General features: G+C 38.0%; 1 protein-coding gene across 1 annotated transcript; it reads right to left on the minus strand.

The window, feature by feature from the left end:
• Window positions 1–6338: 6338 nt before the first annotated feature.
• On the minus strand, window positions 6339–33887 carry LYPLAL1 (lysophospholipase like 1). The gene is made up of 5 exons (XM_027734259.2): window positions 33659–33887; window positions 29321–29420; window positions 18387–18556; window positions 8166–8281; window positions 6339–7558 (listed from the first exon to the last, which is right to left on the minus strand). The coding sequence occupies exons 1-5, from the start codon at window positions 33741–33743 to the stop codon at window positions 7319–7321; spliced, it is 711 nt and encodes a 236-aa protein (XP_027590060.1). The 5' UTR covers window positions 33744–33887; the 3' UTR covers window positions 6339–7318.
• Window positions 33888–72089: the final 38202 nt, after the last annotated feature.

The following is a 72089-nucleotide window of genomic DNA, read 5'->3' on the forward strand; positions in this document are numbered from 1 at the left end:
GAAGAGTCGACCTAAATCCTCTCACAGGCCATGGGCAGAGCCACTGAGGCCAGCAGGACTACAGGCAATTCCAGGCTTGACAGCTTGCTGTATCCGGTACTGCCTTCAGGAAAACCAAATATTCAGGGCTGGTGGAGTGGAGCACAACACGAGGCTCTCCCTTCTCATGACATTACAGAAATTATGAAGGCAATCACTTAACTGCTGTCTCAGCTGAAAGTTAAACCCCTAACTTTCAGATATGAAACCAAGGGACTTTATATAAAATATGAAATTCACATACCATTGCCTATCTGGTCAACAAAGCTGCCAAATATTTTCATACACACAAAAACACTGACAAGCTGTGCTATAAAAACTCTAGAACATCTTGAGGATTTCACTCAGTAATTCCATGAGATCTGGCATTAATCAATTGGACATTTTCAGAAAAAATATATTTCCTTAGTGAGGAAAAAATCCAGTTCTTCCAAGAAAGTCACCTTCAGTGTTTCACATGTTTATATTTTTGCTTAGAGAAGCATCGTTTAAAAAAAAAAAATGAGAAGGAGCCAAGGATGATTTAATGATGCACTTACCAAAACCTCTGCAAATTGTCTTTTTTGTCAGTTTTCGATATACAAAATCAGCCTTGGCACTTTTAACATTAATGTCCATTCTTTTCACCAGGACAGTTCTGACTTCTGGTTATGAGTAATGCTAAATTCTAAATACAAACAGAAGCACAGGCCACATTGTTTCCAAAAAACCATGTCAATATATTATTGTAAATACTGGCAGCACTATCCTTCATTTGCAATCTAGTTAATTTCTTAGGAAATTATTTTAAATTAGAACATGGCACTCCACATCACCTTTTTAAATGCTGCAGGTGGCCACAGTACAAAAATCTCTTCCAGTATCTGTATGGTTGTAAGTGTAGATCTGATAGGATATGTTATGGGATCAAACATTTATCCATAGGTTAACTGTCCAAAAGGAGATGGAACCTACTTCCAAACAAATTTCCTCTCCCTTCCTAAACCAGTGGGAAAGGAAAGGTGGCAGCCAGACAGGCATCTGTAAGTCCTACTTGGAAAATACTCTGTTGCAAACCAAAGAAAGGGTTCATCCCATTTCTGAGACCCCAGCTCCTCACTGGGCATATATTTAACAGATTTAGAGTGTAACCTGTTCAGTGGAAACACTGAAAACCACTTTTTTTTTTTTCTCTGAAAAGTGTAGGATCAAGGCTTAAGTCAAAATGGGCCAATGAATAAACCTGATTTAAATTATTGCATATTTGGAAAAATCCTAGTGATGGAAATGCAATATTTCTTGCCCAGAATGTCATCAGTCAGCCATTATTATTTCTGCAGTGCAAAGAGAAGAAAGAGCTCGGTTTTAAGTAACATTAAGTTTGTTGCCTGAATCCTGTATCACATTAACCTGCAAATTATGCCAACTTACACCTCATAAAAAAGTAAACACAAAAGAGAGACCTTCCTCAGATATATAAGCATACCTTAAGTGGGATAGAGATTAGCAACACAGCTATGGAAGGGAAGGATGGTTGAGCATTCAACCATTCTTATTACTCTGGAAGTATTAAATCACTGCCTTTGCATTTTTGGCATACTACTGTGACTAAGGTTCATAATTATTTTGGCTGCCCCTCACAAGACCTTGGCTACATTAAGAACTTTACCCCAAATCCTCCACACTCAAACAAAACAAACTCCATCTTTGAAGCCAGACTTTCTACATAGATCCATCAGTGGGAACCATAGGCTTTAAGGCACCAGAGGTTGTTCACATGCTTGAATATCATTATTTGGCTCAAACATGATCCAAAAAGGACTTTTTACACTAAGATCAACTATGACAGCAGGTAATCCTTGCAGTCTCATTTAGTTATGCATATTTTAGAGGCCAAGAAGCAGCAGAATTCATATTTTTACAGTTTTTCTACTGTATACATGACAGTAACATCTTGATGGCTTCAATTCGAACTATGATCTGATGTACTTGATGTCTACTAGTATACAGTCTGACAAACACCTTTAATTACACCAAGACAGCACAAGCAAACAATTAATTCTTCTACGCTTTTATTTGGAGTTGCAGACTTTAGATTATTACTCCTTCATGTAATTTAACTTAAAACAATAACTACTTTCAAGAACCTTGGGCAAAATATCCTCTGACCACAAAATACTGGCCCTTTGAAGTGGTGAATCTGTGGTCTATTTAGACAATCTCCACTATGTATTAAGGCCCAGGTTACAAAGTCTCATTGGCTTTGTTCTCAGGAATCTAACTTCCTTGTCACTAGAAATTAATGATCCAAGAATAATGTCTAGCACTCATTACACAACTGTTCTATAGCACTTAATAAGGAGAAACCAACTTCTACTTGCATTTTTAAGGGCTCCTATAGATTCACACAGTGAACCCACAAAAGATTTCAGATGCCTCCTCACTAAAGCAGGGTCTACAGCCCTCACGGGCTTAACAAAAGGATGGAATTTCTGTACTTCAAACTTACAAAACCTACCTCAATGACAGCAGGTTAGCTAAGGTAGTCAGGCTTAACACTGTGCCCTGGGGAATAAGGGGCCTTACTAGATCCACACCATTGGTTCTTCTAAATTTATTTTTTTTTTAATCTAACTGTTCAGTAAACATAATGCTCACCCAAGGCACAGGGAACAAGCTCATTTCCCACCTCTGCCTGAGAGGGTGCAGGTCAGCATCCCACACTCCCAGGAAATTATGGAAACCAGTAATTAGCACACTGATGTAGGATACTGTCCTCTCTACTTCAACTGCAACAGTTAAACCCCCCGTAAGAGAGAGATGGAGAACAAGCATAATTATTTTGCAGGCACTGACCTAAGCAAAGCAAAATCTGGAATCCTCTGGTTTACTGAATAATGATACAGGTCTATACTGAAAAAGGTATTAGATAAATTGACCATATAACATTTTAAGTCCTGGCACACAGGTGAACGTGCTCAGACGGGCAGAGGTTTCACATCTTTAGCTAACACTAGCCGCTGAAGTACAGAATGGGAGTGGGGAAACCACTGCCTTTTCCTTCTGGCTCTCATTTGTAAAGAAAAATATTTTCACTCACAGCTCTGTACAGGAAAAGCACTTGTCTCCCATAAGCTGGGTGCTACTGATCAGTTGATATGAACGTGAACAGGATGTTGCTAAGTCCTATCGCAGTGTATAGAGAAACATTTGAACAGACAACTTGGATTGAAAATAGAACTGCCAGCTTCTCTTTCTTCTGAGTACTGATATCAGGTTCCCACAACAGAAGAGGATTTAGAAAATAAACAAATGTAGGAAACCACATAAATCGGTAATTGTGTTATTTCCTTTCTCTAGAGCACCTTTAAGCTGTATCACAAATGAAGGGTGACTCAAGCTGGAAAACTCACAGAACAGGTTTTTCTTCTAAGATCTCCCAAAAAATCTTCTCAGCTGTCCTAGCATATGTGTCAACTGGAAAGTAAATTCATATTCGCTTTCCTCCATCTTAACAAGTTTCATTCTAACATCGTTCACTAGGTTCCTGCTTCCGTGTTTTGCCATCTGGATCTCATCTTTATAAATACAAGTTACATTCACCCACTTGGCTCACTTCATCTGTAGAGACTTGTTAAATGACTTTAAAGATGATTTACTAAAAAGGCAGTGAAAGATCTAACATGAGAAGAGATTAATATAAGTAGAGAACTTCTTACTTTAATGTCAAAATTACAGTACCAATGACTTCTGGCTTCCCACATTGATCAGCCAATTTCTGCCTTAGTCACATTTGTTCTCTGGTTCTATACATCTGTATGAACACATTAATTACTCAGAAGGCACCCAAGTTCACAGTAATGATCTAGTCACAAATTTCAAACATCTGAAATACAAATGTGTAGCGTCAGAAAAGTAGAAAGAAAAAAAAAGTCCAAACACTACTGCTTTGTTTCTGAAGCAGTGTGGAACACAGTAACTGAGCCCAAGAGAGTTAAAGTTTATATTAAACTAGTTTTCTTTTGCTTACTGAATTGTGTGTTTCACCAAAACAGTATCAAGCCCCAAGATAATAATATCAACCTGTATGGATTTACTCAATCAGTTATTCCAGTTATATTTTTAAACGGTATTAAAAGTTCGTACTTAAAAGTCAAGCTCTTATCTCAATTTGAAAGGAAAGAAAAAAGACCTCAAAAGAGTTACAATAGGAACATAAACCAGCACTCCAACTAATTGCTCCTACCTCTTCTGGAGCAGCACAGAGCCATCTTCTTCCTAAGTTATGTTCTCATATCTTCAGTAACTCAAGTGATACAGATCCATTCTTGGCACTAAAATTTTGCAATTTATTCCTCAAAATGCTGTTCAGGACTGTATATTTAAACATGAACAGAAACAGGAGAAAGCTCATGTACAAAGGGGAAAAACAGAAAAAGGAGAGCACCTTGAGTTTGCTCCTCCTAAGAGAAGATGGCATCTTTCTCTGTAAAATTTTTGTATGATCAGGAGTGAAACATTAGGGATGAATGAAAACAGTTGTGTTCTTTTTCATTCCCTTCATCTGAATCAAGATTCAGCTGATAAGACATACCAGTTCAGGGCTCTGGCACCTGCTACAGAAACTCTGACCCAACAACATGCAACCGGTTAAAAGGGAACTCTTCGATCCCTAAAGATTCTATGAAGCACTTCAAACTCCACCCAGAAATCAACAGGCGGGTTCTGGAGCTGTAGTGCCATAAGCATTGCTGAGATGTCCTTTCAGCAAAGAAACCCCTGCCCTGTTTCCAGTATCAAATTAAAAATGATTTTTTTTTAAAGTGTGGTAAAAAGGGCCAGGTCAAAAAAAAACCCTATCTGAATTACTCCTGAAATATGCTGTCAAGAAGCTTAGCTAATTTTGACTACTAAAGTTTTCATTTGACTAGAGATCTAACAGCAGGCCCACTGTCTTCAAGGACTAATATTGCCTCTGGCTGCTTCTCAATACCAACCAGCAGTCCAAATTTTTTTGGGCTAAACTTCAATCTGTTTGTCCAATATGAGCTAGGCACCATCTGGGACACAGAGCCACACCATCCTCAGCAAATGGGATCGGCGAGTCACAGTGTCCTCACTGTAGCTACCTGCAGACTGAAGGAAAACTACTGAGTTTTCCAACATCCTGAAAGTGACCTCAAAAACTCTGAGATTTGGGACTCCATTACAACATATACCCAATAGATTTACAGTCTTATGCCACAATGCATCTCCTGATTAGTTGGCATTTCACTCACAAGCCAAGGAAGATGGAAGAAAGTAAACTGGGGATTTACTATTTTCTAAGGATGTCATGAAATGCAGACATTTGTAATTGCTTCTCAGCCTATATCAAGGGAACTAAGCCAAACTCTGCATCCACTGTATTTGCAATTATTGACACCTCAAAAACAATCAAAGGAGCTGGCCTTGGTAATAATTTCTATTCCCTCGACAATCTTCTTTCAACTGTTTTACGCTGTTCTTTGACCTTTTTAAAAGCCACCTTGCCAGAAGCCTGCCGCTTTCCCATCTGAATGCACTTGTCACCAAAATGAATTACCACCTTGCATTAGTGACTCAAATAGCCTCTTGATAGGAACTGCAGGAAGAGCAGAAAATGGGACAAAACTCAAAATGATGTATTATTGCTAAAATGCTACTACTTCACTTGTCAAGGATTGTAATTAGAGTTGGGCCAAGGCAATGTTAGCTCAGCTGCCTCTGGACACACCTGTTTCAATTTAATTTGTAGTAATTAGGAAGCCTAGGGCACCAGGAAAAACTGCTGTTCACTTACTGTTTCAAATAGCTGAGTTTTCATGTGCCATTTAAAATGCTGTTTTTCAGAACAGACTGCTGACTTGCTAATGCTAGGAAAATGAAATAAAGCAAAATATTTTTAGCAGCAGGAAGTTGTTACTTGCTACTGCCAATTACATGCCTTGTACTTGAACAGTGACATTTTTTTTCCCTTTGCTTATTCTTCAAGATAGGTAAAAGCTGGCTTAGGTCTCAGTGCACGAGGATTCGAATAAAACTCTCAAGTCCTCCGGAGCTGGCTGATACTTCTGGAGTCATAGTCAGTACTGGCAGCAATCTGCTGTGACAGAGCAAACAACAGTGTCCTAGATCCACTCCTCAGAAAAAGGAAAAGGAAAAGATTAAGCAAGAGACTTGGATCTATTGGCTTTGGCAAAAGGCTGAATACCTTCTCATGCTAAAAAAATTACCGAATTTGGGGAGTAGAAAATGGGGCAGAGGGGGGAGAAATAAAAAAAAAAGGCATTACAATTACATAAGAATAGATATTTATACTCTGAGTTAATTTATCAAACTGACACAGAGATGAATCATCCACTATTAAAATAATGGGATACAAGTTTTCTTTATATCACAATCATTATTTACAACTTTTAAATATTCACGAAGGAGTCAAGTATCCTCATCTTTTTATTTAAAATGTGATCTCGCAGGCCAAAAGAAAACTCTTGGCAAAAATAAGTTTCTACAGGAACAGTGCCCAAAGAATGATTTCTTCAAAAACAGGACAGATCTTAACAATCATGATGGCACTTCTTTTTTGAAGTATATGACACTATAAACCACACAGGGCTCAAGAAACTCAAACAAAGCTAGATCTCTGAGTAACAAAACAATGAGAAAGGGTAATAACAAGGGCCTGTGGTATAGCTAGACACAGCTACTTAGGACTTTTTAAAAAATATAACATAAACCTCATTTTTTTTGAGGTGACATACAAGTCTGCTTTGAGGTAGGTTCACTGCCATATGCTGAGAATCCAACTGTTCCTCTCCCTGAACTAACTTGAACATATGCATTATTTTAATAACTGGCCTTTTTCTGCTGTAATGTCATTATAAACAGCCATACCACTGTGTATTTTTCCATTCTAGAACAACCCCTGGAGTCCCTTCCACCCTTCCCCCCCAAAAAAATCTGGGAGATTCAGAGCAACACTTCCCGAACACTGTTTTCATTATTTTGGAATGATTTTAATATTATTGGTCATTGTTTTCTGTAGACTGATGTGGATATGTATTTAAAAAATAGACAAGAGAATACAAAAAGGAACCCATATAATAAAATCAGTTTTAATAGTCAGCGCCATCATTCTACCACTTAGGTGAACTTTACGGACAATAAGAGTGTCTACCTTGAAGCTGTGCTTACATAATGGATATGGGACACCCATATACCTTCCACACGTGATCTTAAACCCACAGAAATCAAGAATTACACGAGGCTGGATCTTCTTTTATTCATTTGCCTTTGCTGCTTCAACAGGCAATTTCTTTTCAATCCAGGATTTTAGTTTTTCTATTTCAGTTCTGTTTAACTCATGATTAAGATTTGGAAAGGTATGAAGTGATGCTGATACCCCCAGTGACTTTAACATCTTGTTGGTCTCTTCACCCCATGAGTAGAGAACTAGTTCATCAGCAGTTCCATGACACTGAAATAACTCTGGAAGAACACTTTCATTTCTTTTCAAAGCCTAGATGGAAAGGAGATACTGTCAGACATATTGCTAAAAAATTTAAAAGAATAGTTACAATTACATTGTGACAACTTACATAGCATTGCATTTATTAATCTGCATTTTAGTGGTCATACTGTACTATCTCTACAAAAGTAAACAAGGAAATAATGTAAAAAAATGCCTTTAAATTCCAATATGCTAACTCTTGACAAATGATAAGGTTTACTTTAAGGTCTATACCCCTCTCCAAATAAGAAAAAGAGAAAAAATTCATGACAGCAGATGGAGCCCATGAGTATTATAATTCATCACAAATTTTCAAAGCACAGTTTTGCTTACAGACTCTTTAACAACAAAGGAAAACTAGCGAAGAAATTAATTTGTTAAGCTCCTTCTACACTTCTAATAATTGTACTGTCTATGCAAAAAAAGCAACACAAGATCATGTATGGACAGCTTTAAAGCCTCACTTCCCCAATAGTCTGCTTATCTATTTCCAGGAAATGGCATAAGTTTAGAATATGAATCAATTGCCTCCGATGAATAAACATGATATATTCAATTTTAATTACCATGTTTTCCATTTAGCTAAGCAGTTTTTCTATGTCTACCACATACTCACCTTGTAAACAGCAGAGTCTTTATTAAGAAAACTAGACAGTACAAAGACTCCTGCCAGATCCTGATGAAACCTATATGCTACATGCATTGCCATTCCACCTCCCATCGAAAAGCCTCCTAGGATGCAACAAAAGAAAGATTGGATTTTTCTATAAGTCTTTGTAACCCAGCACTCAATTTATTTTTATCTTCAGACTTGTTTCTTTTATACATAATGCAATCAAAAAACATCTTGAGTAACAGAAAGGTTACAATGATCTTAGAATCACAGAATCATTAAGATCCTCTAATCCAACCTTTGACTGATCATCGTGTTGTCAAATAGACCATGGTACCAAGTGCCACATCCAGTCATTTCATGAACACCTCCAGAGATGGTGACTCCACCACCTCCCTGGGCAGTCCATTCCAATGTTTAACAACCCTTCCTATGAAGAAATTCCTCTTGATGTCCAACCTGAACCTTCCCTGGCATAGCCTGAGGCTTAAGTCAATGCAATTGGATAGCTGAAGTACTGCTGAAGTTTCATTACTGAAAGAGAAAAAAAAACCCAAACCCCCGCTAAAATGCCATTATTTTAGAAGCCATTTGTGCCGGGTAGTTGAATACTGTGGTCATATACACTCTGACATTAACAAAGTAAAACTGTGAACAGGTAATTTTCACCACTTATTTTATTCAACTTATTTTTCCCCTAGGCTAGCAGCATTCACACATGAAAGCTCTCTATCACTATTGCACATAATCAATGAACATTCACAATAGACTAGCATTGAGGATAGTTTTGTTGTTACACCTTGGGATATATAATGAATAGGGAAAAAATGCAATGTACTTCACCTGAGCTCTAACAGGACCTCTGAATTAATGGCCTTCTGTAATCCATATGTCTCTTCAACTGCACTAATTCCTTACATGAGATACTTCCTCAGGGATGATTTTTACATGACAAATGCTTATTCATTAGCAAAAAAATCTAGACTATCACATTACTTCAAAAGGACACAGTACACAGGCTATTATATTGACTGTATCCAGATAATGGCTAGAGTGACATTTCCTTTATTTTCTTATGCGGAATCTGACCATTTACTTCATTTCCTTTTGATCAATCTGAACAATGCTGTCATCCCCAAACCCAAAAAGGAGCACTTATATTCTAAGACCATTTTGCATTTGCTTACAAATAAATACAGATAATACTTTGTTAACATTTAAAATTAAGTCCATTTTAAGCATTTTAGATTACAGGAAGAAAAGCTGCATTGAAAACTCATTACTAGTTTTTAAATGATTTAATCTTAAAATTTTGTACCCAGTTAGTCACAGTCTGGCACACTGTCTGCAATTACTCACCAGCAGTCTTTGACAATGCAGTCACCTTCTGTTTAGAAGTACATTAGGTAATGGTTCTTTTATGTAGATCATACTACTATGACAAAATGCAATACAAAGGACTAGTTCTTTGAATTTGGTTTGCATGGGAAAACCTGAAGTTTATCACTTGGTATCACAACAATCTCCAGGTAAATGCCGTATGTTACATGCTTCAAAACCAACAATTTGAATGAGCATTTGTAGCTGCAGACAATTTTTTTCAATTACAAGAAGCATTTCAGTATAAGTGTATGTTTGACATAGCACATAGAACACATGGTCCGTCAAAAACTTCTACAAGAATTCAAATTTTGGGTTAAAGAAAAATACGAGGCAGGTACAGATATTACACAAAACAAATGTATGAAGTGACAGTCAGAATGTAATCAAAACAGAAAGCAAAAAGAAAAGTACATGTAAACAAATTATCTCAGCATAAAGAATACATAAACCCTACTTAGCATGTCATGAGTGTTAGACAAAATCAAAACAACATGCAATATTTCAGCCTTAGATGGATAGAACATCACAAGCTCTTCACTTGAGACCAATCTACTTCCAAGACATACAGAGGCTGTGCACAGAAGTTCATAGTTTGCCCAGAGGTTTTAAATAAAAAAAGTATGTTCACTTCCAATTTTCCCCTTATATCTATTTTAATGAAAACTGTGATTAATGCTTCAAAACAGTTGAACAGTGTTAGCTCTACAATGGTCAGCATACCAGTTCAGGAAAGCATTTGTTTTAACTTTCCTGCCTTACAAATATGTGCAGGCTAAAAGGTGAGCACATACAAAACAGACACAATTAAATAAAACTCTGTTGCAGAGAAAATTGACTCAAATACGCATTTATGACCTCAAATGTGCTTCAGTGTAGTGCTGATTTTTAGGTAACATCACTTTGCAATAAGGAGAAAGCTGCTTGCAATTTGCTTTTCTAGTTGAGAAAGATCTGCTGAAATCGCACAATCGTCACACCTCCAAAATTAGAGAATTTCAATCAGAAGGAAACTTCGCTGCAATACTTTATGGAACCAAAACTCCTTTGCAAAAAGTCTTTGTTGGAATATTATCTTCAACTATGTTACAGTCATACTATGATGGAACAGAGTGAATGAAGACTGAATTTCTCATATGTAATTGATTCTTGTTTGAATAGAACAGAAACCCTCATCACAGTTGCCATTTTTCAGTGATAAAACATTCTTTCCAGAGCTTGTAAATGGCCTTAGGAGCCTTTTAAGCAAACCTTCAGCTCACTTCTGCTAAAGATCTTGATTTGTATTAATTTGCTCCTCATTTGTATTTGTCTGAAATGATAATCTGGTCCATGATGATACTCGAACATTATAGGGGGTTCAGGAAACCAAATATTTACCTACTGTCAAACTTGAGCTTTATTAATTTCTTTGTATTTGGCCTTACAATGTTTGGGTTTGTATCTCAGAAAATGACTAACAAGTATCTAGCACAAAGGTTTCTTTATTTTGTCTCTCCTGTCCTGTATACATAAGAGAATGTTCAAAACTCTGCCTTCTCCCCCATGCTCCACTTTGGTGCCTGCAACAATCTATTCCCTAAGTTCAGAAAGTTCTTTAGGTTTTCATTCCTCTTTACAGAAAAAACACCTCTCTAACGCACACAGGTTTGACATTGCTGATTGCTTCATGAATCACATAGATCTGTCTGTAAAATGCTTTAAACAATTTGTTATAATGATTATGGAACTAGGGAACAACAAACAACATCACTATTTTGCTCTTTCCAATTAAAATTTTTAAATGTGCTCAAAGTTTTTTTCCACACTAGAAACCACAACCATGGGAAAAAAAATTAGTTATTAATCACCTCTAGTGTACAAATTTTGCCATCTGCATTGAATACAGATCTTCTGCTCTTTGCAGAGACAGACATGGAGTCTTCTCATATGAACTTGAGTAGCAAAGTTAGAAACTGCTTCATTACAGCACAGAAACAAAAAAGGAGGAGGAGAAGCTAAACTCCAGACTTCCATGAGATAAGAATTAGGACTTGGGTGCAGGGGCGTGGTATGGCTTGTTTATTTCAAATAGTATTTCTTCACTAGTTTCTCTCTAGTAGTTGCTCTTCATCTTCCCTGTATTTCTTCAGAATTGTCAGTACAGCTTTGGTAACAAAGTGGCGTACAGTGTCTGTGCCAGCACAGCACAAGACAAACACTCTTCTGTTGTATAAGGCTACACCAGCACAGTTTGAAATTGTCTTGGCCTGTTCTGTTACCATCACAATACATTACATACTCTTGCCTCATTTTCTTTCCATTCTCACAGCATTTTTCACTCTCAATTTCTCCTTTCTTAGTATTTCAACTTAGAGTTACTTCAATTAGTTTGTTATCAGGAATTTCTCCCTAAAGCTACATTTCAGTTTACTTTCTGCTCTCCCTGGGGACTTCCTGTGATTTACCTTCTATTAATGGTAACAGCAAAACCTTGTTCTACACATCATCTGCAAAGAACCTGACTTTCTGGTTTGACCCTCCCTTTTCATCAATGAATGAAAGTATTATATACATTTAACAGTGTTCATAAATGAATATCAGCAAAGAGTAAAAATGCCAGTAGAACAGCAAATTCTCTTCTCCACAGAACTCCCTGAACACTGCTCCTGTGTTAAGTGCTTAAGCATGTACTTTGTCTCAAGTGAATTTACTCACAGCAGTGATTGTCTCCTTTTAATCTATTCAAGCAACTTCACCAAACACTAACCTTTCACACTAGCAGAACTGCAATGGATGGTTTCCACTTTTGATAGCCTTTTTATTCTGGTTGTTACTCAGTGACTGAAAGTCTTTATTAGAACAAAGGCAACTTCCCTTGACTGATTCAGCCACTTGCTCTTGTTAGGAACACGACACAATTTGCTCCCCAACTTTCTGACCAGCCAAAACACATTTTGAAATGCATATTTAAGTGGTACAAGTTTTACTACCTTCTTGTAAAAACAAGTGTACAATAGTTTCTAACGTATCAACTTGCAGAAAAAACAGAACCAGTTACAGTTTTATTTTCAACTGTTATGGGTAATAGAGGGAAACCCAACGTGTACCTAAGGAATCATAATTTTTAAGACTGGAAGGAAAATAAAATCCATGAAAAGTCTCAAATCAATTTTTATTAAGGTCTTACACTACCCAATCTACGCCTTGCTTCATTTACCTAATGTGTTTCCTTGGCTGTTTCTAGAGAGGATGACAGCACAGCCCTGCTGCAACACTTAACTATCATTTTTACATTCAGCACAACCGTGCAACATGGGAAAAACGAAGAGAATAACCTATTCCTTATGCTCACAGTATCTATGATTTCCAATTGAATCATAGAAAGGAAACTAGAAAATAGCTCTCTAAAGCAAAGAATATTGAAGCACTGAAGCAGATTGTCTTAGAGATGTGAACCTTCCATTAGTGGAGATCTTTCAGAAGAAGTCAGAGAGGCAATGGTAAGGATTCGCCTAAATAGAGCTGAACCTGCACTGACACATAATCATGGATTAGTGAATGTTGTTAAGCCTTACTCTTCTATGATTCTGTAGGCATGACTGTGAAGAAAATACAGGTTAATCTGTACCCTGTGGCATGTCTACACATGACTCCCAAGCATTATAAAAGCCCATTCATCCATTTAATTTTGCACAGAATTCAGGTATTTATTAAAGAAGAGTAAGTACACGTCTTCGATAGTTTCTATTAAGGCTGAAAAGATCAGAATTTGATTCACTTTATAATTATTTTCTCATCAAAGTCATTATCTGATATGTGATGACGATAGCAAGATTGAATTATTTTTGGGTTTACTGCTGTGATTTACTCCTGTGATTTACTGATTATTTACTCCTAATCTTCACTAACATTTGCTAAGCCTGTCATTCACAACACAGAACAAAACTGAGTAAGTGCCACCTTTCAGAGTCCCTCGTTTTTAGATACATTAATATGGACACCACCAAATGCTGGGAAACAAAGTGACCAGTGGTGGATCCTACTCTCTGGTTAAAATTAGCATTTGTACCTCCTACTGAACGACTTATGAAGGAAACAGAAACATCCATTTGTTAGTGTCTCTTTTTACTTCCTGATGCACAAGCTAGAGTAGCAGAGCTCCAAAGAAAAATAAATGGCCAGCTGAGGTACAAAAAAACACAAGAGAAGCAAACATTTTACCTGAAGTATAAATGCAATGCAAATTTACACTGTTTCACTGAAAATTAATGAAATGTTGCAGGTAATACGGGGCAGATGGACTAATAGTACTGCTTTGAGCCCGGTATCTCAGGCATAATTTAGATAAACCACAAAGCCACGCAAGGGGATGTATGGGAAGAGAAATCTCATTTGAAAGGCAGTGACAAAGGCAATATAAACCTGTGAATTTACTCGGTGAGAATGAAGCAGTAAGTACCTCTAAATGAAAGACAATGCTTTCCTAATGAAGACAGAAGATAGAAGGTAGGGTGAGTGACAGCAAAAGGCTTAGAAGCCAAAGACATTAAAATGTCAAGATTGTAGGTGAAGTAGTTTGCTCAACACTTTAACAATTTATTCTTGTTTTTTCATCCTAACATATTTACAGAATCCTTTTTCTCTGCGATGTCAAAGCAAAGATATTTCTTCCCTATCCCATTCTCACACACACTGAGAGAGATGGAAATGCTAATATTTACAAGAAGTACAGAGCTTTCATGTTACTTCCACCATGGTTCAGTAGCTATGTAAGAAGTCTAGCAATAAACAAAAAGTGGTTGTGTGTCTTGTGTTATTGTTACAGTACAAGGGGTCAGGAATCATGCATGTGTTTTTTGGCATACAGTCAAACCTACAGGACTGTTATGGAGAGTTTATTTGCACTGGCTGCTTACACAAATGACTACAGGTGGCAGAGACCAACACGCTTGGATCAGCACTTCTGAGCTACAAAAGAAGTGACCTGTAAAAGTAGGAAAGTAGTGTTAAATTAAGAAGAAAAAAAGAACAAAAAGACTGCTTTTCACTGAAGTAGTTGACTAAAATGAGCCCTATCTAAATGCTCCAAAACCGAGGTGGCCATTTATTTCAAGAGCTTCTAACATATTCTTGAATAAGATTGTTGAAATCTTTGACATTTTCCATCTACATGGAGTTATTTTACAGTGCACTATCACCATGGAAGCAGTTAAAAAAAAACAACAACAAAACAACCAAACACAAGAAAACAAAACAAAGCAAAATCACCACCACCACCACCTGAAAAACCACCTCAGTTTTAAATAGAAAAAGGAATTATTGTTTCACATTTCAAACTGTGGTTATTTGTTTGTTTGGCTAATTTAGCAATGAATTCAGGCATTTATAAAAAAGAAATACATCAAGTTTTTAAGAAGGGATACTATCAAAGCTCCAACTGTCAGAATTTGACTAAATTTATAATGCTCTATTATCTCCAAAGTCAATATAAGCCTACTTACAGGATTATTTGCAAGAAGTGCTTTAGCCAGGAAGACCAGTAAGAGTAACTCAACAAGAATGTTTGGCTAAAAGGTGACTACCATTATCAAATTCTGGGGATGATATAATTATTTTTTGAATAATTACATATTGCTGTTAGTCTCCCTTCCTTCCTCCTCTAAGGTCAAGGGAAACAAACCTTAATCAGAAGTCTGCTTCCTTTAAAAGACTTGTATTAATAGGAAAGCAACTCATGAAATAGTCACGGAATAGGAATGGGTATATGAGCCTTGTACTACTGTGTGCTGGTTGTTACAGAAAATTGATATGGATGTTTTAATAGTAAGACTTCATTTACATCCAGTAAATTAAGTAATTTAAATCTTTATAGGTAGATTCATCCAGCAGCTGTTAAAAACAAGGCTGCACCAACATTTTTCTTCATAAAGAAAGAGAGAAGTGGCACTGTACAACCTGGACTACATGCTCAGCTTTAGAATTCTGCCCTACAAGCAGCCACATGTGGATTTCAGAGCTAACTGTGCTATCAAAACAAACAATGCAGGCTATAATTTCTTTCAGAGCAAATGATCTTACTGTCCCACAATCTTGAGCCTTGTGGAAAGTCTGAATTGCTCAAGGAGAATCATCCTCCAGAACACCAGGTGCTGGGCTTCTCATTTTCCACTGTTTGAGAGCCCACTCCTGCTTCCCCTCTCTTCCCACTCGCTCACCTTTGCACAGTGCTCCCTCAGATCTTGCCTTCTTATCCCACACCTCTGAGCTGTCAGCAGCTACCCACCTTCCTGCTTGCCTAACACCTCGCTCACCCTCATCTAACAATATCTGACACTCATCCTCAGCCTGTAATTTCTAGTCTGCTATTCCATATAAAACCATAACCTTCAATCTTGTTACCCTCCTCATACTCATTTTGTTTTCTTTCCACTCATTAAAACTCCCACTTATTACAAAACAGCTCACCCAACCCAGTTCTCCTTAACCCTTTAACAAACATTTCATTCCCTGTAACTACCTTCATACAACTGCTCTGCTCTTTGGTTTCTGTGACCTACCAGAAAAGGCCCCCACTGCTCTTCACAGACTCCAAAGTTCTCCAGTCTCCTCCAACTCCATGGTACCAGCAGCCACAAATCCACTGTCTGCTCCCCACCTGTTTCCTTAAGCCTTGTCTTGCACCAGATGGATATTCCTGACTTTTTTTAAGAGAAATCTAAAAAGATCTGATAGGACTTAGTTATCTGACATTCTAAGCAAGTAACCATATTTTCTATTATCTCCTGTAGACCAATCTCCCAAACTCAGAAAAATTTCAGGCCACCCATTTCTGTTTTTCCAGTGTACCTTACAGTTTGGTGCAGACATACTGACTTGGCCTCATATTCTCTTTTGATCAAAAGAATATAGAATCACAGAATGGCCTGGGAAGGGACCTTAAAGATCATGTTTCCAAACCCCCTGCCATGGGCAAGGTCACCTTCCACTAGAGCAGGTTGCTCAGGGCCCCATCCAACCTGGTCTTTAACACTTCCAGGGATGGAGCATCTACAACTTTTCTGTCAACCTGTTCCAGTGTCTCACCTCCCCCCACAGTAAGAACTTCTTTCTAATTTCTAATCTAAACCTACCCTATTTCAGTTTAAAGCTATTCCCCCTTGTCCTACCATTACATGCTACAACCTGAGACTTTCTGCTGTGCCTTTTGCAATCAGATATGTCTATCTTGTATTGGCCTCATTAGCCACCAGTGTGCTTGCAACAGATGTGGATAGAGCCTCCCTAAATCTTCGTTCGTGAAGCCCAGCCATGATGATCATTACATGCCCTGGTAAAAAGTCCCTCCCCAGCTTTCTTTTAGGCCCCTTTAGGTACTGAAGGTGCTATAAGGTCTCTCTGGAGACTTCTCCAGGTTGAATATTATAAAGCTGCACAGTGCCCTTATATAACTCCTAATTTCCTGTAAGAAACAATGCCAGAAGATGAACAATTATTTGCACATATTAAGATGATTAATGTCACCTTTATGCATAGAGACCTCACAGGACCTCTAAGCTTCACTGTCCATTGCATCACACACTGGTTAATTATCCATACCAGTAAAGAAAAGGCACAAAGTTCTTATGGAAGAACACTTAATCTTGTACAGTCATAAGTGACAGAATTAATTTTCCTCTAGCAAGTTTCTTATGCAACCACATGGGTCTCCTTCTGTACTTTGGACAAAGCTAATTCAGGACTGTCTTATTTTGCTTCTTGCACAAATATTGGACTCAACTGTGAGGATGTTTGCATGTAGTCTCTGTCAGGTGAGGAAACAAAGCTCCCAAGTGTTTGACAAAACAAGTATAATTATTTCTGATTTATATATGAGGAATGCAAACACACAGAGACGGGGACTTCCAAAGAATCTACAGACTGAAACAACCAGTGCATACCAACTTCCTTACTCTGCTTATGACTTGAAGAACAACTTTCATACAGTCTCTCTATTTCTAATTTTGAAGGCTACAGAAAAAAGAGAAAAGCTCAGTAGCACATTGCATCTGTACACAGAAAATCTGCCATCTCACTGAACAGCAATGCACCTGCACTTCTTCCACTGCTTCCAAGTTATCAGGTATAACATGGGAAAGACAGATCAAAGAGGCTGCGCTGACAGCCATCCAAAACAATGCATTCTGCAGCCAGGGCAATGAGCCAGAAAGGGAAAGTAAGCACAGGCCTTCAAAGAGCAACATGGGGCTGCACCAAGAAAACATGTAGGCTGAATGGTAGTGGTTCCACCACACATGATTTTGATGGCATGACTCAGCTGGCCATAAATTTATAAGTTCCCACATTAAGAGTTTTTTCCCCAACCTGAAATAGTTTGTGGTCTAGAGATGGGACAGGGAGCCAAGGACTTGTGAATTCTCATTCCCCCTCTGACATAGGCTACTTCATCACCCTCAGCTCCTATGACTCAATATCCCTCTATCTATTTCTCAGTACTGTGAAAGTTACTGGAAAATTGTGGAAATTAAGACAAACAAAGATGGACACATATGAACTATGACAGCTAATACTTCACTTGTTATCAAGTGTTAACCTTTAGTGATATGTAACATGCACATTTTTTCTCCATTAATTAATTTAACACAAAATTATTAGAGCAGTAAGGAAAAGTTCCTGATTATTTACATGCTACATCTCCACTCGCCAAAATGCAATTCATATTGGGAAAGTATACTTTTCCATCCTTGAAAAGGGCTAAAAGAAAATAGTAAAAATATGTACTTTTTAAAGTGAATCAAAGTAGATGATATCTTAACAATTAAAAAAACCCATTAAAGTAACACATTATAAATAAATCTCTCTTACCTATTAGTATCCTGTTCTTTGCAATGCCATTCTTAATCTCATCATTGATCAAGTCTGTAAGCCGCCGGCACATGGAATCAATACTTTCAGTGTGTTCAGGACAGTCATTAGAAATCTTATACCTGTCAAACCACACAGTGGAAAAGGCTCCCTTCAGAGGTGTGTATGGCCTGGAGTGGTAGAAGGGAAGAAAACAAATGATTAACCAAGCATAAGATCAAAAGCCTTCAGCATACATGATAAATAAAAACAATTCAGTATCTTTCCAGCAAAAAAGAGAATAAACTTCCTTTAGGGCTAATGCAATTTGCATCCAGTCACATTGCCTTTCATTGCATTCAAATCACGGTCCTTCAAGAATGAAGTCAACATTTGGAAGCTACATAAAAAGCAATTTTCAGTCAGTTCAATGTTAAGGTTGGTCAGGTCAGCCAAAAATTTTAAATCTCAGGCCTGCCGAGAGCTTCTTAATCCTAAACAAAGCTAGGGTTGAAATCCACACTGGAATACGACAAACTGAAGTAACAGTTAAAAAAGACAGCTTTGCAGGAACTAACTTTATGGAATTAAACTGTCTAACTCTTGACAAAATTGACAGGAGATGGGTATTATGAACTTCTAGGTATTCTGCCAATTTTTCTTTTTGTTAAATAAACACAGCCATCCTCATTTTAATGGGGCAGGTACCTTATAAAAATTACTGAAAGAAATGCCATGTGTTCACTGGACTGGTACACAATCACGAACAAGAGACATGATATTCCGCACCATAATACTGCGTTGTCAGATTAGTATTTTTAAGTGCTTCAACATGCTGCCCAAACCTCAGATAATCAAGAAACCTACAATACAAAGCAGCCTTTTCTGTTTTTAAATAAAAATTATTAATAGAGCCCTGAAACCCCAAGGAAGGTGATCTAATTGCCTTGCAATGGCTCTACAATATATTGCAAAACATACTGCTAGGAGATTGATCCTTCACCTCAAACAAAGCCACTTGAAATCCTTATTTGTTATGCTTAATCAGGGGGCAAATTCTTCATTTTACTTAAGCTCAGATCAGATTACAATTGTCATCCACAGATAGACAGCCTTTGATAAATGTCTGGATGGGAACACACTGAAAATGCTAAAGTTCACTTCTGTGCTCTCCCTGGATGTTTTTCAATACTAGCATTGAACCAAAACACAACTAACCTAAAAAGAGAATGGCATTATTTCAATTATTCTTAATGAAGGAACAAATTCTGCCTTTATTAATACCAGAGAGGCTTCACATAGTAACCAGCTATTTCTAAAGCAGTACTGCCATGAAGACGAGAGTTCAAGAGATTTCATTATTCAGTCTTAAAAGTGAAACATGAGAGAACATAAGTTTTCTTCTGCCTGTTGCAATGAACGTGAAAAAAAACGTCCATGACTTTAAAGTTGGTAAGACAAATATATTGAAAGAGGCAACAAACAGATACACTACAGTTTCATCTTTCTGAGCAGAGCTTCGGGACCAAGTGTCTGAAATGTACTGTTATTCAAAATGGCATACAATATGTGGTCAAGTTTAGTACAGAGTGTGCCTTAAATAACCCCTCATTTGCTTAATTCAAAACAAATCATATACTTAAGCACCTAAATTAAAGGAAATTCAGTGGAAATATTTTGTACACCCAGCAAGCTAAGGCTAAGTTTAAAAAATATTATTCAAATGCTTTTGCCTTTTTTTTTTTATTCTCTTTAGAATCTTGTCTCCAGGATTCTTGCCGAATGAATTTTTCAACATCTAAGAAACAAGATTACAAATCTCTAATTCACAAAAGTCAATTTCTATAAGGAGACATTTCAGTCAAACCTATCAAGAACTGAATTACTCGAGTTTCTGGAAGTCACTTGGTCAATGTGATGTACAGCAGACTAAATGCCTGGGCAAACAGCATTTGATTCATGGTTCCCTCTAAAACACTTGTACATCAATCCTGGTTAAATGCTTAGCAGCCAAAGGGCTTCATTTTCTGGTAAAGTCAGAGTACCTAATACTTTTGTGAGAAAAGATGTGAAAGGTTTTAGTATTATTACAGCAGACTGACCCAAGATTTCCATGGAACAAAGATATGTATATATATATGTATTGCATTACAGCTATTTACTTTTACATTACAAAAATATTAAAGCAGGTTTCCCCACAACTAAAAGACAAAATCATGCCATTTATAAACAGGACAAATTGCACTATGAGATTGTTATACTTTATGAGAAGACGAAACCCAGGACTTCTACCTGCTGTCTTTGTAAATTCTTCAATAAGATAGCTGAAAGACTAATGTGCTTTAAGCCCACAGGAAAAGACCCCCAAGCAAACAGGCAAGTGACTTTCAGCTGCCTCAAAAACATCCTTGCAACAACTCCTGATTTCTCAGAAATGCATTAAAAATAACCTTTACATAAAGCTGAGAAGTAAGATTCTTTTAATGGTTCACCCAACTGGCACATCTGTTTTAGTCATTCACCTTGTTCCTTAAATAATCCCTTTATTAGCTGGCACACTACAACTCAGACATTACCACGGTAAACAAATATGTTTGGCATGGAACCATCTGTATAGCTCCAAGAATACAGCACCAAATTTTTTCATACAATTAAACCACAAAAAAAAAAATCCCTGTTACAGTGACACGAGAAGTTGGATTGAAATATGCAAAAGAAAAGAAATACAGAGCGAGTGAAAACTCCATCTGATAAGATCAATGTGGTCAGTTAAGGACAGTGACAGAACAAATTGTGTACTTTAAGTTTGGATTTTTTTGCTTTCTTAAGTTTAATCGCAACTCATAACATTAGTCCCTCTGTGCCTCACTTTCTTTATCCTCTCCTAAAAATTATACTAAAAATAAAGCTCTGTGTCTCTAAAACTGTGTGCTGTTGAAACTGGTAATGAAAATATATAGTCCCCTAAGCCTTCTTTTTTTTAATTTATTTGGTTCTGGAGCACATGAAAGATTCAAATCCATATAAGAAAACAAGAATCGAGAACCCTCTCTGGGTATATCCAGCTTCCAAACTTGTATCAATTTTTAAGAGACAACTGAAGGAAAAGTTCATATGAACTTATCTCTTAACATTTAAAGGTAAGGAGGAAAGATGACGTAAAGGAGACATGGCTAGTATCAAACATCATTTAAGAAACTGCAGGCACTATTAGGATTAGAGTCTTTTTAATGCTTCCCAATATCCTCAAATCACTCTAGATCATGTTTTCTGACTACTTTATAGGTCTTATTTTTAAGGGTGTCCATTGACCTAGTATTGTTTTCTCACATGTACACCTCTTGCATGACACTGTGATTTCAAGAAGATCCTACACAATACTTCAACATCTTAAAAGCAAAATATATCCTATACTATCTCTGAAAGTACTTATCATCCTTTCAGTCTTTTTCAAATGTATATTCAAATGGAAGTAATTTTCACTGTTGATTTGACTTCAAAGTTTCAAAGCAATACATGTAATTTCAGTTAGCTTCTGCTAATGTGAGTTCTGTAGTAATGAGGAAAATATAAAGTAGGCAGCAGTAACACCACGTTTTTCCACCTTCCTGAAGCATGAACTCTAGACCTGCTTAATCACATTTAGAAATGTGCTAACTAGTCTGAAATTATCCTAAGTTAAAAGAAGTGGAGAGCAACCAAATGATGCTACATGGAGTTCAAATTCAGATCTAAACCGATGGCAAATTCTATCTCCAAAATGAGGCCATTAGCAAAGTGATTCACATAAAGCTACAGGTGTTTTTGTTCATTATCCAGTAAGTCACTGTGCCTGTCCAACATATTAAGTTAAAAGACAAGCCAGCAGTGCTAGCTGCTTTAAATAAGAAATATAAGAGTAGCAGACAGCACGTTGATAAATAGTAAATATTATTCCCCCGACTCTTTCTCCTGATGCACAATTGTATCACTGCCCTCACGCTCAGTGCTACGATCACCCTGCATTAGCAGTCACATAAAACCCAGACCACTGGTGCTGGCTTTCAGGGTTCCAGACAGAACTTCCTGAAATGTCAGACAGAACTGGAAATTTATAGTGAAGTTAGGCTTCGAGATTCAAATAAGGACAGAGAAAGATCAAAACTAATAAAATCCTCAATTTTTCTTCCTTCCCAAACTCATCTTCTCTCAGCTGGGAGGCACAGAGACATTGTAATGTTGTCTTTTGGAAGATTGTGCACCCCTTCAAGAAAATCTACAGAGTACACTACCACACTGTCTAGGTTCTACTTAACTCTGCTCTGATGAGACTCCACCTGGAGTACTGCATCCAGTACTGGAACCCTCAGAACAGGAAAGATATGGATCTGTTGGAGCAAGTCCAGAGGAGGGCCACAAAAATGATCAGAGGGATAGAGCGTCTCCCCCATGCAGAAAGGCGAGAGAGCTGGATTTGTTCAGTCTGGAGAAGAGAGGTTCCAGAGCGAACTTAGTGAAGTCTTCCAGTACTTAAAGGGGCCTATAAGCAAGATGGGAGCAATCCTCTTAGTGTTGTGATAGAACAATGGGAATGATTTTAAACTAAGTGGAGGTACATTTAGACTAGATATGAGGAAGACTTTATTTACAATGAGGCTGCTGAAATACCAGCACAGGCTGCCCAGAGAGGTGGCAGATGCCCCATCCCTAGAAACATTCAAGGTCAGGCTGGATGGGATTCCAAGCAATCTGATCTAGTTGAAGATGTCCCTGCTCATTGCAGGGGTATTTGACTAGGTGACCTTTAAAGATCCCTTTCAACCCAAAATATTGACTGATTCTAGAAGTAAGTCTTGACTCTCTTAAAAGTGATGGCAAGTTTTTCAAATGAAAGCAAGGTTACTCCCTAGTCCCAAATTCTCTCATAGCATAATCTCACTGCTGAATTTCAATACCACATCACAATAGAAAATTTAGTACATAATTCTGTTTTTTAATTCCCACTGTCTTCTTGAAACAGAAAGCAAATTTGAAAAGAAATGGGGAAGAAAGCAGAGAATCCAGCTAGTCAAATGAGAAGTATAAATCAAATCTCTAGTCCAAGGTATATCTTATGTTAAAACTGAGGTTTAACATATCTTAACAATGAAGGCTTGTGGTATGGAAACAGAGCATAAGACATGTCCAAAATTCAAACAGTTTCGACTTGGAGCTATACTTTAAAAAAAATAAATTGCAAAAGGTAAGACAAGAGTCATCTCCATGAGGACTAATTTTGGCTGTTCTTCAGTAAAGGCTGTGCCTGTTCACTCAACCACATGCAAATGTTTTTGATAGAGTTGTTCTGGATGTATACTGCCTGAAATGAGAGCTGACTGAACCAGTACATAATGGTTACCTGAGGAAATACTATGCTGACAGCTTTTGTTACTTGAGACAAATCTTAATCATTTAAGACAAAGGAAGCCACAATAGAAGCTGGCATAAAACTCAGTGGGAGAAATTAAGAGTTTGTCTCTGTTTCTTTGTTTCTACTGGTTTGCTGGATTGGTTTTGTTGGTTGTTCCGGGGGTTTTTTTTCAAGTGGGTGGCGTAAATTATGGGGATTTGTACTAATCAGAAAACAGCAACAATGTTATGGTTGAAAAGGCCATAAAAGACTTCTCATACACACTGCCAGTTCCTCAGCAACCAACAACTATTGCCTGCTTTATAAATTCACAGAAAGAAAGTGGCAAGAGGGAAACCAGGGCCCAATCTGCATCAGTTCTCCATTGTGGAATCTGAAAGACACTGTGGGATTCAAAGTGATATCTTTCACAAGTTGGTGGCAAACACCACCAAGGATGGATGAATGACACTAGTTAAGCACAGAAACCCTTGAAAAGACTATAAAGCAAGAGCAAGAATGACACATAATTTACAAACCCACAACTGCTCGCTAGAAGGGTGATATAAAAACCTCTGTCTCCAATTCTTCTGTATAGGAAAAGCATTGAGAGAATCAAAACAAGAGGAAGAATGCCTAAGAGCACAATGTAGTTAAAGGAATTAGAAATCCAAGATTATTTCCATCATGTTCGAATTTGTTTTCCCCAAGCATGACTACAGTATCTGCATTCCACATGGTATTTAGCATCTGATGTAAGCATTAGATGTACACATATTTGTTAAGTTTTCTTCACCCAATTCAAGAGCAGAAATAAAAAGGAAAATACAAAGTTTATCTAAGCATGCTTCCAGCATTATTATGCAGAACATGTTAAATTTCTACTTAAAGGAGATGAAAGAACCACCCCATGACACCAACCCAAACCTTTTCCATTTCTCCCTTAAGTTTCCACCTTTAAAAAGACTTCTTTGTGTTAAATTTATGAATGAGGTTAGGGCTTACAAAAGTCAAGGATTAATAACATTTGCTTGAGCCAAAAACAGTATGATAGGCACTGTGCACACTCCCCTCCACAGCTCCGCCAATCCATCTCAAGTCCAACCTGCAGTACACCCCTGCTGCTTTTCCAGTCCTAGGCCTCTCACAGGCAGAGACTGCCAATGGAGCTGAATGGTGCCAAACTGTCTGGTGGTTTTGCGATACAGCCAAATGGGGACTGTGATGAGATGAAACTCATTTCCACCATGAGCTGAGCAAAGATGTGAACTTAGGTGAAAGGATGGAGTACTATGCCATATAATGCTGAGTAGCCCTTATCAGCCACGTAAAGATATGGGAAATTAGAACAAACTGGGGGAAAAAACCCCAACCAGACAACAAGCTCTGCACAGAGAATTATGTGCCACAGAAAGGTTTGTTGAGTGAATGTCAAAAAGATCCATAAAATAGGCAAAGTAGTATTAATAGTTTATTTTCTGACTTGCAAAAGAGAAGGACTGTCAGAACGGAATGCAAGACAACACAAAGAATCTTTGGCCTAGATTTTTTCAGGGAATTAAAGAAGGTAAGGTATATGTATTAAAACAAGTGGAGCCTAAATGGTTTTAAATTTACCACGTTAGCTCCTGCAATGCCAATTTAAACTATCACTTTCTATTAAAAAAAAAAAAGGTTAAATTGGGTGGTATTCAGTTCTGATTTAGAAACTCAATAGAAACCTAACGTTTAAGTCACAGTTGTAGCAGCTGAAACAGTATTTCAGTTGTAGCCACCCTGACCCAAATAAAAAAGGAAAAAGGAAACCCTTTCCTTTAAAACTATTAGTGTAGACGTGGCTTTAGGGATTGCATCAGCTGCTAGGGCTACAACTGGAGTTTGGTTTTTTTAAAGATGTATATTAGCATTACGATGGAGAAAATATAGAATTCTGTTGTGTTTAACAAGTTTAATCTATGTACAGAAGCACTGATCTTGAAAGAAAGCTAAATCAAACAGTTAAAACAAGTTCTCTACTAATTTTTAATTATCCCAGTAGACTACTTTACAGAGAAAAAACCCCAGAACCTCAAAGCAACGTATAAAACTTTTAATTTGTAAAGCAAAATTTGCATGCCCCAGGTACATGCATTTAATTTACAAACATATTCAAAATTCAGGTGTCATTACTCTCATTACATCACACTGAGGCTTCAAATCCACATATTTTTCCCATTTTTATCTAAGTATGCTTTTTACCATATGCATTTTACTTAGTATTTTTGCAGGACCTTCTTCTTTAATAGTAAAATTCACTATCTACATTCTTCTATTTTTGCTCAGGAAGCAAACAAATATGAGACTCATCGCAGTTTCCAAAGTGACGGGGGATGAGTGAGACAAAATGCTGCAAACACTTTACCTGTCCAGGGCATATCCAGTGATCATTCTCTATACAGACCCTGCACATTATAAAAATGATTAAAGTAAATGTCTTAAAAAATGTGTGACTTTTTACTGAGATCTATAGACAACAGTTAAAAACAGCTTTATAAAATGTAGTCCTGTAATGTCCTACTGCTTTTACCTATAATCCTCTCTAGTGTTTGCTGACATCAATGCTAGTGAAGCCAAAGGACGTATTTCAGAATTCTTCTCGATTATATGTTGGACTGGTTTTCCAAAATAACTTTCAAATATACTGAGTCTTGAATCAAAATATGTCTGAATCTCTGATGCTGTACAAATCAAAAATATGCATGTTTCAGTGCCGGGGATAAAATCTAAATAAAACATAAATATAAACCCCATCGATCCTCCACAAAGAAAAAAAGAATTCAATGTTTTCTTGAAAAATGTGAATTCCACTGCTTTTCAGAACTCTGTTTAACAGAGGTGAAGAATGTGTAAGATCATATCTATAGATCTAGCAGCAGAATAATATCCATCAGAAATGTGAAGAGGTATTCCTGACCTGCAGTTTATCCTGCCAAAGCCCCAAGCTTTGCGGTTATATCATCAAACCTGCTTTTACTGGCAAAACTGACAGAGAACGTTCAATGTGTATGTGCAAAGTTATGCTGGGAAAGACAAGAGTTTATAGAGCATGAAGTACATCCACATTAACAGGATTTTGCCAGAGAAGCACATTAGCCAAGCAATCCTAATCCGGTCTTGCCAAACGTCAAGCTTTTCTTTGAAGACCCTGCAGCCAAGTTTTGCACTTTGCCCCTATAACCTGACAGCACACTGGCAATTTATAGAGACCCACAGAGGCTCTTTCACATCAGCTTAACTTTTGGCCAGCACATCCCTCTTTCTCTACATGATCAAAGAACTTGGATCAGAATCTTCTTCAGCATATCTGCATGCCCACAACCGTCGGGCTATAGGTCTCATTATCAAGGATTCTGAATTCCCCCATTGGTGGCAGAAACATTTTGAATTCTTATCAAAACATATAAATATGTACACACACATAAAATCACCACATATATTCAAGCTCCTAATGCAGATATAATTATTTTAATGTCTGCCATTCAGGCTTGGATATTCTAGGCCTTGCTTTTATTTTCTCTGAGAGAATGGAGAGCATCTATTCCAAAACCATTTCAAAAAGCATAGTGTGATTTGTTCTTGAACACTAAAACAACTGTAAAGGCTCCTGTTATTTCTGTTTTCAAACAGTAACGTATCATCACAAACTTCACTTCAGCATTGCTGCAAACAGTGGCAAACATTACTGTACTTTAAGAGCACCTGCTTTATTTCACTGTGTCACATAATGCTGCCTATCAGCAATAGAAGGCTGTGCACAAGTGTACCTCATATTGCCAGTCACAGTGTGTTTTATATTTGTTGAACATACACCTTTTTATAGTTTTGCTAAAAGACGCTTCTGAATCAACTCACATGTGACTTCCATCTGCTGTAGACAGGAACAAGAGTAACCTCAACTCAAAAAAGAAAAAGAGAGTGAAATAAACTGTTTATTCACATCTTTTAATTACAACAGTGCCTTTCTTCCCATCTGTTTACCAAAGTCCTGAAATCCAAAGTCTTCAGATAAAAACAAATTCCCTTGAGTCAGAAGATCTTGTTGGTTAATCACTTATACATAGTTTACATCCATAGTTACCCAAAGAAACCAGAAAAAATGAGAAAAGGATTGACCTCAGAAGTGCTGTGGGACGGAAAAGCAAAGCAGTGGCCTAACAGATGTGATCTGAGGTGCCCCAGCTGCATGTAACATGCAAATAAAAATCATTTCACAGAAAAGCAAAATCTCCTACATTTCTCCAGTACCTGCTGGTTTGATAGGGAAGGTATGGAGCCCATCAGCATGTGTGATGTGCCACTTATAACTCTGGCATCACTTTAGCCTGCCATCAATGAAGTAATGGGCACATTATTTACAGAAAATCGTGTTCACTTCCTACCAAACCAAAACACACTGCTTCAAAGACTTCCACTCACGGTCTTGATTTTTCTGTAACACAGTGAGTACATTCACATTGCAATCTCTCAATTGCTTTTTCCTGCCTAAGTGGACCATAAAAAATACATGGTCAAGGAAAGGGGGGTTTTTTCACGTATTAGCGAGTGCCAGACAAAATCTGCTATTATACTTGTTTATACCCTCCAAGAATTTTTTTTCTAACTTTCAAACCTCTGTACCTCGAAAGTCTGTGTAGACTGTCACAATTTCCTTTTCCGTTCAGCATTCATCCACACTTATGCACAAATTCAGAAAGAAACTCAAGCCCTATTACCCTTTAAGGAAACATTTTCCTAACTTAAGAGTCACAGACACCTTAAAAATGAATTTATATTATGAAAAATTAAGCAACTCTGAAATTTAATATTATACATTTAATATATGTTAATATATAATATTATAATTATGTATTATATATTTAATATTATCTTTGGATGGCTAAATATGGAGGTAGGTGCCCAATTTTTAGCCTTTAGGTTTGACCTCATAAACTTTCAAATTCCTGTAGGCAAATTTTTTTATCTGTATTTCCAGTCTACCACCGAACACACAGTGTCATTTAACAACGAGATTCTTGCTTAAAGCAAATGTTGAACCCAATTCTCTTTGAAATTGTTGGATGAGGATTCAAATGAGAAGCAATGTGTGTTTTCAAATTCCGAGTCCTTTCCCCAGCTGCTGAAGATCTGTCAAATCCTACTAATCAAATAGACCGGTCAACCTGGCATTAAATACAACAGAATATTTTAAGGGTTAATATATGGTAGTTAACACAGGAGGATTGGGATTCAGAACATAGCTCTACAATGGCACTACAACACACATCGGAACATCATTGTCTATATCAAAGAGATGGAAAGATACTATGAGGACAACACCTGAGTTTCAACTAGAGGCTGTGACTTTTGTAAAGTCTTATCCATTTAGAGACTTAACCACTAAAATCGCAGTTGCTGGACAACAATGCACTGTTGAGCTCCAGTTTTGCCAACAAACATACGAGAGAGAAGAAAGAAGTGTTACAATAGTCTGTACCAATATTCAGAAACGTATTTTACAGTAGAGGAACAGCGTAATTTAATCCTACAGTAATAATATATTAAACGATACCTGGCAGGAGCCGTTGGGTAAATTACTTTTATATGTTGGAAAGCCATGTCTTGATTCAAAATTTGTTTTATCCATGCTCTTGCTCCTTGGCCAGTATCACCTGTATCACACAGATGGTGACAAGAAGAATTATTCTGTGCATTTCGCAAGAAAATTATACAATGTAAAACACATTTATTCCAGATTGACCTAATTTCAAATCACAAAGTCAATACATCAAAATGCTAAAAAAGAACTTTCTAGAATCTTAGTCCCCTTTCCAATGAAAATGGATTCAAAATTTCCTAAAAAAGACTACTTGAGAGGTACCACAGCATAAGTTTAATAAATACTTCCCTAAATCCTATGGCTTAAGTATCTCCCAGGTAGACACAAGATCCTACCTGTTACTTGCCTTGTTTGCTGATAAGTGATAAACAAAAAATCTTGATGAACATTTTTAAAAAGTGAAATAAAATACCTGCTCCTCCCCTTACAAAAGATTACTTATACTAGAGAATTTAATATTAACCCACTTTAAAACCTACTCAAGAGTAGTGAAAAGGATCTCCACACTTAATTATGCTAATATTGCACATGGACTTTAAGGGAAAAACATGTTTCGTAAAAGCACTCAAGAGATGAGTTCAGGTTAAAGTATCTAGCAGGCTCTTAAAGAAACTATAATCCCGTGGTTCTGTTTGAAAACTACTTAAGATCTGACTCTCAGCATGTTTTTTTCCTAATCTTAGCTACCCAATCTATGGCCAAAACTTCTGCAGACTGAAGTGCTATGAACAGATAAGCAGGATGAACTCTTCTGCAGACAGCACATGCTCCTTTCAAACAAGTATACATGTACAGACCAGACAGTTTCTCAAGCTTGTCTTTGCATCGCTGTTATCTTCCACTATAACTCCACTGCCACCCCTCTGACAAGCACACACACACGAGTCTCCAGTGTTAAACAATACATCAAGCTTGAGGAAACCAGTCCGTCAAGGAATATAGTTTATAGCAGGCAATACTTTCAACCTAAAAAATGGGGTGGGGGTTTTCAGCAAACTGGAATTTCACTACTGCCACTCATGCCACAGGCCTTCAGTCTTGTCTGAAGCTGAGGTTCCCACATATTATCCACTCAAACTGCTAATCTGAGTTAACAGTACTTTCTACTACTTTATCTCAAGGTGCCTGGTTTGACTTGAGAACTCACCCTATTCTTTTCAAAAACATTATTTTTCTCAAACCATGAGGAAAAAACACCACTGCCTTTAAGCCAGGTTTACTGCCACCTTACATGGGCTCATCTGAACAGTGTTGCATAAATATACCAGTTCATTGTTAAAATGTTACAAAGTCGTCAATGGAGAAAATTTGCTCTTTATCACTCAAACAAAATTCAGTGATGCTTATTTACACACACAATTAATGCATCTTCAGAATTAAAACAGAAGGCACGAAGGATTCAAATCCAGCATTTTTTTTTCCTGTTCAACTGGCATAACTAGAACTGTTCTCTGCTGTCCTAAATGGTCCATGTGACAAATAAACAATAGGGTTGCAAAGCTAATTCCGTTACAAAAGTTATTCTGTGGGAAGTCAAACAGTGAAATCAAAGTTACATCCTTCATGCTTCAGGACACACTCCCACAAGCACTTTGCTTATGCAAGTAGTATGGTTTAAGTCCAAACACACCTCTGTTTCTTCACAGACACTCTTGATGTACAAAGGTTTCCTCATGGTTCTTGCCACCTCACAAGCAACATATCTTTGGGATATGTTTTGAATAAACTTTTTTTTTCCCCCCTATACACTCCTCTTTTTGTAGTTAGAAAGCCAAGGTCTAGGCTCTGCAAATACTTGCACAGGACCAACCCTCAGGTAAGTCAACCTAAGCAAGTATCTGAATGCTTACAGGATCAGGACTTCATTAGGTCTTTACAAACGCCCTAATGATGTAGAATATAGCATTTTACTATTTATTCACACTTCTTAAACTTTGCAAAGATCTCCAGAAACATTTAAAGTTAAGGAAGCTAGTTTGTCCATTAAAGTTCACAAAAAGCTCAGTAATAGAAAATTTAACTTCTGTTAAATTTTCTGTGTGTGAGGAGTCATCATGGCCCAAATGCTCCCCAAATGCAGTAAGCACTTGCATGCACAGAAAATGAATTTTGATTTGCTAAGAATAGAATTTGCATGGGAGGGAGAAAGAGAGAAGATTGTGACATCAAACAAAAGCCAACAACCTTCTGAAAGGTTTGTCTTTCAAGCTATTCTTACATTTTAGCGCCATATATTTTTCTGAACACTACAAAAAGAAGCAAACAATGGATGATTCTGCTTTGACTGATGGCAACAGTATTATCTTTTTCCCCTCCTCAAGTAAAATATGAATTATTTTCCTTTCACATATAGCTTGAACATCCAAATTTTCTTTCTCCGCAAAGTTTAACAAAATGTAACATTTAGGCTGGATATTAGGAAAAATTTCATCACCAAAAGGGCTTTAAAGCACTGAAACAGGCTGCCCAGGGAAGTAATTGAATCACCATCCCTGAAGGTACTTAAAAGATGTGTAGATGTGGCAATTAAGGACATGGTTTAGTGGTGGACTTGGCAGCATTTGATCAATGGTTGGAACTGATCATCTTAAAGGTCTTTCCCAGCCCATGATTTTGTGCCTGCTACAACATACAAATTTGCAATCCTAAGCCTAAAAAATTATTACGTATTTGTTACATTCATTTGCCTTCCCTGCAAAGCTATCAAATGGATCCTCTACCTAAATTGGATGTACAGTACCGGGAATTTTCTAACACTTTTCTATATTATTCTGGACTTATTATAATTTGTCTAGAGTAAGCATTATGAACAAAATGGATTCATGCCACTTGACTGCCACTTTCCACCACAAGTGCTGTACAGAAGGTTTACAATTCAGGTTTACAGGCCAGCCCACAGCAACAGCACTTCTGTTTTAAATTCTATTCTGCGGAACTGCTAAAAACCAAATAAAAGCACCCTTGTACTTCCCCATTGCAAACATGATGAACAAAATCATATAAAAAAAATGAAAAATTGTAGAGTACTTTAACCACATGTGGAATCAACCTCTAACCATAATCTTCCCTTAGTCCTCCAACATTAGAGAAAATTATTTCCTCAAGCATTAAAGCATTAGTGTTAACAAGGGGGCTGAACACATCTTATAAACTCTTTCACTTTCATTCTTTTACTCACAGAATTTTAAAAAAGCAAAATTAAACTAGGTTATAAAAACAAAACTAATTTAATAAGCACATACAGCTTTGTTAAACTAAACAGAAGCATCAGCAAAAAGCGAAACTAAGAGAAAGACACTGAAAGATTTGAACACATTGCCATATGCACATGGGCAGCTCAACAGAATGGATTCCCAAGGCCTTGATCTAATAAAGATCTATGATTACTGTGTTTGGTTTTTTTAAAAAACTCATGTATTGCTATTTAGCAGGTTAGAAATAACTTTTAAGGAAAAAAACCAACAAAACGCACACTCCCCTCCTGCCCTCAGACTGGTCATTGATGCAGGTAACTCTCCCCTCTCTAAGTGGTGGCCACATAGCCAGTCTGGATATGGCCAGGACCCTTCTAACAGAGAGAAGTCAGTCTATCAACACGGGCTTTTAACAGGTGACAACAATACTCTCAGCCCGACCCAAAACCACCAAGAGCCACCTTAACTGTGAAAATCATCTTTTGCCAGTGGCTACCCTCTGAGTGGGGCAATTAAGAGAGCAACAGGACTCGGGGACACAGCGTGGGGCTGAATTGGGGTAGGTTTAGGTTGGATATCAGGAAAAGGTTTTTCACCCAGAGGGTGGTTGGGCACTGGAACAGGCTCCCCAGGGAAGTGGGCACAGCACCAAGCCTGACTTCAGGAATGCTCTGACTGGACAATGCTCTCAAGTACATGGTATGATTCTTGGGGTATCCTGTGCAGGAGTTGGACTCTATGATGCTGATGAGCACCCCCCAGACCCGGCACGTTCTGTGACTACATGATCTAGAACGCGTGTGTTCTCATGGCACAGGAGGCCAGGGCGGTGTGGGCCGGCGCCGTCCCTACGGCACAGCCCTCCGGGCACAGACACACCGCTCTGTGCCCACAGCCGCCTCCTCCTTCCCGGCCAGCGCCGCAGGGACAGCGACACCTGACACCCCTCCCCCGAGCCTGGCGGCCACCCCGTCCCGCCGCCCCCTTCCCGCAGCCCCGAGAGGGACACCCCAGCCCCGCTCCCGGGAGCGCCCCGCCGGGCAGCACCCTGCGCCCTGCCCCAGCCGCGGGGCAAGGAAGAGGGGAAAGCAGCCACCTGAGCCGTGCAGGAAGATGAGGGAGGCGGTGTGCCTGCCCGCGGGGGACACCACGCTCCTCTGCAGCGCGGCGGGAGCCGCCATCCCAGCGCTCTCCTCCCCGCTCCTCCTCCGGGCCGGCCCTGCCGGTTCCGGGCCTCCCACCGCCCTGTCTCCGCCCTTCTCCTCAGGAGCCAGCGGCCCTTCTGGCAGCGAACCAGGACAGGTTTCGCTTTTAATGCCGTGCTCCGTTATTTATAGTAAACACCGAATATTTAGCAGTGCCTTGTGGCAGACAAGCTGGGGCTCCAGCAGTAAAGAGGGGGCCGCCCCTTCCCTGTTGTCAGACGTGCTGGGGAGGTGTCGGGTGTAGGTTCTGCAGCCTCACCAGGGTTGCGCCGACAAGGGCAAAGGCCTGGCCGGCAGGAGGGCGGAGGGGAGGCAGGTGGCACGGGGCTCTGCGGTCTCCTTGGAGGCACTTCAGAAAGTGAGGGGTTTACAAGGACCGCTATGAAAAAAAGTCCGGTAGACTTTCGAAAGCTTGTCTGACCTTGTCTAATCCATGTTTTAGCACAACTATTCTGATGCTCTTGCTAGTTTCTACTGAGCTGGTGTAAGAGGATAAGGAGCAGGAGCTTACTTTTGCACTTTTACGTAACTCATACAGGCTCAAAATCACAATTTTTATTTTTTTTCCCTGGTGCTGTGCAGATTAACCACCTGCCTTAGTACTTTGAGGTCTGCGGCAGTGGAACAAGGATGACCAGTCATAAACTCCACTATTGCCATTTCACTAGCCAGGTGCAGTGCGACCCAGGGGTGAGCAGCAAGTTTACAGATTAGTTTTGCAGTTCATCACAAAGTATTTTGGCAAGCCGTAGAGCCGCACCTGTTAGTTCTTAAAAATGTAATGAAACCTTAGCCTCTTGAGGTAGCATGTTATTACCTTCAGAATGGCCTGTGGGTTAAGTAGATGAAACATCAGTGTGTGTGCAGTATGAGGAGCACGCTGTGCTTGTATTTCTTTTCAAATTACTGTCCTGACTACTATTTTCCTATATATTTAGGCCATGAAATCCTAGGGCACTGGTTAAACATAGACTGACAAATGGCATGTTATGATGCTCCTTTAGAATGTATGCAGCTGTGTTTTTAATATATCTAAAAGCATTCTGCAGTGGGACCAAGAAGTAAAGAGAAGGAAAAATAGTCTGATAGTTGAGGAAATGAACAAATTGCATGGTGGAAAGGGATGAAAGATATATCTAAAATTTTCTACAGTGTTAGTTTCCCAATTAATGAACACAAAATTTCAGCAAAGTAGTGCTACCATGAACAAGTTACTATTGCCAGTGCTTAGCAGCTGAGACACACCTTACTTTGACTTGCAGTATACAAAAATAATTGTGATATTTGAGATTTTAAGGCTATATTTTTATTTTTAATTAGCTTAGAAGGAAAGTTTAGTTATTATTGTTGGACATATTCACTCCCTTAATTATGCTTATTTATAATATTTTATCTTGCCATCTTTCATGGCATCGTAATTTTTGAGGGCTGTTATATATGAAGAGTTACTGAACAAAGGTACCTCAGTGATGTGTGGCTTTGGACAAACTCTTCTGCACAGTTATGGCAACAAACCATGATCAAGCCTTTTTAAAGCTTGTGGATTATCATTCCCTGCCTCTGAGTTACAAGATTGGAGGTACAAGATTTCTTTGTGCCAACACATAAAGCTTGATGCCAAAGGATAAAAAATCACACCATGCAAAAGTAGTACTCAAGGTCTGGAGGATTTTGTGTGTTGGGTTTTTGAAAAGAGAAACAGTCAAGGCATAAGATTTATTCTTTTTTTCTTTTTTTTTTTTTTTTTTCTGTCAGAAAACAAAGGGCTAACTTTGTCTTTCCCTGAGTGGAGAGGACTCTGGGGCTGGCTTCGGGAGAAACACTAAAATTTCAAAAAAAACTAAAGAAACAAAATAGACAACTACATAGAAACTTGTGAGAGAATAGGAGCTCTCAAAAAACATAAACAGAAAAGAGCTGTAATACTATTCGGATGACAATAAATTCTCTTGTTATTTATACCCAAGGAAAATATTTTCTTGGGACGTTTTTGAAGTATATTAATTATATTGAATGTTAATGACATTAAATGACATTTAATGATTAATGAATTTTAATTACATTTTAAAAAAACACCAAAAACCAACAAAACAAACAGAAAAACAACCCCATGGCAAAAACCCCTTAGTACTATGATAGGTCTGAATCAAGTGCTCAGAAATGGCCAGTAGATCATTCTATTGTTTCTAGGAGTTTTCTGTTGTTAGAGGAATAAGAGTCCCCTTCCCTGCCAGTTTTGCCTTCTACCTAAAGAAGTAGGGGAAGGAGGAAACATGCTTGGAGTAAGAACTAGAAAAACGTTATAACCGTTTTCCTGGGCCAAATCTGTGAAACCTATGAAGCAAAGAGATGTAATCCATGAAAACCATGGCTGCTGCTAAAACCTAGCCTTATTAACTGAAAGGACTGTTCTGAATGAATTGCCAGTATGTTAATAACTGTAGAAAATTATAGGCAATATGGAAATACCTTGCAAATTTTGTTAAACTAACATATGCTTAAGTTCTCATGCTTATGGTGTTTTACAAGTCTTTCACTGCTGACATGTAACATCTTCAAAAGGAATTTATTAGATTTCACGACGTTAATAAAATGTGATTCCACACCCTTAAAAACATATTCTGTTGTAATTGCTTCTCTTTTTATTTTTTTTTCCTGGGCTTAATGAAATAAATGACTTAAATTGACTTAAATGTGAAATAAATATTGAAATGTAAATAAGTGGCGATATTTAAGTTTTCTAAAGAAAGTAAAGGTTAAGTGTGTGCTGTGTTTTGTTCCTTGGGATAGGCCCTTGCTCAAAGTGCTTGCTGACTGGGTTCTGTTCTTTCACACTTCCTCTATTCAGAAAAAAAACCTAAGAAGACTTTAATTTACTTGCAACCATTTTGATACTTTTTCCCATTTAAAATGGCTTTGCACTTAAAAATTGACTCTAGCTGAAAGCAGTATGTTGCAAAGTGATTTTATGTTCAGCATGTGTACATATATAACATCCAGAAATGCTGCTACAACTGTATATGCAGAACTAAGGCTCTTGCACCCCATACTGAAAAATAGTTTGTAGGTATTGTACACTTACTGTTCTTTTTTATAGTAGGTGAGTTAATCCACAGGTGCTTCATTGATGATTACAAAGAAGTATATCTGATTTCTAATTGATTATATTATTATATATTTAGGTGATTTTGACAGAAGTAGGGATTTTGATATGGATGTGGGGATAAAAATACTGAGTATTTGAAACTTTCCACACCCCCCTTTATTTCTTTCTCAGCATGATGACGTTATCATCACCATGTTAGAAGATCACATAATTGAGTGAAGCTATCCCATACTTGTTTTCTTCATTATTACGGCTTTAAAATTAAGTCTTGAATTTCTTTGACTCTTTTGTAGTTTTCTTCTCTCTCCTACCTTTCTCCTGGTGTTTTACAGGCTCAAGGGTCTGTTCCCTACTTTTAAGACCATCATGCCAGTTCCTGTGGTCTGATAAAAATTAAAAACTATTCTCTAATTTTCAGGTGGTTTCACTCATTGGAACTCAGTGGCAGTGCTTTGACATAGAATTTACTTGACAGGGGGTTATTTTAGGTCCCCCCTTTCAGAGTACATCTTGGCATAGTTTATTGTAAAAAGTTCTTGTAAAGAGCTCTGCACAACTGCCACAGGAGAGGTAGGAAGTGCCACATTCAGGCACAGAACCCAGTTGTCCATTTATCATGCTAAACTACTCCTATCCTTACCAAGCCAACCAAAAATGTGTTTCCATTCATACTTTTTAATTTAACAAAAAAATTGAGTCTTTAGCAAATGATCAATGTTCAAAATATGTAGCTTTGAAAAGTTGTTTTCCTATCCAGCAAGAAGTATGTTTTGGTACTGTTTTGTCTTCTTCCTTATGAGAAAAAAAAAAAAACAAAACCCTGCCTAGGCTGTATGCAGAATATTGTGCATCTCAGCTATGATTTACTGTGCAGTTGGGTAAGGGAAATCAGTCCACCAGAGAAAAGCAAGTTGCGTTCTGCATCTGAATACTGTCTGGCACTATGGGATCTTGACCCAATGTTTCTAGTTACCAGAACAAGGTAAACAAGTAATAAATAAACAGATCATATTCTTTTTGGCCCAAGTGAAAATCATTATTTAGGGTCTTGTGAGATAATTTTGCTAGGAGGAGCCAGATATTTACTTCATGCCATACAATTTGTTTAAAGAAGGCTCTGTCCCAGGGACACAGGAGGCAGTTCCCTTCTTCAGAAATCAGAGCCTGCACCTAGCCAACACCCTGCCAAAACAAATCCAGGCTTGGCTACGTTACTTGTGCATGTGTGTTTCTTCTGCTTGTTCTTTGCAGCAGGTTTGCTATTTCTGAGTCATTTGGATGTCCACTCAGCCGCTGCATCTGCAGGCATCCCCAGGCAAGCTCCTTGGCTTGTCTTGTTCAGCTTATAGCCTGCTGAAGCCTGGAGGGATATTCCTCAACCAGGATTCCCCAAGGAATCTCACAGACATGCTTGGGGCTTACCAAAATCATATTAACAATACTCTCAGCAAATAGAGAAGCTGCTTTCTATTATTATGTGGACAAGTGGTGTCTGCCTTTTATTTATTGTTGGTGATTAGAGCTACAGCTGCTAACTGGTGTGACTGGTTTTACATGGGTTTGACAGTTGCTAGCAGAGCTGCTTTATGTACCAGTCAATATTTCAAAAATTCTTTTCCTGGGTAGTGAACTCACCTGGGTGTGGGAGATTGAGTTCAGGACTTTTGCAGAAGATTAAAATGCTGTGGAAGTGTTTGGCTCCAGTGGAGGTTTGTGGGAATATGTTGGTACCGGGACCACAATATTATTAGAGTGTTCAGTAAAATTTTTGGACTGGGAATGAAAGATCTCTCATCGATTTAATATGTTTATCTGGTAAGTTTGTTACACCTCATGATTTTGTTGTGTTTTTTGGTATTTCTCTCGAGGACCAGTGTTCTTGCATATATGTTATTGAATACAAATCTCAGGTTCTTGTTGCTTTAAGAGGACATAAGCACTATGAATGGAGAAAAAAGTCTATGAAAACAGAAACCTTAAAATCCAGACATGCATGAAAAAAACTCCCAAGATTCATATTTTAAAACTCTTACAATTTTTACTGTTTTTTTTTAAGTTCTGATTTATGAAATAGAAATTCTTGAAATTAATAGGAGCACTCTAGTGAGATTACAGCACTGGAATTCATAAATGAGGGTGACCAGAGCTGTGCTGCCCCATTCTGACTTCATGTATATGTGAATTGAGCATATTAAATACATCACACTCTCAAATAACATAGCTGTGCTAACAAGCTCTCTCGTTTTCTCCATAGAAATGCAATCTGTCCAACCAAAGTATTTGTGCCAATGTGGAGTACTTTTGCCAGTATAAACTGGAAGTCTGAAAGAGGGCTTTGCTCATATAAATATATTGGCAAGACTTAATACAGTCACAACAAAATGTAAATTTGCTTTCCTAATGCTAAAATCTGGTATTGGTCACATTACTGTCAGTCTAGAGTAATTCTCTGGTTGACCCAAAGGTAACTTGAATGCAACCAAAGAGTCTTTTGGACTCACAGTCGTGTAATGCCACTGCAACATGGAAATGGCAGAAACTACCTTTTTTAATCTGCAAGTGATAATTATCTGTATTCACATTGGTTTTGGTTAATTTACCTCTTCTGAGCCTGAGCAGGTCAAATTTATATTTACACTAGAAATGTGTAATACAGAACTCCCTGACAGAACTATTTGTTGTTTTCTTCTTACTTTCATACCAACTGGACTTTGTTTCTATGGCTTCCACATTTTGGCATTTATTTGTCAAGACTGGGGTGTAGGAGCAAGCATTTTTTTTGTGCCGATTTACATGGTGCCATAAAGCAGTGTTTTCCTTTTTTCAACACTTATTAGCTCAGCTCCTCAACTGTGCAACACCACACCCTGGGGTGAAACTTATAGAGGGATAATTCTGAAAGGTTTATATTGGCCTGAATTTAAAGCATTTCATTTGGGAAAATTAATATTTTGTTCACATTTCCAGTACAATATTGTGACTATTTGACAGGATCCAAGACCTTTGGAAAACTGGAAATCAGAGGCTGTCCTAAAGAAATATAGTTCCATTTTTCAGACAGTGCATTAATGGAAACACCATTTCTTTAAATTGAATGCACTGTATTTTAAATTACTTTAGTGTCCCTACACCAAATTCTTCCAAAACAGTATGAAGCTTGTCTATACATAAACACGTATATAATATTAATATTAAGGTAAGATGAACAGTGCAATACAGTACTCCAAGTTTTTAAGGTAACATTTATGGTGCCTTAGAATAAAACACTGTGGTGTGTCATTTTCATCATAGATCGGAGGTGGTAGAAGGACGTGCAATATGCATCAATACACTTTTCCTACATATGACTTTATGCTTGAATATAAGAGCAGTGTGCAGAGTGACTATCATATATACATTTGTTATGTTTTAACTATTTTTATAAAATTAAATATGTCCCAAAAGAGTAGTTCTGTAACCCCTGATAACAAGTTCCGGGTGTACTATTTTTTTGTGTGCTGAGGGTAAAATCTATGGTCAGTCCTAACTGTTTTGTTTAGCTGGACTTCAAGGACACAGATATCTTTTTCTGAGTCTGTAACATTGGCCTTTTTCTGAAGTCAGTAGAGGCAATGAGTCTTCTCTATGATCTGTAGAGGATGCTGATGGCCATCAGCTCAGCTGTATTCATCTGGACATCTCAAGTTAGGTGAGATTAAGTGCATTCTAAGTTTCTACTTTGGTTTTGTATTGTTGGATTCCAAGTCATGGCCAAAGCATTATTAGCAGGCCACTGAAAATTATGTCACTCAGAAGTCTAATTGGGTCCTAGTTTGGATCTGTAAGCTCTCATAGTTGGAGTGTGATGACAGTGACCACAAAATAGTAAAGACCCAGTTCTGTCATATCGGAGTTATACCTACATTTTTAAGATCAGCACCATCAAGCTAGCAATAATAAAGATTTGTTTTGTTTCCTGCAGTAGAGGAACTATGGAATTATAGTATGAAAAATATGAACAGGTCACTGTAGAAAGGTTATCCACTGAGTGTTGGATTTGCTCTAAGCTGAGCTGTAGAGCAGGTTTTCTGTTACTTATCTAAATGAATTCTCCCACATGTGAAAGCTGCAAAATTGGCCACCTGTGGATTACTGGATGACTCCATTCTGAGACAATTAACATAGAGAGAATTATGTAGAAAATTAAATAATTAGATTTTCAGACAGTGGGAAACATTGTAGGTTATGTTTGCATAACATAATCAGTGGTATCAGAAACAATTGCAAAGAGAGCTAGGCATGCAGACTGGGAACAAATCTGGACCAAGAGTTATGTGTTATATTGGTGCAGATTGTTCACTGTTGTCTTTAACTGTGGACTGTCTTTAATTGTGTTAGATATCTGTGAATTACAATAAAATTTGATATATACATGACATTACAATCATATTGGTTTAAAAGAAATACTGAAGTGTTCTTGTTAAGAAGTTCCTTGTCTGGATTTCTGTGTTTTGCATCGTGCAAAATTTAGCCAATATTTTCAAATTAATTGTGTATCCTTTCAGATTCAAAAGGAATTACTCAGTTGAATAAATCCTGCTGTAAGTAGGTCCTGTCCAAATTAAAGCCAGTGTTATGGGAGAACAATTACTTTTCATTGTACTTAGCCTCAACCATGTCAAATTGGGAAGTTCTGAGTATTTGAATATGCTAATTATACTTCCCTTTTCTCTGTGGTAGATACTGTTTTGCTATATAAATTGGCTCAGGAATCTACATGTTTTTGTGATGTGCTAGTTGCCATCTGCTTTGGAGATATTCCCATGCACTTTTGTTGATGCAACAGCTATGCTGTTTTCAAATGTTGATACTATGAAAATGTAATGTGATTGAACTTGGACAGGTGCCTTAAACAGACCACCCATCATATTTACTTTGCTGCCAGTCAGAACAGGCAAACTCTTGGGTAAAATATTGAAGTTCTTTGAACTTTCCAGATAGATACTGAATAATTTGTGGTTCATATTCCAAGAGATTTTGACAGTCCTGAAAAATGCCCTGCTTGACTAAAAGCCACCATTATGATCCAAATTTTCAAAGCTTACTACTTAATTTTATTTTATTCTTCAGTTTTGTAATTATTTTGATTAAAAAATCCACCTCAAATGCCTTATTTTTGGTGGTAGAGGAAAAAAACTTGTGAAAGAGTAAGCTGGAACAGTATATATTTATTAATATTATTACTCTATGTCAAATGCAGAGCAAGCAGCTATATTTGCTTATGTTTATAAAATGGCTGGATTTGATGTGCAAGGTACATCAAGGATTCTGTATATATATATATATATAAACAAGAAAGTTTAATGTGGACACAGATGCTTAGATATGGTGTGGACACTGAAGCTTAGATATGCATATGTTATGAACATACTTGGAAATCACTGGGTTTAAATCCAGTAAGAATATTTTATCTCCGCCAGTTCTAGAAAAATAACAAAGTCAGGGTTCAAACCACTAATGGAAACTATATACACAATAATATACACTTGTGCATGTGTTAACCTATTTGGTGTCTTGGTTTTACTTTAATGGTAAACAAAGGCAAAAACTTTGACTTGAAGTCTTAACTTTTCAAGCATTAATGACTGGAGGTGACTGATGCAAAATTCATGTAGAAATACAGGGTAGAAAACTGGTGGTTAAAGCAGACTGAAATATAAGGGGTCACAGTGAAACAGTGTGTTCTCATTACAGATTTGAAGAATTATCTAATATTGGATACAAAAAATGTATTTCCGAACAGGAATGTTTCTTGTGGTAACTGATATCACAGTTACCCAGAATGGAATAGCACACAGGGAAAAAAAAAAAAAGTGGAATGAAAACTAGCGTAGCAGACAGACAGGATCTTGTTTTCTGAAAGGTTAGATACAATTAAAAGTAATTCACTTAAATTATGGCACTGGAAGATTGGCATAAATGAGAAGAGGATTTTGTGTACAGGCACTCCAGCAAAAATACGAGACTTGGAGTTAAATTTTGAGGTGACCTTAAAAAATAAGCTTGTTATCACATAAATGCTCAACAATCATTCTTAAAAAGAAAAAAAATTTTGCTGTAGAAAAGTCTATGAAGATTTTCATAAGGAGCAAGTGAATCTTTAAGGAGCCTCAGAACTGTAGCCACATTTTTAACTTAATATTGGCTGGTGTTGTGCCAGAGAGGAAGAGAAGACTTAGGTGTGGTTGTTTTTTTTCTGAAAAAGAGATAGTGTTGACAATTATTAATGAGAAAAATGAAGTCTCAGGAGAGGATGGCCTAATGACAGAGTTATTAGCTACATCCAAAAAGATGGTCTCACATCCTTGCTGAAATGTTCAAATTACATGAGAACACAGTGTGCTTTCCCAGATGGGTAAGAACGAAACATAATCATCTCTGCCTTTAAAAATGATGACAGAAATAGCTGAGAAAATTATACCTCAATTACCTTGATCCATCTCATAATAAACTCTGCACACAATCTATATGTCTTTTCTAGGAAAGAGGTCAGGAAGAAAAAATATGCCTTTTTTTTTTTTTTAAGAAGAGGACCAAGATGAACTTGAGGTGAAGTTTTTTAAAGGAGTGTATCTATTTATTAGATATTGTGAAAGCAAAAGTGACTGCTGTCAAATTTTAAGTTAAGCAAAAATTCAGTACAGAATCAGGTAAGAGATTTCTGTCATGGTCTTGTTTTATAATGAACAAAATCAGTATTTTATGGTGAAGAGTCTAATCCAAAATTGCAGTAAGATCTTGAACAATCAAATACTAATTTATATGTGCTTAAATATTGTTTTGAATGTGTAAGGGTTTGAGTATAGCTTAGGTTACTAATCATGATGTGACTTTTATCTCACATGTTTTGCTATTCCAATACAGAGAGTGAGAAAGTCCTGAGGTGCATAAGATGGTAAAGCATTTATCATCTATACACAGAGGTACAATTGTGTAGACAAGATTGGTGCAACTCAGATCCTGGTGCATTTTATATGTACACTTAACACAGTGACTGTGAGTGCAAATTGTTCTTGTACTTCTATTAAAGAAACACTGTGGGTTTTGAACCCTTGTATTCTTATCATTGGTCCTAATTGGTCCTAATTATGAGTAGAGAAACGGTCTAGAGACCTTTGACGTGAAGAAGATGCTCTTCTCATCAACACAGTGAATTGAAAAAAATACTTCAGAAAAGTAAATATGGAATTGTATGTACTGAAAGGATTTTACAAGTTGGGTGAAAGCTGCAGAATGAGAATGAATTATCCTTTTATATCTCATTTAAAGTGCTATTATAGGCAGTGAACTTGAGAAGATAGGATTTCATAGCAGTCGAACTATACAAGCATGGAAAATAAATACCTTTCTGAAATCATCCCTTTTGCTTACTTTTATTCCATGAGGTCATATGTGAACTTAACTCTACTGACTGAATACAGAAATTAAATATTTAAATGTAATCTCACTTTTTGTTTTTTAAATAGAATGGGCTACAAGAGGTTTCCACAGAAAAGTACTGGAAACAGTTGCCTCTCTCATACTGATTTAATCAGCTGAGAATGCTGAAATTAGATTGTATTGTCCTCAAATTGGTAACTGAGAGATACATAGTAGGGATCTCAGAGTGCATGCAAGTGTTATGTGGTTTTCCTTTTAATTGAAACAACAAATAAAATTCTGTTGGATAGATTTTGGGGTGAAATTCTCTTCTACTCCTCTCTGTCCTGGTCCCTGCCATTCCATATGGTAACTATTTGAAAATGTAAATGGGACTGTTAGGCAAATTTTTTTTGCTGATTGTATGACCCTTTATAATTCCGAACTTCAGCTTTAGAAAGGCTCCAAAAATCTGGGCCACTATTACACTTTTGAATCATCTGAAGTGTTTAATATTAGAACCTTTGCAATAATGATATGGGAGAGTTACTGTTTTAGACACCCTAGTTTCCATGTTTTGCCAGTACCTTTCAGCCTTTTGATACATGAGGATGGGATGGGTAGATTTACAAAAGCTTTGAATTTTACTATATTTTATTCAGGGAGAAGCAAGAAAACCGAGTGATGCTTAAATTATCTGATTTCTTCTCTTGTTAAAAAGCTGAAGTAGAAAGGAGGAAAGAGGCATAATGGACTATGAGTCAAAATTGTAGATTTTGGTCTAATTTATGGAACATACAAGTATGGTTGTTTTTGATACGGTTTTGCTTCATAGTAGCACAGAAAATGCCTGTCAACGTTTTTAATATTAAAATAAAGCCTTTAGTTAATGAAACCCTGTCCTAACATTTTAGTGGAACAGGAAACCTGCAGTTTGCATGTCACCATGTACCAGAGCATTTGATAACACTACAAAGGGATCTGTTTTACCGACCTGGTTCTGATCCATAAAAGCTGTGACTGCAAATTATTTCCCCCTTTTAAAATTCCTAGTGATTATATTTTCTCAATACTAGTGTTGTTATATTTGTTTCCTAAGGGTATCCAGGTGTTTTCACCGGAATAATGCAATTTTGAGACATTTCTTTTCTGCATGCCAAATTCATTGAATTAATCACCGAATGCAAACGCGGCTCAGCGCTGTCCAGCGGCAGTAATGAGATGCAGCTTCTCAGTGGATGGTTTCCAAGCTGGCAGAGGGCAATGGGGAGTGACAGCCATCACCATCTTCTGCTGGTTTGGCTGTTGGACACAGGGAGAGAGCTGTAGCACACTTGGGCCAAAGCGCATCACAACCCCCCACATCCACAGTGGGCGGTAATCAGCAGCCTTCCAAGCAGAGCAATCATGAAACCATGTTGCTTCTTGCCCCGAGACACAGTCTGTTGAAAACAACATGAAAACATCTTCTGAAGACTGAGAACAAAAGCTTGGACCGAGAATGGACCTGTGTGTAAACAGAGGGCTGTCGTCCAGCATGTTTGGGCAGTATCTGAACATGTGAACATTGCGCCTCAGGGCAAAAATTACAGAACTGAGAGAGAGAAGAGCTGTTTAAAAAAAAAAAAAAAGAAAATCAAAGGTACTTCCATATTTTAGTGATATTAAGGATTTAACACTACCTTCAAAGGCTGTGTCAAAATGTATGTGTTTTGGGACCATGGTATATGTACTTTTTCAGCTCGTCTTTAGAGAAACACACTCAGCAAGTGTAAACCAATGTGACTCCAATAAAACAATTGAGAACCAGGTGCAGAGAAGGGACTAAGTTTCAAAATTAGGGACAGAACCATTCTTTTATGTTTTGGATCTGGGGTTCAGGGCTAACTTTAAATAGAGCAAGTTAGTTTTGAGAGGTCAGGCCAGTTTTTGAAAGCAGGAAATATTCTTGGTGACAATGGTCTTACTTCTGAAAGTTTAACATCCTTCAAGAGTGGTCAAGCATAATGTGTCAGTACCAACATCTTCAGCAGTGGTAACTCATAATAAGAAATCAGGACTTGTTCTTGCAAACCTTGTAAACATGTATGTACTTAATTCCGCTCTAAGTATCTGGCTTTGGCTTCATATACTTTTGGTGTCAGAAGAATGAATATAGTAGTGATAAATCTAATAATAATGAACAGTTACTTTTTCATGGCTGCTTTTATTACATATGGAGATTGCTCATGGATGTGTTCAAGTGTCTTCTTTTTATTTTCTTGTTGCATTTATCTCGTTCCTGCATTTATATTTTTATTTATAATACAAAAATACTTAAAACACTGTTGCAATTTGTTTTTATTGTCCAGTGCCACTACTTAATCCAGGTGTTTGTTTATCTTTGGGAACAAGGTTCTTACCGGATTTTATTCATGTGGCTTCTGCCACATTTCATGGCTGCTGGGCCTCTTGGATGGGAGGATGTTTTACCATGTGCATCATTATCACTTCCTTCATTATTTTGTACACATCTATTAGGTCATCCTAAATGTTTTTCATCGTCACTGAAAATATGCTTAACATATAACAGATGTGGAGCCAGATGGGGAAAGAAAGCTTGAAAGAAAAATACTAGTTTATCCACTGCAGTGCAGTGTCTCTCCATCAGATATATATTTAATATATATGTATGTATCATCATCATGGCTAGGCTTCGCGAACAAAGATTTGGGAAGGCTCTATCCACATTTGTTACAAGCACGTTGGTGGCTAATAAGGTCAATACGAGACGGACATGTCTGATTGCAAAAGGCACAGCAGAAAGACTCCTTAGGTGGTGTATTCTGCAAGACACGATTCTTTCTGCGTTGCCTTTTTTCCTCGAGAGTGATCCTGCGTGTGTTCTCAAAGGAGACAGCTGCGTTATAGATGGTGTGTCTCCAGGCCTCCCGATTGGAGGCCAGAGTAGACCAGTTATGGTGATCAATATGGCCAAGGCTGAGATGTTGCTTCAGGGAGTCCTTGAATCTTTTGTTCAGGGCTCCTCTCTTGTGGCAGGCAGTGGCAAGTTCACCATATAGCAAGATCTTAGGGAGGTGGTATGTAATATAGATATATATATATATAACATATATAAACATATATGAGCATATATTGATGAAAAGGGGGGCATAGCCTTCATAGCCCACTACCTCTGTAAGTCCTCTGTGTGCTTTGCTTTGCTTTGAATGTCCATATGACAGAAGAGAGTCATGTAAAGCAAGAAAGTCTTATAGGTCCAAAAATTGTAGGTCACTGACTATCTGACTATCATCCATAGCTCTTCACGTTATAATTCTATTTAATATTGTCTTATTCCTTAGGTTCATTTTCTCCTTTCATGGACACAAAGTGTAAACAAAATAAATAGAGAGTTACCTAAATGTTGCTGAGCTGCCTTGGGATTTCTCTGGAGTGCAGGGTGTTAGATCATGTTGTAATGGCTGTATAGTGCCCTGCTGTCTGGCATCAAGTTGGGCTGAATTTAATAAGTGATCAGAAAAGAGCTGAGTCCCAGTGATTCACAAATACCTTTAGTTTCACTGTGGCCAGGTGAAATCTGCAGGAATTTAATGCCTTCTCTTACAAGCACAGGGGCTTGAACCAGCCCCGTAGTCCAATTGAGAGAAAAGGTGGAAAAATTGGCATGCTTTATTTTGCCTTTTCTGTCTTGTCCTCTACCTGATGAATATCTATGCTCATAAAAAAGTAAAGAAGTGCATTTCAAATCCTGTAGGACTAGACTCTGAATCAGGAACAGTAATATAATTCTTGTTTTTTCCCTTCCTTTTCTCTGCTATTATTAGACCATTTCCTTTGTCCCTGTTTCTCATTTTTTGTACATTTTTAGGAGACCACTATTATATTTTCCTTTTTCTTTAATGTGAGTATGTCTAAAGAGCCCATTGTTGTCAGTTGAAATATTTATGTAGTTTAGCATTCAGTAATTCCATTTGCTCCTTTAATTTGATCCTTTAACTTACTTCTGCTTATTTTTACATACAGTGCCTCCAAATCCTCTGCACCAGATTTGTTTATCTTTTTTAAAAGCTTTCAGCTTTTTGCTTGTAAAACTCTTTGCATTTCATTCCTTACCTAACCACAATGGTCTATGTTGCACTTTTCCCTGTTTAGATTGAAGTGGGAAGAATTTCAACTGCACTCTTTCCAACAGTTGCTTAAACATTTCCCACTTTTCCCCTAGTAGCTTTCCCACAGTTAGTCTAAGTCCAATCAAAAGTACTTTCCACTCTTTTCAAAGTCAGCTACTTTATTTCTCTTATGCTGTTTGGTAATGTTCTATGCTTACCCTTGAAATTTCTCGGTCATCATATGTGTTTTGGGAGAATGTTATATTGTGTGTGTATGCGTGTGTGAGAGTGAATATGCACATGCATGCACACAGGCAACTATGTTTAGACCTTTATTTTCTTTCTTGCCTTACCTCAGCTTCCAAGCTGCTTATATCCCAATATTGTGTTTTGGGGTGTATTTTTTTTTTTTTTTTTAGTGTAGCAAGACTATTAGAAGGATGGAGAGACATCTGATACAAGGCATTTGTCCAGTCCCTGGGGATATCGGAGTAATTGGACAGCTTGGTGTGAGTTCTGGCATGGGCCACCACCCCAGATGTTTTGGTGGTATGTAGGACAGTGAGAAAGGAGTGATGTTGAGCTAAGGAGGGAGAAACTGTAAACAGAAAATCTTGGATTTGTTTTTCCTAAACTGATGAGTGCAGAACTGAAGGTGCTCTTCAAGAGCTGAAGTCTGAGAGAGTTACAGAAGGCTACCTGGTGGATAGACTGTCTCAAAACCCATTCCCTGATTACTTGCCCTTGTCACACTGCCACTTTCCCCCAGCCCCACATCCCAAATTTCTGAATGTCAAAAAAGTCTCTGCAAGTCAAAAAAGTCTCTGCAAGAGGAACACATTTGGTGCTTTATATTAACAGGAATTGTAAAAGCATTAGCTAATCAACCCTTTCAAAATCCTTGGGCTTAATTGAGCTCTTCGTGGCTCCAGTTTTATGCTGGTTTAGATTCAACAATTTCACTGGCATAAAAGAGGATGAATCAGTCACTTGAAGTATTCTTTAATGAACTGGTTGTATAAAAAGGCCAACTGGAGCAGAGGCATGAGGTGGCTTGAGTCAACATTTTCTGCTCTTGTGCTCATTCTTCAAGACTGTACTTCCACATCAAGGGCATGTAGTGCAGTTTGGTCAAAACCAAAAGCTGTGGGCTGTGGGCTAGCTTTTCAGCTGCTTTTAACTGGCACAGCTCCTGTGAAACCAAGTTTTAATTCATGGAGAAATGTCAGTGTTATACTCATTGGGGGAAATCTGGCCACTGGTTGTAGTTCCCAAACTTGTATGATATTTGATTTTTTTCTCCACCCAGATAGTGCCTCCAACCTAGTTTTGTTGCCACATGGCTGCTAGCTGCTTTGAAAGTCAGCCTCCAATGATACTTCACTGCAATGAGTTCTTCCTTGCTAATTTTTGAGTGTTGACCTGAGAACTAACTGGGTGTAAGTGCTGCACTTCCAAACACCCTGTGAAAACCTGAGCAAAACTGCACCAAGTAATATATCTGCAATAGTAACTGGAAGGAAATACAGTATAAAAAGTGGAATAGAAAGATGCTAAAACCAAGTAAGTAGAAGAACATGTCCCAGTATACGAACTTTGTGGAAGGAGCAGAGCCAGAATTCACTGAGTGTGGATGGATTCACCTGCTGACATAAAATTAAATGATGCATATTTTATTTTGGAACTTTTTATTTTGTTTGTTTAAAGCAAATATTCAAAATATAGTTGTGAAATAGTGTATGTCCAAACGTATATGTGCCACATTTTGTTTCTGATGTACCCTTTATTGCTAAATGTTAAATGAATTGTCCCGCAACTGCATAGGAACTAGAGCTTTCTGAGCAAAAGACATTTTGAAGGAACTGCTTCATGAAATGTACAATAATAACTGCAGGCTGATCAAAGTTCTCTTGCAATATTATCAGATTGTCAGTAGGTCTTTAAAAACCCCAATGATTTTGTTGTTTATTTGAAGTTCTGGGGTTTATTTTGCCTTTTCTTTTTTTTTTTTTTAAGCAATGTGGCAGTAAGAGAAATCACGTCAACAGAAGGCTAAACAGCACATGACTGTAGAACATCTGCTCTGAGAAGCCACTTGAAAAATTACCACTCAGTAGCATGATAAGAAAACATCTGTGAAGCACTGGGAGGAATATTAGCAATGGGAGGAGGCAAGGAAGGATAAGTGAGGTTGGACCTAGATCAGGGACAGACATCTACCAACTGGCAGCAGCTCTGTTATTTCTTTCACGATATCATCTATATCTAACATGATTTTGTTAGAAGCAGGGAGGGATGTGGCAAGGGGAAAACTGAGTAGGGTGGCCATCATCTTACCAGGTGCAAAGCTGAAGTCCCAGCTCCTAACCCTTATCCAGGCAGCCCTGGTGTTGGGATGGGAGGGAGGGAGTGCATCACTGGACAGGCTTCAGGCAGGCAATGGAGCACTTTGTGGAATCAGAACCTCGTATATGTGTGCACATAGCCCGCTCCTTGTTTTCCTTTTTTGTGCTGTACAAGTTGGATAAATCAAACAAGATTTTATTAGAAAAACATTGTTCTTATTAAAATTGTGTATAAACGAGCCATCTGCCTTCACAAATCTATTTGAAGATTTTTTCTTAATGCTGGCAATTAGATTTCGGGGCACTTACAGAACACTGCTGAATACTGGGAGGATGACACAGCAGTGTCTTAATCATTAAGCAGACATTTGGCTTTAATTGATGTGCAGATTATGCTCCCTTTTAAAAGTGAGATAGTGTTTGTTCAATTACAGCAACACAGCTTCTCAGCAACTTTTAACAAAGAACACATACTACTGAGACATTTCCCACAACATACCATGGCCTCAAAATCCCATTGGTTCACTATAGAATAAACAGTCATGAATTCCTGGAAATTAAAAAACAAAAACCACATGGACGGTAGGAGAAAATTAAGTTAGTGACCCTAGGTAAAAGCAAGTAAGATTTTCAAGCATCCACTCTGTTTCCAATCTTATTTATTCCTTTTCTGGTATTAATCAACCTCTTAGATTACCTTTTGGATCTGGCTTTTTCCATTACAAATCTAAGAATACTGTATAATGACAACTTCAATATGCTGTAGGTTGTATATTATTCTTCTGACTAACACATGCAGAAATTGATACATATGTTAAAGACTACGTGTATGAGAAAGAGCTAAGTATAGATAGATGGAAGTGTATGCCTCTGTATTTGGAGAGGAGGTCAGATACTGGCAAATTGGTGGATCAGTTTATTATGAGATGTTCAGTCTACAGAAAAAAAAATTACTTGCTGGTTACAGAACCTATTTCATGTAATAAATCAAATGGAAGAAAGGAGAAACTATGACTAAGAACCAGGCACTGGAATCAGGCTGTTTTGTCACCCTGAACAAATCAAATTTTCTCATATTCCAAAAAAAGTGGAACAATAATTCCAGCTTATTCAAGGTGCTCTAACACAACTGGTCAGGAATTGCCTCAGGAAAGCACTAAACATATCTTAATGAGCATAGAGTTTGAACACCTCCTTATTTCAGTAGACCTAACCGTAGACCAGCCTAACATGGGATGGTTCTGTGAATCACAACCTGAGTGCTGCATTGTAGTCTGGCTGCAGCATTAAAAATTTAAAAAATGGACACCAGTTATTAAAAATTAGTCCTCTTTCTCATAGCTGGGAGAGCAAATGATAACACAATACAACAAAAATCTGTCTTTCTGTGGAAAGTAAGTTAAAGTGATTCTTTGTTGTTTTCATACGTTCAAGTTCACAATATTGTTCCTAAATTTTCTGTCTCTGACATAACACACCAAACACATGTTTTAAGACTCAGTTTGCAACCTGATCTGCCCATGCAGACCTTCTGTTCCTGGGAACTACTATTTCCTTTGGCCATATAATGTGATGGAGACTGCCAGTGAGGAAGAGAACTAGCCTTCACCTAAACTGAAGATCTAAACTCTCATCATCTTCTAGGTAAAGAGGTTTTCCATCTTCAGATGTTTTCCTTTCCTGCCTCCAGATGCTTCCATCTCTCTGATCTGCTGGTGGTTGGTGAAGATGCTGTTTTGGAGGTGGGCTATGAGCATTTAGCTGTTCTGAAGGTATAAGTGGCTTGAGTAATACTTTACAGTCTTAAAGCAATGCCAGTTCAGCTTAAGTTTTGAACAGACAAAATTGACCCCTTACAAAGCTCTGTTTAAACTCTTATCTTGCTTCATACCTTTTTGTCAATTCAGTATCTTGTGCAAGTTAAATAAGATTTAAGAGTGTCCAAACAATGGGCTGTGCCAGTTTAAATAAATTGTTAAAACATATATGTACCTCAGCTGAGTAACGTTTTGTTTAGAGTTAAGAACACTAACGGTAAAATATAATATGGATTGCATGCCCTTATCCCTATTTTCAACATTTCTGTGCTTCTTTACCTTGATTTATCTAGAATACTGAGTGTACAGGAGTGTGTACAGCTCCTGACACGTTAAAGAACAGATGTTCATTCATCTTCTTGGTGTGACCAGAATGTATGTATTTTAGGTAATAAAGAGGTGAACAAAAATGAAAAAATAGCATTTTTGTGGCATTTTGACCTTACCTGTTGGAAAAAAGTTATTCACAATTTAAAACTATCTGAAAGTTTACTAAACTTTTTGAAATCTAAAGAAAATCACTTGGTCAAGTTTGATTTTCTCCAGACTCACTGCCTGTCCTGTATTGATGATGAAAATTGTCTTTATCACCTGCAACATTTCTTATTCTTCACAGGGATACAGAGGAGAGAAAAAAGATTAATACTAATAAACACACAAGCCATTTATTTCAATAGTTAGTAATCTCTGTATAACGATTTACAAAAATTGCACATCCTCTGTTTAACTAAGGTTTTGCCTGTGATCATCATAATCAGTTCTGCCTGTTTGAAGAAACGCATGCTTGCACAGCTTGAAACATTTAAAACCTTTCAAGTCAGGCTTTGGCACCTCTGATGGTATGTACTGTGCTTATGACAGTTAATCATGTGAACTGAACTTTTTTTCCCTTCCCTTTAAACTTGGTAGATTTAAGATTATCTTTTTTTTTCTCATATTATTTCTTCAAAGTTAAATTTCCAGTGCATGAAACTACTTGACCTGGAAAATAAACACAGCACCATATACAGCACTGTGGGATAGCAAAAGAAATCTGACCTAACTAACAAAAGACACGTATAACAACGGAGGCTTGATTTTCCATGGTGTTTTAGTAACAATTTTAGGGTACCTAAACAGATAGATGTGTCTGCAGTTGTCTTCAATGTCCAGTACCTTACATAAAGGAGTTTTAAAAATCTGGTCCTTGAATCATCAGTGACCTACCTTTAATTTCCTCACAGTAATAAAGGTTGACACATATTACAGACTTCAGTAGAAACAGCTGATATTTACTCCCTCTGAGAAAATCAGGCCCTGCAGATCAGGATCTCTTCTGGTGAACTGTGACTGGGTTCCTTTCATAATAGTGAAGGTGTCTAATTTTACACTTGTGGACTCTTCCAGTGCTGTGCCACCTTCTCTGTGATTTTTATTTCCCTAATGTTCAGGGACAATTTTATTTCCTATGACCAGCAACTGTTGTTGCCTCTTTTCCTTTTGCTGTGTTCCTTGAGAGGAGTCTAGCTCTGACTCTTCTATGATCACCCTTTCACAAAGAGTAGCAGGCAGGAGTTAAATTCCACCCTTAGCCTCTTTTTCTTCTGACCCTCTCAGTTTCTCCTTTTACTTCTGTTTAGCTCCAGGCTAAACATTTTGGTGTCTCTCCATTGCACTGATTCCAGTTTGTCAGTATCTTTCTTGAATGGAGTAAGGGACAAAATTAGACAGAGTACTCCAAATGCACCCTCAAGAAAGCCAAATAGAAGGGGATGACTAGGAAAACTACATTCATTTTGCATTATGATACTTACAAAATTATTCCGTGTTTCCTGGAATGGGATATTTGGATGACATTCTCAAACCACTCTAGACATCCCCACACGATTTAGGACAACATAGCAGAAATGCAAATTGACTGATAATCCCTGTGTCCCGTGTTTTGAGCAGGTCGAGTATGATATATGGAAGCAGATATCCTAAAGTAACAGAACTACCTTGTAGCCAATGTTAAATTGGTGAGTTGTATTGCCTTTATGAGTTCTTTGAAGATCCTGTGTCAGATGCTCACTTTGCATTATGCTTTCAAATATCAGGATCTTCCTGGACCAGATGTGAATCAGGAGGGACCTCAAGGAGAAAGTCTGCGTGAGCTCTGAATAATATGATCCAGATCAGTTCTGCTCAATGACCTAAAATAACCATTTCAGGGACGGGGCAGCCATTGGTCGTATTCAGATAGTGCAAAGATGTTTGCCTTGTCTTAGAAACATAATAGATCATGATACTTTCACATTAAAGAAGGCTGGAGAGTACAACAGAAGCTAAAGAACATTTGGGCTCTCTGTGAGCAAAATTTGCATATGACTCATGGCAATTACAGGGCATAAGTCTATGGAATAATTCCAGTTCTATGGAACAGGTAACTTATGCAAGAGATAATAAGGGCTTTAAGCTCAAGATTAGTTTCTTAAAGGACTGCAGGGCTCTGTGAATTGTCTCAAAGTGTAGTCTACCATTCTGATTCACAATATAAATGCCCACAGAATTTTTGCATCATCGATATACCTTATTTTGTCAGAGACAAAAAATTAATATAGTGGAATACAGAAGTCACTGCTTTTTCCCTAAAAAAAGTCACTTACTTTAAAAAAAGAACTGTCTATCTCCCTTTCTAGACATCAGGCTCCAGTATGAAGTTGTAGTAGCAGAGGATGGTATAGATTGGCCTTCTTTAACTGCAGACATTCAGTGATTTCTTAAAAGCAGATTCTCATACTGCTTCTCTCATCTTTGCTGCATCGTTCTCTTCCTGCTAGATTTTTCTCTCTCCTTTCAATAGTGCCTTGTATGATGTCTGGCTTTGATGGGCACTGACAGGTGACACGTCAATGCAAATGATATTGTGGACATACCTGACTGTTGGTAATATATGGATACATTATATATTTGTGAAGTACTTCAGTGTTCCACTCAAGGATGAAAGTTAGAAATGCTGATTACTGAAGCATATGGATTGTGGCACTCAAGAAAATGATCGCCTTAACACCACTGGGTTTGCTTTTCCATTCTGTTTGTGTTGGGCATATCTGATACAAAAAAATTCAGTTAAAATTTCATTTTAAAACAGCACCAAAAGGTAATATTAAGTACTGAACACTTGCTTATTAATGATTATTCTTTGTCTCATACAGGATCTTCAAAGATTATGCTGATACAATCTTTGCACATACGATTTGTCACTGCATTTTTATATGGAGAATAGGTTACTTTTTCACTTTACTTTGGAGTGGTAAATATGAACAACAAATAACTTTTCTTTGTCTGAAAGTGTTCTATGTTTTAGATTATTGGTTACTTACAAAGTTCAAACACATTTATAATGGATTTCTGTCCTCAAATATGATTTACAGTATAGCTCCCGATGCTGCCATCCCAGAATTTTGGCTGTAAACTATAAGAATAGGAAGGAAAGACAGCAAGCTTATATTAAAAGTATAAAGAAGTGTAAGGTTCCTGATAAGGTAATGTTGGCAAGCTAAAGTTCTTTCACTTTCGATTATCCTGGTGATATTAATTGTCACATTTTCCTTTATCACTTTAAGCATATATGAGATTTGGAGTTTTGTATAAGCCATTAAAACAGCAGATTATTCAGAAGATGTAATATGGGTTGTATGAATTTCAGTGAAATGCTTAGACTAAAAGCAACCCAAACAAGTTGATGGTTTGATGTGGATAAAAGAGAGTCATATTGCAACAAAATGTTCATGTTACCAAAATAATGACAACATATGAATTGCAATCAGGTTTGGTTTAGCCCTTTCTGATGGTGAGCCAGATGATCAGAATAATATTTTTGGGAACTAAGATTAAGTGCTTGCAAAAGTCCTTACTAGTAGTTCTCTAGCAGAGTTATGGTAAAGCAGACTTGTCATCTTATGTGAAATTTTCTTTGCATTTTCTTTTGAAAAATGAAGGACAGCAGGAAGATCATGACAGCTCTTTGCAATGAGATATTGTCCTGGATGAGAATTTGGAAGAGAAGCATGGGCGTGCTTTCAGAAGGGTGCTTACAGAAAAGTGTCTTGTTTCCCAGTCTGTACACTGTCATAGCGACAAAGTACTGTGGCGCATCAAGGGCATTTTTGAATTTCTAAAGGTAAATTAACAAGATTTATGGACATTTATAAGGAACTGGATAAAAGAAGGTATTTTTCATTTTGTCTCATACCAACCTTGTAATTTTACCTCATTTAGCTTTCCATTTTGTTAAATATCTCACACAGTGCTTCCAAAATAAATCTTTTTAGGATTCATTGTTTCTGGATAGGAGCTGAAGAACAGCAGTGAACCCTTTATCATACCTTTGCCGTGTTGCCTGGAACCCTGCAACTTTGTTTATTACATTGTTCTACATTGTCACATGTACTTGGCCAAAAACAAACTACTTTAATTCAAAATAGATTAATCATAGATCTAACTTTCTGATTTAATAATCTCTGGGACCTAAAAGGGTGTATTTCAGGGACCAAATTTCCCTCTTTAATTTTGTTTACAGTTTATGTTGTTGACACATATTAAGTAACTTCTAGAAGTTTTGGCTAAAAATTTAGTTAAGAGGTTGAACTCATATGTAGTCAGCATTTCTTCATCGCGCAGACATGCACTATTCATAATGTAAGTGACATTTGACTCACACTTAACAACCTAATTATTTTCTTGCAAGGATATGTATTAAACTGGACCCAAGAGTCGGAAAATGTTTGCTGCCTATGTACATCAAAACAAGGCATCCTTATTTTTCTGTGATCAACTTTAGCCTACATTTTGAAGCAAAGACTGTCATTTACAATGCTTTACAAACCTGTGAACTCAAGAAACTTCTTAGCTGACTGTAGGTAAATAGTGCCCTACTCAGTGCTAGCTAGCCATGGCTTTTGAGGCTGACCTGGCTTCTGTTGTCAAAAATGTATAGCTTTCCCTGGTGAAAAAATCCCACTAATTCCAGGAGGCTAAGGTGTACTCTGGGATGGAGCACCCACTTCCACAGCATTTGTTTCTCCCAGTCTCCCTAAGGGGTCACAGTTGGAGTCTTGGTCAGTATCTATGATTTTTCAGATAACCAATGATTGCAAGAGTCTCACACTCAAGAACCCCAACCGAGGGTGTATTGTCCAGTACAAAGGTCCACAAAGCACATCTTCCTCTTAAATAGGTTTTTACTAGTAGCTAGAGCTGAGTAATTGGTCAGGCTATCTATGTGGTTTTCAGTCATCTATGTGGTTTTCAGGAATCTTCTTGATGATGGGATTTTTCCTAGTGAGTGATGCACAGTCCTTCTGTGTGTGAAGTTCTATAGCAGAGTTTTATACCTGAAAAATATTTCAGCTGGGAAACATCCTTAAACCTTCTACTTTTGGCTAAATGTGTTTTTAATCCTCAGTTCAGCTACACAGCAATGATAGTTGACCATTGTCGGGATTTTCTTGGCTACTGCAGCTTCAGAAATAAAACAAACACTAAGACATGTCTGAAAGGAAAAAATCTCAGCTCAGGCAAGGTACTTGATATTTTTCGTACATGTTACTGGTAAACATGATGGATAGGTATTTGTGTAATGAACTGGATTCATCCTTTTCAAAGTCTGGCACATCTCACTTCCACAGTTCACACAGAGTTTAGATTTAGTGATAACTGGTAATGTATACAGCAACTGGTTACTCTGTAAGTAGTGTTAAATGGATATAAGTTTCAATGATCACCTTGGAAGGTGACCTGAGACTCTGGATCATTGAGAATGAAAGATTCTGTCCTGTTACCTATTAGCATGTAAATGACACCATCTTAAAGGCACCAAAAATGCCAAAGTACCCCTTCCCCGCATGACTCCTCAGTTCTTAGCAACCATCTGGGCTTGTTGGCATGAGTCCTGGGTCCCATTTGCCCTTGGCACTTGCCCATCGCAGTTAACCCAGAGGCTCTTCTGGTGTGTGGACTCACTGCAATTGTGTCACCTGCAGATATGGCTTTGTCATGGTTTTGGGAGGCCAGCTTTTCCATTGCCTGCTTATCCTGACAGAAATTTCTCTTTCAAGCTTCACAGTGCCCATCACGAATCTTGTCTCTTTTCCTTGTTCTGCACTTTAATTCTCAGAAGGCTGTCCTGGGAGGAAGGCTTTCAGGTAGCTGAGGCTTGACTCAGTCCCTGCTGGTTACTCAGAGAAATTATCCAGATTGCTTAGCAGCAGTAGAGGTGCTTTGCTGCATCTTCTCTTCTCTGACACATTGAGAAAAAAGACCTCATATTGTTCTACACTTTGCAGACAAGGGGATAAGGTAATACTGCTAAAACTATTGCAGATAATTATTATTTCTTAATTTTTATTTTTTTTCAAGGTTAAGTCTTAGAAGGGGAAACTCCTGGATAAAACAGCACTGTAGCATGTTGTTTCTGCAAATTCCTTTTGTCTCCTTTATTTGCTAACCTATGCATTGCATGTGATGTGTGAGCCTGAGTTAATAGTCTGGATTCTCATTCAGGAATGTTGCAATCAGTCCCTTATTTTTCAGTTTGTGTCTTCCCTAGGGTTTAGGGAAAGGCTTCATATTTCTTGTGAACATAAATGTATGTCAGAGCACATACATAACAGAACAAAAATCTCGTGTTAAATAAGGGACTGGGCTGAAATTACAGAGCACCACCTTGAAATTTCACAAAGGACATCTGAGGAAGAGAGGTTTGACTCAAGTGATTTCTGTGAGGAAAACACTCGAGAAAATGTACATATGTAAGTGAAAATTTTCATTCAACTTTCGTTTCTTGCTTTATTGTTAGGTTATAACTTCACTGGGACATTGGTTGTTACCTTATTTCATGCTGTACAAGGTTCCTGCTATATAAATAGCACTGAAGCAAAGGGAATAAGACAACACTTAGACTGGGACATGTGTTAATAACACGAACAAGGAGATCAGAGCTTCTGTCTGATTCCTATTGTAATACCATTTGATTGTCTTTTCCTTTTTGAAGGGTTGCATTTTTCTTTTTCTTGGTTTTTTTTTTTTTACTTTTTCCATTTTAAATACATTAAAAATAAGTCTGATTCTAATGTGTGCTTTCTTTTTGAGCCAGAAATAGCAGAAAATACTGTAGAACTGCTTCAGCTATTTGAAAGGTGAACAGGCACCAATATTGTCTTATGTTTCTTCCATCTGAAAATTTTCTATGCGTCAAGAGTGATATTTCCTACTTTTTGCTACCTGAGCTTTGACCAAAGCCAAGACTAATTTTCTATATATTTTCAAATGTGTTAATCTGTATGTAGAAGTTTGGAACAGGAATTACGAGATCCTTAAATAAAAGGCAGTTCTGAAGTGAGTGAAAAATCACATGATTTTTCCCCCCACCTGTAGTATCATCTAACATCAGAAATATATGATTTGTCTCCATCACCAAAATGCTGCACTGGAAAGACTAATAGCAAAGAAATTAAAAAAGAGAGAAAGTGAATTACATTCCCTACCAACTCTGACAGCAATTTTTGAATTGTCTCATCTCTTTGAAAAGGTATCAAAATCTGAAGACAATAATTAAAAGAAGTTTTGGCTGAGCAACATTCATGTATCCTAGAAGTTCTGCAATTTTCTTGGAAAATTAAGGAGATTTAAAGCTAAGATTCAACCACATAACTTTTGACCCATGACTAATGCCTAGAGAGAAGCCTAGTCACTCTAAGCTTCATTTCCAAGCAGTCAGAGGAGATGTAGCATGTATTTGGCTGAAGGGAGGAGTGTGTAGTTTCCTCTCAGATATGCTTCAGTGTTTCGTAAATGGCCAGCTGGGATATTTGGAACTGAACCCGTCAGTGCTACCGAAATAGGAGTTTAGCCAGAGTGAACATTGCATTTTCAGGCCCTTCTATGCTTTAATCTCCAGCTTCATAAAACTGATGTGTCACTAGGTTCTTCAAAAAAATAGTCTGTAATGTTGTCTAAAAACACAGAACTGCCTGAATCCCAGCAGTGGTCTCCATCACATTTATATGTGTGCATCTCTTCTCGAAACAGCTCTAACCTCATCTCCATTGCTCATAGGCTCTGGATTGTGTTTACAAAAATATGTCTGGAATATAATTCCTTCTAAAACTACTTTGTGCAAAAACTACTTGGAGATCTCTCTTCCAAGGATCAAATTCAGAGGATTTCCAAACTGCAACCACAAATTTTGTCAGTTGTTTTCTGTAAGAAATACAGTACTTCGTTATTGCCACAGGGGGTACTGTTGGCTTAATTTTGTATTTGAGTCACTGCTGCTGAAATTATTAAGTTAATGATTTATGCTCCTATGATACAACAATCTCTAGTGTTTAAATTGGTTACTATGTTTTGTTTACTGTTTATAACTACCGCAGTTGTTTTAAATGCCACTAGAACTACTTGCCAGCTTGTATAGTTTATTTCTCCCTGCAGATTTTTACAAACCACTTATTGATACAGTAGAAAAAAAAAACCTATAGTGATTTATGCTCAAAAAAAATCCCAAGAGCTATGAATTAACCACTGTTCTGCTATACAGAAAAAAATAACACTCTAGTGACACTGAACAATGGATGTCAAAAACTACTTATTCTAGCACTTGCTTCTGGTTTTATCATAGTGGAAAATTTGAGTGCTTTTTTCTTTCTTTTTCTTTGAGTACTATGACTGCATCAGTTTTGGACTATGAGCTCACTAGTTTTTCCCCAGGGTTCCTCCTGACCATGCCATGTTAAGTACTTGATTCACTTAAACTGACTAACGTTTGCAAAAGTGGAAAAAATGTCCCAGAATTCGCTGCTTGACAGAAGGTTAGCTCATTTAGCTCCTGGTGTGGACAGAAAATTTGAGAGCCTGATCTACAACTTCAAGGAAATCTGATAACGAAGGCAGGTAGATTCTGTGACTCTATTGCTTTAAAGAAAAGAAGCACTTACTGTTTTTCACTGGAAAAAGGACAGAGCAATGAGATCACAGCTGAACCGTGTAGTGCAGGATGAGGAGGTTTCACCAGTGCATTACAGCAGCTGCATGACAGTGGGCACTTTCACCCGCTGGCTGAAATTGTGTTATAATTTCACAGTAAAGCATAAAAAACTGCTTCTGGCATCACATCTTAGGCCTCCTTTTCTGCGGCACTAGTGCTCATTTTGCATTTGTCTCCTTTTTATATGCCACTGCTTCCATATGGTGAGCCAATTACTTTCTGGTGAGTTTGTGATCAAAACTAGGAGTACAAGTTAAATGGGTTTATGGCAATATCTAAAATTCGCAAGATAACTCTTTATAGACAGCTAGATTCACAAATTCCACTGACCGGCTCCATCTCCATAGATACACAGACTGGATCAACAACTAATTGCTTTTCATTCAGCAGAGAGGTCTGTTTGCTGTTCCACCCTCAGCCTTCAGTGGGTCAACCATTGGCCTGGTTCCCAGCAACTTCAGGCTGTCCAGACAAACAAAAGTGGATGGGGTTGATTAGGTGACACTGTAGGAGCCATCCCAGCAGCACTACCAGACCCTCTCACACTTTATGCCCAAACACATGTGCTGGGATATTCCATGTTGAATCTAATACTTACCATCATACTAGCCTCAAATGCTCAGTGCAAGAGGGAGTGATGAGCCTGAGAATTTCAAGTGGAAGGGAGATGATGGCAATGCAGAAAATCAGGCACAAGTATGTTAAGATGAAAAAGTACAGGATGTCACTTCTATACTACAATGCAATGTAAACCTAAGTACTTTCAGCTAATAAGGCTAAATAGGGCTCAAATATTTCTGCTCCAGATTTTCCAAGAGAGGAGTGGCACAGATACTATGCACAAAAGAATCTATGCATTTGGAGTCCATCTGACTTACTACATGAAGCAGTACATCCACCTGGTGATCTGCACATACAGTTGCCTGGGGCTGCTGTACATCTGGCAGCCAGAGAGCTACCTTTTCTCTGGGCTCACTTATCCAGACAAATGGGAAAAATTATCTTTTACTACCCAGAGAACATTTCCAGGCAGAAGGAAAAGGATATATTCTGGGAAACCCAAAACATTTAGCTAGTACTCCCAGCTAGTGAGAAAACCTGTTAAGTGTGGCCTTTCACAAATTCATGTGATAGTTTCACTAACTGACAGCATGCAAGCAAGCAAGTACCAAGTCCTGAAATCCACAATAGAAAAGCCTTGAGCTCTACTATAAATGAATGTAGGCTTAAGTTAAGTTTAAGGTATGTTTTCACATGCCTAGCACGATCCTTCTATGGATGCAATCCATCCTTCTCAACAAACACTGCAGAGAGAACAAAGGCTTTTCATGTGGTATGGGAGAATTTCTCTGATATAAAGAAAACTTCTGGTATGTGAGTGAGAAGAGCATCAGTTCAGAGGGGAGATGGAGGGGGAGGGACAGGAAGGGTTGGCTGCCCAGAGCACAGCTTTGTGGAACTTCACTCAATCCTGAAAACTCTTCCTAGTGCGGACTGTGAGAAGATACAGATGTTAGTAATTCCTCCAGAGATTCCTTTGAAATGCAAGCATGAATTTTACCTAAGATGTGCAGTGAGTGGTGTGCATGGGTGCCTGGGGTGCCCAGGCTGTGGGATACACTGCCTGTTCATCACACCCTCAGCTCCTGTGACTTACACATACACCATTGTGGGATGTTAGAACTGGCATCCAGTAACAGAAGTCCATGGATGCTGCTGTCCAGCCTCTTGTTAGTGAATACATCAACATAGAGAAGCTGGCACAGGAAAACGCATGCAATCCTCTTGCTTTGGTAGGTATTTTTTAAACATAAATGAGCATTTAGTCAGAGATGAGCTACACTTTTAACTCACTTTCAGAGACAATGCAATCTCTGATTTTTTCCAGATCTGGAATGCTGTATATGTGTTATTTCCTTTAATAAAGAATTCAGGAGTCATTTTTCGAGGAGGTGTATAAATATTGGAGTCCACCGTACAAGGTTGTAGAAGATGTGAGAACCTATTGCCAGAATTACCCTGTGTCTTTATTTTATATGACTTGAAGCTATATTTGTTTTTCCTCACAGATTATAATACTAATCTGTGTGTTAATGTGTGACTTGAGAAAAGTGCATGAAATGTCTACTTGGCCCTCTGCAAGGAAAAAGCTCATCTTCTCTGATTTAGATGGCTCCAAGGTTCTGTAGGTGAAAATTAACTCATCTAGGAAAATATCCATGGCAAGAAAAACATGAAAAAAATTTGTTTCTGGCATCAGGAAAACTTTTTACTTCAAACATTGGAGTACTGCAACTGTGGGAAAATAAAGGCAGATGATAAACTATCTGGAAACACCTTCCCCATGCACAATACACGTGGCACACACCTCTGGATGGTTTTGAGAGGACTAAATGAAAGATCTCAAACAGACCAAGTAAGAAAGGAGACTCATTTTCATTCTCTTTCATTCAGGGTCTAGGGTCAAATATTGATAGACAAATGTAAGTGATTACTTCTCCCTGCGATGTAAAAGTTATAAGTGAGAACCTTGTGTTTCAGGACTAAAAATTAATATTAAGCACAAAAGACTTATATCTCCATTACACTATTAGGAAGATGGTACTTTCTGAAGCACTGAGGACATCAAAACAGGCAAGCTCCTCAGATGAATTTTGTGCTCCTAAAACAAATGGAAAAAGTCAGTTTTCAGAAATTAATTGTAATTTTAATGTTTTAATGCATCACTGATGGTCAGCCAGAAGAGAACTATATAAAAGATCCTCCAGTGAGATATGAGGTGTTTTGCTGTTGTTACCAAGCAATAAAATTGTGTAGTAAGATGGCAATATAAAACTGTGCATTTTTTTAAAATTCAAAACTCCTTTTTCTTTAATTCTGGATATAAAATCTGCTCTATTAGGTGAATGACTATATAATTATTCTTTTAACTGTTAGACCAGAGCCCAATGTTCTTTTCAGGTTTTGCTGTATCAGGAAATACAAATATTAGATTTGAAAATATAATTTTAATAAAGTCATAACTTTCTGGTATGACATTTTCAAATCTCTTCCTGTGAGTGCTGAAAACACTTTTTACTGCTGGATTCTCTACACCCTGTGTTCATGAACTTTATATAAAAAATAGACATCTTAGAGTACCACAAAGACTGGTAAGCTTCTTCCTTTCTACTGAGGAGGAAAACCCAAGTCAGAATGTCATTTGCTCAGCAATTTGTATTTTCACTAAAGTTGATAGGAATTTAATTTTTATCTAGAATTAATTTGTTTTAAACAACATCTGTTCAGCCCTTGTGGCTTTATTTTGGAGCTGTGATCATTATTTGACACATCATTTTTTGAGGAAAGCAAAGGAAAATACTTTCTACATTTTCATTTTTATTGGCTGCATTAAAATGCCTTTGCCACTTACCGAGTGAGAGGTTCATTCCCCCTGCTCTGTGTCTCTGCACCCTTTCTGCCCTCCCAATCCATCTGGCTGGGTTCCTGTTAATTTTTTTCTTCCCACTCTCAGTCACTGTGTTATCAATAAAAGCACTTTTGAAGTAAAATTCTCCACTCCATAGGATCATTCTAACGTATGGTATACTGATTTTTGAGCATATGACTTGCTACCTCTCCTTATATTGAACTCTTCACCCTTACTCATTCATTCTGTTTCCTGCCCATAAACCAGTTTAAAAGCTTACAATATTTGTACAGTCCTCTCTCTGTTTTGTAAAGGTTTTCTGAGAACTTTGTTACACCAGCCGTCATGCAGCCTTGTGCAAGAGGGAGGGGACCACAGAAGGTCATCCTCCCTCCTTCCTTGGCTTTTGTGCTGTGCCTGAGGGAAACCTCTGTGCTGGGGACAGCAAATGCTCTTTTACTGGGATTTAAATCAGAAGGAAAAAGTATATATTTCAGTGGACCTCGGGTTGTGCCCCAATGTTCATGCAGTGAAACAAATCATCTCCCATCGCAGAGCAGAATGAAGAGGCGACTGGGTCCCTGTTCTCTTTTCCTTGAATCATTTCCTAGTGACTGGGTGGAAGGAGAACTGAGAAAAGCAGGAGATGAAAGGCAGAAGTTCCTACAGTCATCTCTCAGACAAGGATGACAAAAACTTCATTCTGAAACACAAAAAGTGGAGTTCATTTTAACCTCCCTAATGAGGAATTAAAAGTAAACAATGCTGTTCAAGAACAGCATGACAACTATCAGTAAACAGTTAAAACTTGTATAGAAGAAACCAGGTTACATCAAATTACCAAATGTTTCCTATAATACTATATTTCTCTCCTGTGGACAATTAGGAAGACTGTTCTGCATTGGAGGACTAGTGTTGACAGCACAGAGCAATGGACATTCCAGTGAAAAAGTTGCTGTTCTCTTCCTTCTGAGATCCAATAAAGATTTTATGCATTGGGTTTTGCCTTATTTCACTTCCATTGTGATGCCAAGTACAGAATGGTGGTATTTATTTATGCTACACTGCCTGTTTGCATGAATACGTAACTATAAACAGATACTTTCATTTTCAATGGAAGCTGTGGAGACCTTTTCCAGTGACCACTTACACCGATTTAAGTGATGTACCAAGTGATTTTTAAAAGGGAACTTGAGCTATAGTTACATGACATAGCATCAATTTTTAACTCTGTGTTTGGTAATCTATCATATAGTAGCAAATCAACCCTCATTTGGCAAAGAAATGCTTATAGTGCCTTCCTAGAGTGTAAAATCACTGAGTCAAGTTTTTCTGGCTTGTCCGCTGCTAGGCCTCTAATCATGGAAATAATTCTCCCTACAGAGAGTCTTCCCGTCTCTTGGTCTTCCATATTCTGCACATCTTCAAAGCCTGACTACTGTCCTTGGTGACCATCATGTGTGTGATCTTATTTTCAGGCTCGGGTAATAATGGGGGTCCCATAAGTTGTTAGGATGCTAGTTCCTGAGCTCAATATCTGTCATTGGCATCATGGTCAGAAAAATACAGTTTTTAGTAGCGTAGGTCCTTGTTTTCAAGTCTGTCCTCCCTGACTTTCCCCAAGGGTGCTCTACTCCAGGGCAGCAAGAGGAGAGGAAGCAGAAATGTGGTGGTTTTCCCAACTTGCTTAGGGGACCCAGGTTGATCACATGCTCTGGATGACAGACCTTGAAGCAGTTGTCCAAAAGGGACATAGAGAATTCTGGAGGGTCTGTGACTCTTCCGAGGGCAAGAGTAAGTCAGGAAGCTGTAATAAGGAGCCTGTTGTTCTTACACTACCCTAGTGCCTTCCAGAAGGTGGGTTGGTCTTCCCTGGGAAGGGCCCATGACCGGACTCTGCTCCTGGGTAATAGAAGGCAATGGTGCATACATACAAATCAAAATATCAAAATTAGGCTTGTCTATTGTCCTACACGGTCAAGGGAGTAAGAGATTAAAATGATAGGTAAAAAATCAGTTTCTGCCTCTTTACTAAAAGTTTCCCTTTTCCCAGCTGAAAAGGGGCCTCAGTCACATTGCAGGCAAAGATTTTCCCCTAGGATATTAGAGTGGGAACAAATAACAAGGGGATGCAAAATGAGCTATTGTGGACAATGGTACAGTCCTGTTATAAATCACTCTCTAGGAATTATGCCATAAGACTATTAAGCCAAAAAACTATCTGTTTCTGAGAGTCCTTTTCTGATAGTCCTCAAATAGAGTATAATTTTCAGGTTGTTTTTTTTTTAGATCTAGTTACCTAAATGCTATGCTATATTTTTCAGAGGTCTGTGGAACTAACCCAAGAAATATCTGTGCTAAAAAGAGTTCTGGGCATCTGATTTACCAGCCCATTTTTGTAGGCCAAGCTGCCATCATGAAGCCAGAGCCCACAAGACTCATCTCTTCCATGAACTAGGCTGATCGGTCAAAGCTAGTGGAAGTCAAAACTAAATCTGATCATTATTACTGATTTGCAGCGTAAGAAAATAGAAGATCTCTAAATCAGTGAAGTTTCTGGTAGGGATCAAATTAAATTTTCTTGTGTCTTAAACAGGGTACTTTTGAAAAACCTGCAAACTTTCCCTGTATACCATCACACAGAGGCCTGCTGAAATTTTTTAGAGCACACAGATAACATAAAGAGGAGAGAACTGATTGAAATATAGCAAAAAAATTGCCCCAAAAAAGTAAAAGAAGAAGTAGTGCTCCGTTGGATGTCTCACCTGAATTCTAAAGCCTATGGGAGGGTCCTTTGGTTTTAAAGATGTTTTTGCTATTTGAAATTCTTCAAAGAATTAATTCTAAACTGCTTAGCAACATCCTTCGTTTCCCAAAGATATAAATTAAAATTCATTTGGACTGATAGGGAAGAATAGGGGAGGAAGGAAAGCTGCTTATTTTTTTCATTCTGCCTTAACAAAAATGGTGTGTTCACTTGGCTGAAAAAAAAAAGGTACAATAAGAAGAAAACAAGAAGGGCAAAAAATACAATTTGAATGAATAAATTTTATGTTAATAAAATGAAAAAAGAATGGAGCAATTGATCTTTTAACTAATTAAAGATCCCTTCAAAGGATTTATCGTGTGCTGCCACTAAATATTATTCATGGAATATATGGGAAAAGCTACAGTTTTAGAGACTGAATGGAAGGATTTAAAGCATTACAAAAATTTCATTTATAAGCCTTTGTGCTGAGTTTTAAATTCCTAAATATGACAAGAAGACCGGTGTTTGAGCAGAGCTTCAGTTAGTGTTGCAGTTGTAATTCATCACTGATGGTGTTTATTTGACCTTATTTATCATGCCTTCTTTGAGAATTTCTTGGAAAGGATCTTCAGCAAGTGAAATCACTGATGTTGTGCGGGTATGACCTCTCACCCTTTGTTGGTGGGCGAGAGGGCAGGCACTCTGAATGCTGGATGCTGTAGGATAAGAGGGGCCAGATTCATCCAATGTCGTTGGACTGATTCAGTTGAATGCGTCAGTGTGAGAAATGCACACGTGTAAGGCTGTAACAACCCTTCTCCCTGAGATCTCCGAGGGGCTGCTCTGAATCACATCAGTGAATCATGGTCCTTAGGAGTTGAGTCTGTCTTGTCTAACTTCAGCAACGCTCGTTTAAAGTCTGTCTGGAGTCAATGGAGAGAGGTAGGCACCCTTAAAAATTGTCTTCATATGGAATTAGCTGGGCCATGTAGACAAGAGGTGGAATGACTAATTTAGACTGTATGCCTAAAATTTAGGTAGCCAAGTTGGATGAGATGGTGTACAGTCACTGTGACTGTACTAGCTGGAGGATTAATGCATCACTGCTCATTTTGCTATCCCACCACCGTTGTCACTGCAGGGGCAGTGGTGGGAGGATCTGGATGTGGAATCACTGTATTTCTTGAAAATTCTCCTTCAGTGAAGGATTTCCCAAGACAAGGCTCGCTGGGGCAATTTCAGCTTTTTTAATGCCTCTTTAAACCTCTGAGTTAGGGGATAAACTGAAAGTCTTAATTTTACATGTATAGGACTCCAATTCAAACTTCCATCAGAAAACTGACAGAAAGCTGAACTGTAATCCATGCCACAGTATACACCAAGCCTTCTGTAGAAAGCTGAGAGTAAGCCCCAAATTATAATCAAAACAAGGTCTACCAGCAGTTATGTAAAAATGATAGAGAGATGCATCTTTCTCCTTGCTGTTTTTCTTTTTGTTCTGTAATGCAAATGGACCTGTCAGTTGCTGCAGTGTGAATCTGACCTCATTTGAGGTTTATTTTTGCAAAGAATAGGAGGTCTGTTCACCATCTCTGGAGATGTTCAGACTATGCTCATCCTTTGATCTGCAAAGTAGGCTGGGCTCACAGCCTAAGTTTCTATTGCCAAAAATTCTGTGACCCCACAGCTTCTCCTATTAATAAGATACCATCTGGTTTATAAGGGTAAGAGTAAATTCAAATTTAAAGTGAGAGGTATACCTCATAATGTGAGTAAATAAATACATACTGACATAGTGCTGTCAGTACTCTCTGTGTGTGTGTCCAGTCGTGAGGGCCACACGTAGGTGGCCATAATTTAGAATATGGGGTCAGTCACCTTGTAGTTTATCTGGGGAATTATATTAATAAGAATCAACCAGAAATAAAGCAGAAAGCAGAGCTTTAAAAGTAGAGTTCACTTTTTTTTTCCCCTTTCATGATGTTTCAAATAATCCTCATTCCTCAGTCACTTCTGTCAGCCAGAGTTGCATGCATTTTTCAGCTATCAATTTGTGAAGGAAAAAGTACTGGGAACCAGTAGCACGATTTTAATTGGGAAAACCACCGAAAAGCTCACGTGTGCAGCTGATACTGACCTAGATTATCTGACATCCATGAGTCAAATATAACGCGATACAACCACACTGGAAATGAGAGGCCAGTTCCTCTCACATAGCCCGTGGTATTGAATCAGAGATCATTATTTCGAAGGAAGAGCAATGATGGCTGTGTAAAAGCAGCACAAATTCCAGGAGAAGACCCAGCAGAGTTACTGGGTAAGGACCAACCCTCTACAAAACCAAGTCCTTGGAGTTCCGACATTCTTGCACATCCAGTCCGATCACGTTGGAAATAAACCAAAATCATCTTCCTCAGCCTCGACCTGTGCTCCTGCGCTAAACAGAAGAAAAAAAAGAAGAAATAAAAGAAAATAAAACCAACTACTTTGGAACCTCAGAAAGTTCTGTTTCAGCAGAAAAGAAATTACTTTAATACATAGAATCATAGAATGTTAAGCGGTTTGAATGGACCTTAAAGATCATTTAGTCCCAGCCCTCCTGCCATGGACAGGGACATCTCTCACTAGACAAGGTTGTTCAAGGCTTTATCCAACCTGGCCTTGAACACTGCCAGGGATGGGACATCCACAAGCTCCCTGGGCAATCTGTTCCAGTGTCTCACCTGGGATACATAGGATTCTTATTTTTTCTGAACTTGTTCATTTGCCTACCAAATAACTTAAGTATGATCCTGGTTCAAGCCTTGGCTCTCAGTCTTGCAAAACCTTAAGAACCTGCTTCCTTATTCCCTTTCTCTCAGGCAGTGTCAGGAATATACATTCACATTTCATCCAGTCCAACCAACCTCAGAGCAGGGATTTTCAATTAACAACTTGTACACAAGATTCTCACAAAGCAAATGATACTTTTGCTGAGCTACAGCCTGTGTTGTGTTGTGCCAAAATGTCAACTCCCAGAATACAATGTGTTGAAGTGAAATATGAAAATTCTGCTTCTGTCTTAGTTTGTCTAGTCATATACACCATATTAACATGGGATATTAAGGAAATACATGCTAATGATAGGAGAACTGCAGCCAACATCTTGTTCATGGTTGGGGAAATGTCAGTTTTGTGGTAGTGATGGCAGGGGACCACTAGTGAAGTGTGAACTTTGATTAATAAAAACATCACTCTGGATGAAAATCAAAAAAGAAAATGTGCCATTTAACTTACAGGTGGTGTAGGTAGTGAACAGAGAATGTAATTAAAGAGGGACAAGTGTTCTTTTGCAAATATGTATTATAGAACAAAGTGTTATGTTTACATTCAAGATTGTGAAATAAGGTTTTCTCTGTGTGAAAACAATTGATTATTCTTTCAACAGGTAGTGCTCCTCTTTCCCTTTTTCAGCTTCCTCCAACATTCCATCTATATTGTTACAGTCTCTAAAGACTCTCACAGACACAAGGCTTCTGTTACCAATTTCTAATCCAGTTAAGAGGAGCCAAATTCAGGAAGGTGGCTATGTTGCTTCCACATGCTGTTTTTCACCCTTTTCACTAGTGTAATGAACCTTTGTGGATGAAGGAAGGAGGGAGTCTGTTGCAGATGCCCTCCCAGGCTGCAGAACGTGTGGTTTGGATGACTCTGGTTCCTGCAGCAAGCTAGAGCGATATGATCCTCCTGGCAAAGCCAGTGGTGCACTCTTCACTCATCTTCCCAGAAGTCTACAGCGACTCTATCATGTAACTCAAGATCTCTCTGGTGGATAGAGAAATGGTCAGAGCAGGCTTTGGGATTGGGAACAGCCACTTTACATTCCATGTCTGTACACAATACTAGTGGAAAGTGCAAGAAAACAACAGAAACTCTAATTTTGCTTCCTAACCAGCAGCATTTCATTTTCTCATATCCACCCCCAGATGCTTCTGTCACGGCCTTGTTGCCTGTTTGTATCCGAAGAAAAGTGAGGAAGGATGAGAGGCACGCAGATCTGGGACTAGGTTTTCCCATGGATCTCCCCAATGTACATGGTGGGAAGACCACATGAAAACCTTTGTTGCAAAAGTTTCTCTGAGGGGTTCTTGCTGTAGCAATTCCATAAAAGCTCAGAAAATTAGCTTTACTACATGTACTTCCTCAGGAGATTTGCTTGTGTGAGGACATTTTATTTACAAATTGGACAGTCTGTTCTGCCATGGATTCTTAATGAAACTCATTATCTGTGCTGAAGGTCCCATTCAGGACTCACCTGAAAGATTTCAGTAATGTTTTAAACATTAGGCAAATATCATCTAATGTCCATGGGGATGAGTTCTCTCATACCCACTGCAATTATT

This window comes from Pipra filicauda, unplaced genomic scaffold (assembly GCF_003945595.2).
Source record: "Pipra filicauda isolate LSUMZ 115617 unplaced genomic scaffold, ASM394559v2 scaffold147_size4022426_pilon, whole genome shotgun sequence".
Classification (NCBI taxonomy): domain Eukaryota; kingdom Metazoa; phylum Chordata; class Aves; order Passeriformes; family Pipridae; genus Pipra; species Pipra filicauda.

Bases quoted from the DNA above. Each gene is read 5' to 3' on its own strand.
- LYPLAL1 (XM_027734259.2), bottom strand. From the start codon at position 33,743: ATGGCGGCTCCCGCCGCGCTGCAGAGGAGCGTGGTGTCCCCCGCGGGC. The intron at 29,421-33,658 runs GTGGCTGCTTTC...TGTGTGATACAG, and splicing joins CATCTTCCTGCACGGCTCAG to GTGATACTGGCCAAGGAGCA. The intron at 18,557-29,320 runs GTATCGTTTAAT...CTACCACTCCAG, and splicing joins TACCCAACGGCTCCTGCCAG to GCCATACACACCTCTGAAGG.